At 33.9% G+C, this 63,601-nt stretch overlaps 2 protein-coding genes and 1 pseudogene across 2 annotated transcripts; all 3 read left to right on the top strand.

The window, feature by feature from the left end:
- The first annotated feature begins 7,145 nt into the window (after window positions 1–7,145).
- Window positions 7,146–7,295, top strand: LOC126775186 (U4 spliceosomal RNA; annotated as a pseudogene).
- A 25,598-nt stretch (window positions 7,296–32,893) lies between these two features.
- On the top strand, window positions 32,894–39,026 carry LOC126775040 (endocuticle structural glycoprotein SgAbd-3-like). Its single transcript, XM_050496767.1, has 4 exons — window positions 32,894–32,937; window positions 33,303–33,546; window positions 38,288–38,494; window positions 38,870–39,026. Exons 1-4 carry the CDS (start codon window positions 32,929–32,931, stop codon window positions 38,917–38,919), a joined length of 510 nt encoding a protein of 169 aa, XP_050352724.1. The 5' UTR covers window positions 32,894–32,928; the 3' UTR covers window positions 38,920–39,026.
- A 12,264-nt stretch (window positions 39,027–51,290) lies between these two features.
- On the top strand, window positions 51,291–59,770 carry LOC126775015 (A disintegrin and metalloproteinase with thrombospondin motifs adt-2-like). The gene is made up of 5 exons (XM_050496729.1): window positions 51,291–51,415; window positions 56,963–57,371; window positions 58,108–58,213; window positions 58,706–58,843; window positions 59,407–59,770. Exons 1-5 carry the CDS (start codon window positions 51,356–51,358, stop codon window positions 59,480–59,482), a joined length of 789 nt encoding a protein of 262 aa, XP_050352686.1. The 5' UTR covers window positions 51,291–51,355; the 3' UTR covers window positions 59,483–59,770.
- Window positions 59,771–63,601: the final 3,831 nt, after the last annotated feature.

Here is a 63,601-nt window from a genome sequence, read left to right on the forward strand (position 1 = left end):
GAGGGACAAAGTCCTTTGCGCTATTTTTTCGTTTATAGATTTTGTTTTAGAAATATTTGTGCAACTCAAGTCCAAGTTTCCCGCTGTGGCCTTCGCCTTTTATTTCCATATATGAGACGGGGCCAATGTGTCCACGCATGTTGGGTCCCACAGTGTGGACTGCCCCAGTCCTTGAAACTGGTTCCTTGATGACTGGGGACTACCAGGTACTTTTGCATCATCACGACATAAATTACATATACAATACAAATTCTCTATCAAAAATCAGAATTATTTCATTAGTAATTAATTTCCATAGAGCTCTCTGAAGGATTTTTATACAAACATTCATCTTCTTTATCACTTACCTTGGGGTTAAATTTTCAAAAATCATTTTTAGTGTTAGCCTAGCTAGTTTTAAAGGCATATGCAAATTTTCATGGTACTAGACCCAGTAGTTGGAGCTGTGCATTGATATGTCAATCAGTCAATTATTCTTTTACATACATAGATAATAACTTTGATCAAAATTATTCAATTTGCTTTGTATTGTGAAATAATTGCCTTTACAATTTGGTTACGGTAAAGAACTAGTGTACATTTTTTCATGGTACAGAGATTCAATTAAGCAGTCGGTTTGTTTTGATATGAATTAACTTTTTTTAAATATTAAAAATTCCTATTTAGTAAATCAGATATTATCTGCAATTAATTTTGACTTTCTTAGTTTTATTTTCCATTATTATGTTGAATAGAAATTTTAGTTTAAGATGTTTCCAAAGGTTTCCACGGGCTATATTTACAGGTACTCTTTGATTATCATAATCAGAAGACATTCACACACTATAAATATACAAAGTTCTAGAGGACTTTATAATTAAAATAGTTGATTGTATATATAGCAACTGTCACAGAAAATGTTCATAGCGTGATTCAGACATGCCACATATCAAGTGTCAAATCGGTTTTACATATTTTTAGAAGTTGATTGAATAAATAATCTTGTCTTTTTATTTCGTATATTAAATCAATGATGATAGAAAGAGAGAGATGATTGCTTAACTAAATAGCCGCTAAACAATGTTTATATGTAAGGCAGCTAACAGTGTTTTACTGTATTATCTTCGATTTATATATCTAATATCTAGTATAACAACATAATTCTCATATCTTACAACAATATAAGCAGTCATTAATATTCCTTAACTAATGGCATAACCTTACTGTACTATTTTACGAGACACAAGATGGCTATCATTTGGTTTATAAGTGCTTTTTCTGTTTGTAGTTCATCTACTGCTTGGCAATGTAAGAAATCAAATTAGTTCTCGTTAACATTGGTAATTCAAATCAAATCAAATTCGGCACCTTGAAATTAGACTCGTAACGCCCAAAGAAGTTTTACTTAAAACTTTTTTTTTTATTATATGATATTAAAATAACCAAGAAAACATTTTTAAAACGCGAATAGTTGAGTTATATTATGAAAAATGTCGTCATGATATGTATTCGAAATTTGAATTCAAACGTGCTTAGAATACATTCCTATGATAACAATATAATTCTCATAACATAATTTAAAAAATGCAATATGCTTTATAAAAATTGTATGCAAAAACATAATAAATCGATAGAAATAAAATTATGCTGTTGATCGTTGATCAAAATCATATAATATAAAGAAACCAATTGTAAAGCAATTTAAATTGTTTTATATCACTACTTTTTTTTATTGTATAAATGCAATTGCGCCTGTTAATATGTAGCTCCTCAAAGCTAAACTATGTTCAACGAATTCAATTAATCTATTAAGATTATGTAATACTTAGAATAATTTATATTTATTTAAATCGAAGGCGAACCGATAATATGTAAACATATACCGGTTGTATCAAAATCAAACTTAAGTGTTAACTTTAATGGCAATAGTCGATAATTAAATTAAAGAATAGTAAAACGGATAAACAGTGTTTAGAAACGATCACGTTTCGATTCGATTGCGATAAAGTGACAATTTCTTAGTAAAATAGACCCTCAGCTGTTAGCATACGTCAAACTAAATGTAAAAAATAATTGTTGATTGTATAATGAGTATATAACGCGTAATGGTTAAGATTTTATATACTAGTAAACGAGACCGCATATTAGCATGTGGCTTAATGACTCATCTTGTATTCATCCAACAAAACCGAGAGCACGTTTGTATTAAATTTTGGCAAAAATCGATCTCCAATTTTAACACCTACATTCAATACACGAACTTACTTTAATAAACATAATTAGTTATACCACTGTATTTTATTAATTAATTAGTGCTGTATTCTACAGAGGCCAAGTATCTAATTAAAAACTCATAAGCAGTAGTCCAAATATGTATATAATTATCTTTATAAAATACACAGTGCGTAAACGTGAATTGCGAATTAAGATTTCACGCTCTCTTGATAAATTATATAACATTTTTATCATATATGGCTTACCTGTTTAGATAAAGCTAAAACCGTACAATACTATATTCTATTTATGTGTCTATCATGTTTCGTAATGATTTATTATGAATAATATTTATTGAAGTACGTTTACATTTATTTATTCTATATATGGGAAACAAGCGATATTAAATTACATAATAGAAATAATAACAAGATAAAAAGTAAACCAATCAAGTTTACACACAAGATGCGTACAGAAAGGAAACAGAGAAATTAAAAAATAATAATGAATTAAATAGGTATTAGAAACTAAGAAAACACATTAAATACTAATAACCAGAACTGAATAATTAATTTTTTTAATAGCTTAATATAAGTAAAGTATAGCTGTAAATGAGCACATTTGCCTAAGACATACCTTAGTTTGAACAGATTTCAAACGTTTGACGATTTTCGCAATATTGTTTAATAACGGAAGATTTTAATTATAGTTAATGTTTCGATAATAAAACTTCTAATTCATACTGTCATAGAATATATTAATATTTACAAATAGAAATGCGATAAAATGTTAAGGAAACTTCAGACGAACCGACACCTCTTTACAATGTAATTTTATTTGTAATTTGATCCTTTTAAATGTCAAGAAATAACAGCTTATAAAATACTAACTTAATAAAGTGTAAAGCCTTCAGTAACTGTAGCACCCTGTTAATGTCTCACTGCTGGGCTGGGCTGAGCCTCCTCTCCCTTTTGAGGAGAAGGTTTTTGGAGCTTATTCCACCACACTGCTCCAATGCGGGTTGTTAGAATACACATGTGGCATAATTTCAATCAAAGACACATGCAAGTTTCCTCACGATGTTTTCCTTCACCGTCAAGCACGAGATGAATTATAATCACAAATGGTCGAGATGGCCTAGTGGTTAAAACGCGTGAATCTTAACCGACGATCGTGGGTCATCACGTGGGTCATCATGGTGGATCAAACCCGGGCAAGCACCACTGAGTTTTCTTGTGCTTAATTTGTGATTATAATTCATCTCGTAAAGCCTTCAAAATTAGAATTTTTTTTGGGTTTTTTTTTCCTGACAATAGATACGCTATGCACATCAGAGCTTTAATATACCGTTCGGTATTGAAGTATTTCTTATTATACATAAGAGATCGTAAAGGTGTTGCAAAATAAGTAATTTTAACATGCTGTTGCGAACTGTCTGCCGTCAGTTAATAATAATTTATGATGCGTATAATTTAAATTAACCTAAAGTATCATAGGGCGAATTTTTACATTTTGAATTATAAGGTTTTTTATTTAAAAAGCTGCTACTCATCAGTGGTAGCGGTATAAGAGCTGTACTAGTCTGCAATCGAAAGAACATGCTTATGTTGTTGTATGTGTGTATGTGGCACAACACAAAACCTCTGTAGAAAGTCGCAAAAAAATCCCTGGCTAGTTTTAATGTCCCACAATACGGCCCGGCAAAGATTTGGGAGGATCTAAGATATTATGTACATGAGATGGTATCCCATTCTGGAATGTTCACATAGCCTTCCTAAGAAAGGACACTATAACTCTGAAGTAAGGCTAAGGCTAATTCTTATGAATTTTAGGGGGTGACCAGCCGCTTTCAGCCCATTATAGAAATATCCAGTGTTATCAGCCAAGGTCGTACCTCTTTCAACTCTCCTCTTTCAATTCAACTACCTCATAGATCGGTAGATCGGTAGATCGGATAGATCTCTCAAAGAAACGTATTGCCTATATTAAACTCGTTTTTATTTGGGATGGGGGTTTATATACGTCAAGGGATGGTTATGAAAACGTAGCCTATTCATACTTGAGGTTCAAACTTGATTCATACCAATTTTCATCAAAATCGGTTCATCGGTTTAGCCGTGAAAGTTTAACAGACAGAGTTACTTTCGCATTTATAATATTAGTAAAGATCACCTTAAAGCTGTGGTTATTCCAAATGTTGGGTAAGATGAAAAAATTAACATATTATTTAAATTATCGTCATCAAACCTTAATTCCTGGTCGACTGTACACAAGCTCAGCCTCCTTATAATCTAATATTCGGTGTAGAGGTCTATTATAAGAGAAATTTATTAATTCGTGACCGCATATCTAATAAATATATCAAGGATTTCATACAGATAAAATATAAAATTAATAGCTTTTGGTAATTATAATTGTAATATATTATAAGACATATATCTGATAAAGATGTCCTAATTGTTCAAATCAAGTGGTTAGTTTATGTTCATAATATACCTCGTGCTTACGGAAAACATCGTGAGGAAACTTACAGTCGGCTTTGAACGAACCTATGTGTCGGATGAAAATCTTTCAATTATGTAACCACTATGCACCAACTCCCGTTGGAGCAGCGTGGTGGAATAAGCTCCAAAGCTTCTCCTCAAAAGGTCTTAGCCCAGTTTGTTGGACAGTTAGACTATTACTTTAAAAAAATTAAATTAATTTTATTTTATACAATTCTATGCAACAGATACTTGTCATTAACATACAAAAGAGAAAATTGTTGAGCTCGGCCAGCTGAGACGTTTCCTTGTCTCTAAACACACGAGCTCTGTGCACATATTATAGACGCGAAAGAGAGAAAGGGTTCGCAAATCATTTTAAGTATCAACGAAAACTTTTAGCTTTAGTACTACCAGAAAATAATGATGATAATGATGATGTCTTCCTGACCGATTTCAGCCACGGAGCCCAAACTCAAGTCTAACAACTACGCAGGATATTAGAATGCAAGTGTGTGCGCAAGACATGGGCACTGTCCGTTCCCTCAATCTCATAATATGATAGGACGACAAATTCGAAACGAGTAGAAAGTGGGCACATGTAGAAATTACGGTTTTACATGCTCTCCGAAGCACGGGCTGCTATTGAGAATTTCTCGACGGAATGATTCACTAATAGTTTTACTGGCCCGACCTGGGATTCGAAGCTGATGTATATCCAACCACTAGATAAACAAGGCAATCAATAATAATGTACCAATAATATATACAACTCATATAAAATCAGAAAATATATTTATTAACGATGTTTCAAGTCAAAGGGCAATTTAAAAAAGTAATTGTAAACAAGGTTATGACATTTAAGTTGAGATGGACGCTGATCTAGTTATAATAAAACCAGTCCAAATCACGAGCGGAGCGGATATCTTTTTTATGTAATAAGTGGCGGACGGACAAACGGGCCACTTTATGGTAAGTGGTCATCACTAACCATAAACATTGGCATTGTAATAAATATTAACCATTCCTTAAATTGTCAATGTGCCCCCTGAACTTGGGAATATACCCTACGAAATGAACACAATACTAAGTATAGCTGTTTGTCGGTAGAATATCTGATACCTATCCAGACGGGCTTGCACGAATGTACTAAAATCTTCGCTGCATCTTGTGATACAGTTTTATGTTTTACTAGTACTATAGTACCTTTTTCGGGTAGACATTACAAAAAAGCCTCCTCATTTATTAGTATAAATATGTATTTATATAACAAACACGCTTAAACTTATGCACTAACTGATTAAAAAAAATGTTTATAATAAAAAGAGTATCCAAAATCAATTATTATCAACCTTGGCTTATAATTTCATATATATTTTATTAAAAAAGACAAGACAAGACAAAGCCTTAACAATAAAACGAAAACGCTTGATTAAATGCAATAATAGAATAATAATATAAAAATATGAATGTCGTCGTTAATATTTTAAATAAAAACTTACAACAAATATTAATTAATCCAATAAAGCTTAATACAGATTAAAAAATAATTAAATTCCTTGTTGTAACCGACTCGAATAATGGAAGATTAAAAAGCTTCAAGCGATATTGAACGCAATATATTCAAAAACGACTTAAGAACATGTAGAAGTGACATCGATTTTTATTTTAAATGGACACGCGATTTTATTTTGGTCTTTATTTATCTTGTCTTATTAATTAGGAATCGATAATTTTTAGTTGTCGTTAAGTACATTAAATATCTAATAAATTGAAAAAATATATATATTATTTTTTTCTCGCTGGTAAACGCTGGCTCCACGTGAAGCAGAGGGATATACCCACTGACACCAAGTGCGCCAGAGTACCCCCTTAAAATAACTGGTACCTTCTGTGTTCTTGATGGGTGCTACGAGATTACCATTTTGTCATTCATTATTATGATTAAATTTTTTGAAATCACTTTAAGATATTTTAAGAAAGTTCACTATGAGATGAAATATTTTATTAAATGTATTTTTCACAATACATTTAATGATTACATTATTCCGGTTTCTATTCATATGTAATTGCCAATTCTAATAAATCACAACTCACTGATCTTAGAGCCGGTACGTTTGTGGTACGACTTTATGAGCGACAGTAATTATTTTACAATTACCGTCCCATCTGAAGCGATTTAAATAAAAAGGTCAACCACATTCAAAAGGATCGTCAATGCTTTGACGGCGGCGAAGGCGACAGAGAACGCGGAACCTGTGATTAGGTTAAAAGTCCATACAAGCCAAGCTATGGAACGCTCATTACTACACAAGCTATCATGTTACTTTTCAAACTCCATTTGAAATGTAGGGTTATGTGTTCATAGCTAAACTAATTATTCATCCGTAATTTTCCGTAACAGCCTGTGAATGTCCCACTGCTGGGCTAAAGGCCTCCTCTCCTCTTTTTGAGGAGAAGGTTTTTTGAAACTTTGCGCAGAGGCAATATCGTAACCAATGAGGTTAATCCGAGGTGCGATTATTGCTAGTTGAATTATTCATATTATAACACAAATTGTATAATATTTAAAGAACGGGTGCGATGTGTGCAACGATTTTTATGCAACGTTTGTAACGTGTAAAATGAGTAATACAACAAGAAGTTTGAATGCTATTTCCGTGACACAATATATAAATTAATAGCCAGTGAATGCCCCACTGTCGGGCTAAGGCCTCCTAACTTTAAGAAGAAGGTTTGGAGCTTTTTCCATCACGCAGCTCCAACGCGGGTTGGTGGATACACATGTGGCAGACTTCAATAAAATTATACACATTCAAGTAAGAATATATATCTATGATTTAATTTACATAAATAGACAGTAGAGGTTTGAGGAACAATAAATAAAAATATGGAGGAGGTATTGTGTAAGAAAGGAGTAACAGGAACATACACCGTACAAATAAATGTACCGTTACAAATAAATACAATCGAACTTTGTCCAGGTTCAACCATCCATCAACCAAGCTTTCTAACCGGAATATAACAATACTAATTATTATTATTGTTTGGCGATAGAATATGTGAAGATTGGGATGCACGACGCCCTTCCACCAAGTACCATACTAAAATAAATTTAAAAACAAGCTGCAGAATATATATTTTATAGCATAATATATCTTATATAATATTATATTTCTGCAATTAGTGTGTTATAATTAATTCATAGATACATTTCAACAAATTGTAAAATTATTATGCAATTACTATGCTTAACATTTTATTTAAACATTATAAATCCAATCAATAAACCAAGAGTTTAATAGCTAATTATGGTAATTGCAAATCCATAAAAGCTTTTTTATTTTAGTAACAGCTTGAGCATTTCCCACTGTTGGACTAAGGCCTCCTCTCCCTTTAAAGGAGAAGGCGTTGGATTTACCACACTACTCCAATGCAAATTGATATTCAACCGCGACATGCAGGCTTCCTCACGCTGTTTTCCTTTACTGCCGAGCAAGAAAGGAATTATAAACACGAGCGAACTTTGAACTCAGAATCTTCGGTAAGTTTCACGTCTTACCACTGTGCCATCACGGCTCGTACAGTGTATCAAAGAAAAATTAATTTATCACCATATTTAAATGAACGCATCACTGACGCTTTTGATTTTGTATAAAAAATTTACAATTAAAAAACTATTTTCCTTATATACTATAACAGTTCATTTATAAATAAAAATTATTAATCTGGATTAGTTGACTTTGAAACAAGAACGGTTGCTAATAAGTTAAAACAAAAAAATCGAAACGATAAGATTTTTATATTTTATTATATTTTTAATCAAAGTTTTAAATGTCAGATTTAATTTTATTTTATTACTGTGAATATATAATAGATAAATAAGAGATTTATAATACTCAATTACAAAAATAACCAATCCCATAGAATCATAATATAAGTATATAAAAATTGATTATGAGAGACCGCCGGTATTAAAAAGTGATCTCGTATGAACTTCATTGACATTAAACTAGAACTTATAAAAAAGTAATTATATATTATAAAACTCACAATAAATACTAAAATATATACATATAGTATGTAAATATAGTATATGACGATTTAAAATATGACCCCCTATAAGCCTACATTAATAACATACTTTAATTTTGATCCTACGGCCCTTTTTTACGTACAAAATATTGTAATTCATACTATCGCTTTAAATTTTATAACGTTGAGGACCTTACAAAAATGGCAACGAGTGTCTAAATAATAGGAAAGGAGAGAATCCTTCAAATAAATTACAGACGCTTGTGCAAAGAAACCAATTATGCTGTCAGGAACAATCATTGTAATAATGGAACAAAGACTTCACTTCGTCTAGGATAGGGTTGCCAAACGATTTATTGTTCTGGGACACATTCTAATATTTGGAACTTTCTGGAACGTTCTCAAATTTTCAAAGCAAGCTTGCGCATCGTCTTGTTTTCAAATGTATATAATTAGCATTCAGGAGTGAAACTGATTTTATAAAAACCTCGAATTACTATAAAAATAAAAAACAAAATCATACAAATTGAAGTAAATTACCTACTCGATGACTCTTAAAAATCTGAATAAGCCATTTGAATACATTATGTCGCTGGCGCGACTTGTTATTTTTTATAATGAAATAATGATCTTTCTCTTTCTTTCTATTTCATTATACAAACAAAATGGCGGTAACAACAACTGAACACATTTGACACTACTAATTATGTGTGGGTCTTCCTTCAATGCGTGACTTTAGATATTTTACATTAAAAAATCCTCCACCGCAAGAACGACCAGTAAACCTGCATGTAGTGGATACAAATTGCCACGTGTGTTCACCAATTCGGGTTGGACCAGAATGGCGGTTAGAGTTCCAAAATCCTCCTTAAAAAGAAGTCCAATCTAGCAATAGGACATTTAAAGGCACTAACTTTGCCTTCTTACTTAGAAAAAATAGCAACATCCATTACCTACCATAGCCATTCTTGGTATCCATGTTCAAATTTCTTGCCCTCGTTTAAAATTCAAGTATGGCAACCCTACGCGTCTGTTCTTATCTTTGTAACAATATGTAAGAATAATAAACTGTTATTCTGAACTGCAGGGTTGTTCTGTGAGAACTCACTTCGTTACTCATCCGTGAAATATTGAAAACCGACTTATGGTGACATACTATTCTGATACTTGTACTCCTGAAATGTTATGGTTATTACGGTCAATGTCGCATATCACTTTCTGACATTTCTCGACCATTTTCTGCGGTGAGTTTCGAGTTTGTTCTTAGACCATACAGAGGACCCTTGATGTTAAGTCTGGTACAGAAAAGTCGAGATGAATGAAATTTATGTAAAATAATAATCTAGTAAAGTGTTTTGCTTTGTGCAAGCCCATCTGGGTGGATGCCACCCATTCATCAGACATTCTACCTCCAACATCAATACTTATTATTGTTGTGTTCCAGTTTGAAGGGTGAGTGATCCAGTGTAACTACATTCGCATATCTGAGGTCCCAAGGTTGGTAGCGCATTGGCGATATAAGGAATGGTTAATTTAAATTTCTTACAACGCCAATTTCTATACATTCTTGTTGTATTATCATTTATATGTGCCAATTATGTATTATAAAAATAAAATAGAAAATGGGATATCAAAAATATATATACTTTATTCAAGTCATTTAAAATCAAATTAAATGTTCAAGTTATATAATTAAATAACGTCATAACACAACAAACAAGTTTCGTTCCTTGCAATTAATTCGTCATTTCAAATATAATTTATGTCACGGGTTCGCCTGTGGTTTCTCTTACTTTGTATTTATTTAATCTGATGTTTATATCATTAGTGACAGTTACTTATTACAGCTTTATATATAAAAGGATCCTGGTATATAAATTTTATATGAAATAGGCAGGCAGACTCGCACCTATAAACAAATATATTTACTATCCTTTACATTACCAAACCACGAATCTTGGGAATTAATATGTTAAGTACCTCGTGACTGTAGTTACACTGACTCACTCAACCTTCCAACCGAAATACTATAATACTAAGTATTGCTGTTTGGCAGTAGAATATGTTAAGAATCGGTGGTACTTATCCAGACGAGATACCCTACCACCAAGTAAATTATTTTCCTATTATTATTTAACAATTGTCTTTTATATTTAACCGTGTTTGAACCCACGATAATAAGTTAAGATTTACGCTTTCTAACCACTAGGCCATCTCTGCTTTTTCTCCGCTGCTATATCGACCAAGATTGTTTATTCTAGTAACAGTCTGTTAATGTCCCACTGCTACGCTAAGGCCTCCTCTCCCTTTTGATGAGAATGTTTATTATATAATAATAATTTATTTGTTAATAATAATTATTTAGTTGTATACAATCGTATCAATTGAATTAACAGAATACAAAAAGACAGACAGTGAGCTTTATATGTATGAAATAATATATTATATATCTGCTTAATTATAATTACTATGTCAGCGAGGTAACAAGATTTTAATTATTGATAACATTTCAAACATATATGTATTGATGTTAATTAAAATACAAATTAAAATATGTTCAAAATTTATCATATTTAGTTTTATTTTTACAGGTTTTCTGCTTTATTTTTTTTATATATACCGGGAAAGCAAATGTCTCCACTCCACCTAATTGGTAAGTGGTAGTGGTGTCCAAACGCGACGACGGCCAGTACAGTCGGGAAGAATGTTCTGCACTAGCCGCCCCCGCCTTGCCGGCCCGCAAGATGATGAAGATGCCTCTTCACACCTCGTTTAAAGGAACCCGGGTTGTAAGAGAAGGGGAACATATGTGCTGGTAAAGAATTCCATTTTTTAATGGTGCGACTGAAAAAAAGTTCTGCCAAATTTCTTCGTGCGCGATGGATTTGATGTCATAGTTATATAGGCGGTGACATCGTGAGCCAGCACATGTAGACCTGTGAAGGAAAGAGGAAGCAGGAATGAGATAGAAGAATTTCTCAGAGCACTCACCGTGAAACATTCTATAGTTTAATTGGTATCTGTGCAAATCGAGAGTAACATACCAATTCATTACTTGTATGTATGTACTGTGTTGATGTGTTATGTTTAATCGAAGCCCTAAAAACAAAGCAATCGCTCAAAATGAACAGCTAAATATAATTAACTTTTTTTATAAAATAAGTAGGACGGTCAAACGGGTCACTCATACCGCAGTCACCACCGTAGTGGTCATCAAAAGATGCATTTTCAATAAAATAATATATAATGTATCAAATATAAAAAAAAATTGTTATGTCATTAATGTGATTAATGAAATTAGTGCTCTCAATTATAATATTTTATTACTTTATTTTCAATGTTATTAATTATTATTATTTTTTAATATATTTTTTTTATAGAAATGTAGTTAGCAATTTTTAGCCTTTTAATATTATAAAAAATATTGTTTATGTTATTTTTTTTTATAGAATAGGAAGGTGCACGAGCGTATGGGCCACCTGATGGTAAGTGCCCATAGACATTGGCATTGTAAGAAATATTAACCATCGCTTACATCACCAATGCGCCACCAACCTTGGGAACTAAGATGTTATGTCCCTTGTGCCTGTAATTACGCTGGCTCACTCACCCTTCAAACCGGAACACAACAATACCAAGTACTGCTGTTTTGCGGTAGAATATCTGATGAGTGGGTGGTACCTACCCAGATGAGCTTGCACAAAGCTCTACCACCAGTAAATACCACCAGTTATAATCTGTTATAAGTAATACAAAAAAAATGTATATCGTACAATGCATGTTGTGGCCGTCTTGAAGAGTCGCGCGCTTTGTGTTTAGTCTGAATGTGTTGTTATTATTACATGTGTCGGTGTAGTGACTGCTGATGGTCCTTAATAAAATAAATAAATATTATATAGATACAGTAAGAGCCTGTGAATGTCCCACTGCTGGGCTAAGGCCTCCTCTCCTTTTTTGAGGAGAAGGTTTGGAGCTTATTGCACCACGCTGCTCCAATGTGGAGTGGCGGAATACACATGTGGCATTTCAGTGAAATTTGACACATGCAGGTTTCCTCACGATGTTTTCCTTCACCTTCAAGCACGAGATGAATTATAAATACAAATTAAGCACATGAAAATTCAGTGGTGCTTGCCCGGGCTTGAACCCACGATCATCGGTTAAAATTCACGCGTTCTAACCACTGGGCCATCTCGACTTTTTATAGATACGACATACATAAATATTAACACCATAGCTAATATCTATGATAAAAAAAATAGCCAATAAAACTCGAAATGGCTGGTAGATCAGTAATAACTAACAGTTTTAAAATAATTATAGAATTAATTAGTAATTAATAGCTTATTGATTGAGTTTTTTTTATATATATCAACAAAATATATTACTTAATAGTTTAATTAAAAGCACGTAATTATATCAATTAATTAAATATAAAGTCCTGTGTAATATTAAATTTAATGAGTATATTTTCAATTGAAAATTTTGTAACAAAATTACGCAGAACCAGTTTGAGAGGATGATCGGTGCGCCCACTTTGTAATGACCCAGGTAGTGTTGTAAGTTTAAATATCGATATCGATAGAAAAACATTTTATATTTACGGATTTATTTATGTTTAATTAATATAGGAACAAAATACGATGTTAGTATTATTATTTTTTATAAAATAGGTGTGTGGACGGGCAAATGGGCCACCTAATGTCGAGTGGTCCTCACCGCCCATAAACACTGTCGCTGTTAGAACTATTAACCATGCCTTACATCGCCAGAGCCACACTGGACCACTCACCCTTATAACTGGAACACAACATTAAGTATTGCTGTTGGAGGTAGAATATGTGATACCTAACCAAATGAAAGTACTAAGCCATACCACCAAGAGCTTTTTATTATATGAATGTATTATATGAATTTCTTATATCTGCCTCACTCATCTTTTAAACCATAATAGCAATACGAATAATTGATGTTTAACAGAGGAATAATTAGTAATTAGTTTCAACTAAGCCTGATTGACTGCAAAAATGCTACCAAAATACTATATTAAGGAATATTAAATTGTATGGTTTCAATAATTGTAGTAGGATTTTTCATATTATATGCTTTTATATGTTATTATAAATATACCCAATTCAATTATTGCGTTCGTAAAATCGATTTAGCAGTTCATTGTAATGTATTTATTTGATTAATATTTTTAAACTTTATTCATTAAAAGTTGCATCGAATTTAAAATCGGTATTTTTTTTTTTTATAGAATAGGAAGGTGGATGAGCATGTGGGCCACCTGATGGTAAGTGGTCACCAAACGCCCTTAGACATTGGCATTGTAAGAAATGTCAACCATCGCTTATAGCCAATGCGCCACCAACCTTGGGAACTAAGATTTTATGTCTCTTGTGCCTGTAATATAGGTACTTGAATAAAAAATAGAATACATAAAAAAATCCGGTATTTTATCGACACCCAAATAATTTCACATCACTAGCTTGCACACATTACCATCAGAAGTGTCGATATTTTGTGTCTAAAATATCACATTAGAAGGTTAACCTGCACTGAAGCAATATATATAGTCAACAAATACACGATGCCATGGTGTTGATCAAAATCACAAGTCATAAACAATAAGGAATACCAATATATCACCAATGATGGTGGTGACCTTGGGAACTAAAATGTTATCTCCCTTGTGGATCTATCTGCCTGTAGTTACACTGGCTTAATCACCCTTCAAAATGGAGCACAACAATAGTAAATATTGCTGTTTGGCGGTAGAATATCTAATGAAAGGGTGGTACCCAGATCAGCTTACACGAAGCCCTATCACCATATAAAATATAATTAATAATAAATATAAGTAAACGTACGTGACGTACGCAAGATGTAATATTGTTTTTTTTTTATCAAATACAGAGCAATAGATACGTTAAACACTATCGGCCTTACTTAAAAACTTTTTGTAAGGGTGGTTAGCTAAATAATTATTTTAATCAAAAACGCCATTAAATATATCAAGTTCCAAATGTAATCAAATTTGTGGACGGCCTGCGACAAGGTGGACTGAAGATTTGAAAAAGGTGGCAAGTACGGGATGGATGCGGGCTATCCAAGATCGGGATGGTTGGCGTTCTATGGGGGAGGCTTTCGTCCAGCAGTGGACGACGATAAGCTGAGGAAGAGGAAGTATGGAAGCACATGTTTATGCAGAATAATATAAAATTTAAAAAAAAAACAACACATTTAATGAGTAAATGGAATAAAAAATCATTACTCCATGTTGACTTTTTTCACCTGTTCTCAGATCTGAAGTATTTCTTCCGAACGGGTGGTAAATTTACGGTGGTAAATATAAAGGCTTTTCTGTGCCTACAACATATAAAAACTGCTTTCTTGGTTGTCATTTTCAAATGTATGTAATGACTGGGCTTATAAGCAATTATTTATATCATTAGATAGAACGGAAAAATAATTTATATCTTTTGATCATAATATTATTGTTAAATTGAATTTAATATTATTTTTAAGCAAAACAAAAAAACATATTTAACAATACGACATTATTTAACAACACGCGTACGTAAATTACAAACAATTAACAACCTCTAAATGTCCCACAGTTAGGCTAAGGCCTCCTCTTCCTTTTAAGGAGAAGGTTCGGCGCGTATACGACGCTGCTTCAATGTGGGTTGGTTGATACACATGTAGTAGAATTTTAGTGAAATTAGATACATGCAGGCTTTCTCACGATGCGAATGAAAATTCAGTGGTACTGCTCTGGGTTCGATCCCGCAATTATCACTAAAAATGCACGCGTTCTAACCACTGAACCATCTCTGCTCTAATTTAAAATGGTTTCACAATAATTAGTTAAATATAAACCACATTAGTAGATTCTTCAAGAGAGTATCAGAAGTTCATTGCCCACCATTAATGTAACGGCCTATAATTCCACTCTCAATGTAACTTACATAATACGCTTGACCTACAACGTAACTTGAAAGCGAAAGTGGAGACCATAACCGTCTCTTTCTTACAGCCGGTTTATACTATTCGACATGCACGAATTAATTTTATAAAAATATTTTCATTTGTAAGACCAAATATTACAATCTTTGCCTTATTTTACCGGATTTATTGAAAAAATTAACTTAGTTCTAATTATGATTGCCAAATAAAAAAAAATATTATTTAAAATGCTATGGTTATTTGTAAGCATATTACTATATATTTTTTCTTATATTTGAATCTCCACAGACGTGTTGTTCGAGCCTTTGGTGTATTTTGTCGTTATATATTAACTCAACTGAACAAAACTTAAAATTACAAATTATTTAATAAACATAGTTGAAGGTTTTTCATAAACTACATTAGTACTACAATTATAAAACTGGCTTGAATTAATATATACACAATATATATTGTATACCTGCTCGTGACTGCCTCGTTAGTCTAGTGACTAGATATAAGGCAGCTGACCCGGCTGAGGCGGAGGTCCTGGGTTCAATTCCCAGGTCGGGCCAATGAAAAGTTATTGAGTTTTTCTGGAAGTTGAAAGTGTGTACAATCCCTTGCCTCGAAAAGCACGTAAAACCGGTGGTCTTGCGCCTAAACTCATCACATATCCCATCTTGTAAAAAATAAAGATCAATAATATATATTACATAAGAAAATACTTGTGAAACATCACGATCTTCTGGTTCTATTCTAGTTATGGAATTCTTTGATTTAAATTAAGAACAGTATTAAAAACTGCAGCACATTTTAATCGTTTTTCTGTGTATCATTTATTATTAAAATTAAACTATTGATATATTTTATATTACACAATTTATTAAAAGAACCCGTAGCTATGAACGAACCTTTTACGAGTGAGCGAGATAGATAACGCGGCAATGTTATGGTCAAGACAGCTTCGTATTCTATTACGATAGTAATGAGAACATTTTTATGTAATGTTTAATATTTCAATCGAATTAAAAAAAAACTCATTGTCATTCACAGAAATCAATATATTATATGATTGCGATTTTTTTGTGTGTAGGTTGACTGGGTGACCCCTTTGATTCACGGTAGCATGCGAAAGCGATCCCGTGGCGCTCCTCGTTAAGAGGGAAAGGGTACCGCTGGTTTTTTAGTGGGTATTCCAATGTTCGAGGCGCACTCGACGTCTTGGAAACCGGCGAGCCCCACATACCTCCCCACTGTTGCTGTGGGGAAAACGTATAACGCGTTTTTAAGCGTTAAAAAAAGGTGACCCCTTTGATGAAGTACACAGATTAACTGGTTACAATTCCGGGCAAGCATTTTCATATGTTTAATGTACTCGGCTGTGAAGGAAGACAGTTAGGAAACTGTGTGACGAATAATATGACGTCATGTTTGTGTTAAGAAGATACCTCTTCAGCACCTACAAAGATAACTTCTAACAATTTTATCAGCATCGGATTTTTTTCAAAACACCATTAAAATGTGTTAATTCTAACGGTTTGTTTCATTCACTGCAAAACAATCAATAAAAAAAAATAAAGTTGTAAATATATACAATTTATAAATAACGATGTTCGACGCATATTAACTCGAATTATAAATGTTATCTATACAAATAAGTAAAATCGCAACGTCCGTCTGTGATTTCAAAATAACTACCTCAGAGTTTTGTTATTCTGTAAAAACTCACTTCATTACTCACCCGTGAAATATTGATGACTTTCGATGATATACAATTTTGCTGCGTGTATTCTTGAAATGTTACAATTATTACGGTCAATGTCGCATGTCACTTTATGATACTTTACGACCGTTTTCTGCGGTGAGTTTCGAGTTTGTTCTTATAGAATAGCCCTATTTTGAAGGAAAACCTGCATGTGTCTAATTTAACTGAAATTCTGCCAAATGTATATTCCACCAACCCGCATTGGAGCAGTGTGGAATAAGCTCCAAACCTTCTCCTCAAAAAGGGAGAGGAGGCCTTAACCCAGCAGTGGGACATTGACTCTATTACTGTTGTAATTTTTTTTTTTATATGTCCGGGATGGCAAATGACTCTACTCCACCTGATGGTAAGTGGTAGTAGAGTCCAAACGCGACGACGGCCTGTACAGTCGGGAAGAATGTTCTGTACTAGCCGTCACCGCCTTGCCGGCTCGCAAGATGCCTCTTCACGCCTCGTTTGAAGGAGCCCGGGTTGTAAGAGGAGGGGAACACGTGAGCTGGTAAGGAATTCCATTTTTTGGTAGTGCGACAAAGAAAGGAGTTGCCAAATTTCTTTGTGCGCGATGGAATTGATGTCACAGTTAGGCGGTGACATCGAGAACCAACTCGCGTGGACTTAAGAAGGAAGGGGGAAGCAGGAATTAGAGAGAATAATTCCTCAGAGCACTCGCACTGGGGTTAAAAAACAATCCGAAATAAGTCTTATCTTTATCCGTACAAAGTCGGGACGGGCAGCTAGTCATATTGTCATAACGCCGCCATTTAAATTTTTGCGAGTTCTTAGATAAAATTTATCTTGTGAAATTATAATCATTCAAAAGTGTTCCTTAAAGCCCACTTGAATAAAGTTCATTTTGATTATGAGTTAGTTAAATAAATATTGAACTAAAATTGTACGTAGTTTATAAGAGCGCTGAGACTAAAGGCAGGTGAACGTTATGTGCACGGAGCCCACGTACAACAATCTTGCAATTAAAGAATCTTATACAGACTGTATATGTTAAATTTTTAAATTTAATTAATTTTGAATTATTGTGTTCCGGTTAGAACTGTAAGGGTGCCAGTTTAACTACAGATGCAAGGAATATAATATATTAGTTTTTATGTGTTTTTTTTTTATATTTTTCGTAAAATGCTTTAAAGATAGTTGTTTTAAACACCACTACTATTGTTTTAAAGCTATAAAGGTTTATTATTAATTTACATACTTTTGCTTACAAAAGGAGCGGAGCACACAAAGCTTCAGCAATTACTGGTATAGGTACTAACAAAATTAAACGTGCTTCAATTGTTTACACAGGAAATTAAATAATTAATGTACACGTATCACATAATACGCTTAGTTTAAATGTAAACAAAAATTACAGTGAAATTACAAGAAGAAAAATTAATACACTATGCTCTTATATATACATCAAAAATAATATTGTTTTAATATTAATAATAATGTCTTTCAGATCGTTTTCGGCCACGGCAGCCAATATCAAGAGATTGCAGCCAACTGCACAGGACATATTATAGTGCACAAGTGTGTGCGCAAACACAGGTGCACTCTCTATTTCCTTACACTCATAATCCGATGGGACGGCAGACATTAACACTGTAAGAAATATAAAGTATAGTTTCCATTGCTAATACTCCTTGTGCACTATATACTGTCTCCTCACCCTTAAATTCGGAACACAATTATTATTAAGTACTGCTCTTATATATTATTTGTGATTATAATTCATCTCGTGCTTTACGGTGAAGGAAAACATCGTGAGGAAACCTGCATGTGTCTAATTTCACTGAAATTCTGCCACATGTGAATTCTACCAACCCGCATTGGAGCAGCGTGGTGGAATAAGCTCCAAACCTTCTCCTCAAAAAGAGGAGAGGAGGCCTTTAGCCCAGCAGTGGGACATTCACAGGCTGTTACGGATTACGGATACTGCTCTTAAATTTATTTTTATTATATCATTCTGTATAGTAAGGCAAGTGCACATAGTGTTCTCATGCGCAATAAGTGATGCCTCTCAACGACCTTATCACTGGAATAACTACTTTTAAAATTGAAACGAGTAGTGTACACGAGCGTTTTAAACGCTACAGTTACAACCCGCAAATGGCACACTAAAAGCCTCCTCGATTTTATGGAAGTTTATTCTTATTCATCTTTACAAATAAAAGAGATAAATTTTGAATGTTCGTCTGTTGGGTAATATCCGGAACTACACATGAAGACAGCTAGACTATTACTGAGTGATATAGGCTTTATATTTACATCTTGCATAATAGAGCTATCACAATAAAAAAGTCATTTTTGTTAAAAAAATATTAAAATCCAATCCAAAAATGAAATTCGAAATCGATACGGAAGAAATCGCGGTTCGAATCTAGTTTATTAATATTTATTATTGTTATATATTTGTAATTTAAATAAAATAAATTAATAATTGTTAAATAAAAGTTTCAATTTATTCCTTGTATTAATGATCTTTATATATTATGTTCTTACGACATTTCCAGCAGTATTTAAATAACTTTGAAATATTACTCGATCCAACGTCTAACTGGTAACGAAACGAAATCAACTATAATAAAAAAAAAATAGAAAAAAACTTAAAAAAAGACTTTTTTTCACTTAGTAAACTAGCATGTCATCCTATTTCTTAATGTCAAAACAAATTATATGAACTAACTTGTGCTACATAAATTCTAACTTTTTTACTTATGTAAAATTCTGCCCATATTAAAACTACTAATCTTCTTTTTCTTTTTCCTGTCCTTGTCCCACTACATGTTTTTTCCTTCCACTTCTCTTTCACTCGTCATCTCAGTACTTACCCCTTTCATACACATATCCTTTCTTAAATCCACATTTTCTACCGCCTCCCCCATCCCCTATATCTATCAACATTCATACTCATCACCCTTTAGGTAACATGCCTTTCATCCCTTCTCATGCCCATACCACGCAAATCATCAACTCTTCAACTATTGGTGCTCTCAGACTTCCTCTGATATACTCGTTTCATATCTTGTCCATTCTAGCAACTAATAGTACTTGCATATAAATAACAAAAAAAAAGTATATCGCGGAAAGCTGAGCGTTTAAAAAAAAAAAGTGCGTTTCAAACGCCAATAAACGCAAGTGTGTATTTTCCTACCAGAACTAATATTGCAATGATATAGTTCAAGATCCTCACGTCGTCAACCTTTTACGTTGATCCCAATATGTTACAAAAAAAAATATGTTGATTTATATCAAAGCATACTTTAAAATGCTTTTAAGCTAATTTTGTGTTTATTATTCATCTCGTGCTTGACGGTGAAGAAAACATCGTGAGGAAATCTGCATCTGTCTAATTTCACTGAAATTCTGAACTATTAGTTTTATTTATTATTACAATATATAATCATTCTTGATACGACCAATTACAAGACACTCCTTTGACGGGGAATTCCCGTTATCAAATTTTTTGTTTTATCGGATATATTTATTGGTTTTTTTTTTTTTATAGAATAGGAAGGTGGACGAGCATATGGGCCACCTGATGGTAAGTGGTCACCAAACGCCCTTAGACATTGGCATTGTAAGAAATGTCAACCATCGCTTATAGCCAATGTGCCACCAACCTTGGGAACTAAGATTTTATGTCCCTTGTGCCTGTAATTACACTGGCTCACTCACCCTTCAAACCGGAACACAACAATATCAAGTATTGCTGTTTTGCGGTAGAATATCTGATGAGTGGGTGGTACCTACCCAGACGAGCTTGCACAAAGCCCTACCACCAGTAAGTTGTTTCTTTCCAAACCTTCCCTTCCTTTAAAGAGGTTTCTACCTTATTCCACTGTGCTGCTCTAATGCGAGCTGATAAAATCTGCATGTGGCAGCTTTCAATACCTACATGTACACTTACGATTATTTCCTTTATTACTTTAATAAATAAATTTTATACACAAATTGAGCTCCGCTTCGTTAATTTTCAATTAAGATCCATATGTACTAACCACTGGGCCATCTCGCTCAGTAACACCTATGTGTGGGTGTCTGTCTATATTATATATTATCTATGATTACTTCGTAATAAACATGATAAGCGATGCGTTTGTGTAATCAAGAATAATTTGCGCCAAAAATGTATCGTATTAAATTTTAACCTCTTGCAAGTTAAGCTTAAGTAACGTATGATTTTGATAATTTATGTTGATTGTAAATTAAATTATTTAATAGAATCTTACACGCGATTGTAGTTATGATTTGATTGGCGATCGTTTCACAATTACTTTTAGTTTACGTAAGAGATAAATCAAGATCCGACTGTAATCAATACAATAACTAGAGCCGACATGACCCAAATGTGTACCTCAATTGAAGATTGCGGATGCAAAACCAAAAAGGAAACCTAGTAAGCCAAAACTATGAGTTGGATGAAATTCTAACTATCTGCTAATCTAGACTTAAGAGCTTAATTTATAAAGACAGCAAATGCGCAATCAATATATAAATGATCGATTTTTCTTCTGACACTTTTTACGCATACTACCGTAACGCCCCGATGCCCCTTTACGGCCTTCAATAACCAGGGCATTCCCGGGGTATAGAGAACCACCCTAGCCCCGGCAAAGCTAACGGCGGCGGAAGAAGGTCACATCTGAACGGGCTTCTTCGTTGGAGCAGTTGAGCGGAAGCACTCTTTTCACTGTTTCACTCCGCGAGCTCCGATATAACGTTTTTGAAAAAGGAGACAAGAGAAGCGCGAGGTCTCTGCTGACTATAGTCACCATGGAAAGAGGCTTGTTCCCTTTGGTAAATAGCAAAGCTTACAGATACTGACTAAGCAAGAAGCAACATCAGAAGGATCTAAGATATTAGAATCGTTTTTAATTTTCTGTGTTACTTTAAATTCATTGTAACAAACATAAATCCACTGCACTGCAAACAAATTTATTATAACTGAAGTATGGTATGAAACCCAGTATATATATAACAAGTATATTTTACACATGATTGTAAAATTTGAGTAAAGGATTTCTGACGAAAATCACATCTGTCACGCATACTAAGTACATACACACACATCAAATTAAAATTTGATTTGAAAAAAATATCTAAGTGACGTAATCAATTTGATTAAAATCAGTAACCAGCATGAAAGTAAGAAATCGTCAAAATAAACAAGTATGCCAATGACGGTGAATCTTAATGAATCATTGCAATGATTGAGACGAGTGCATAAAAGTAATGACTAGCAATTAAATGCGCCCCGCTGTGAAGTGTGGTCCAAGTTACGAAAACCAATGAATAAAACAAAAAAAATCAAGAGAAAGTGCACAAACTGATATGACTTCTGGTAAAGTAAAATTAGTCTCCTATTGAGGAGTTGGTTAAGACATAATTCCAATACGCTGCTCCAATTGATGCTGACAATTAACCCACTTGTTAAGCATTGGGGGCAACTTCATGTTGTTCTTTGTTTTAGACCCCTTTTTTCTTTTTCTTTTTAACGCTGAAAACGTATACATATATAAGCTTATAACTTATACCAAACACTAAAGTCAAGGTTCACATTTTAAATAAGTACTCTCGATTTGCTAATAAACCGCTACTTATGTATTTCGTAACATCAATTAGTACGTCTTCTATCCAAACCACGTACTTTATATCGCGTGACTTTACTTGTTTTTCTAGCATTAGTTTAAAACGAACTATGTGATGTTTAAAAATTGTCTTAGAGTTAAAAAAAAATTGCTTCAAACCGCATAACTTGTAAATGATATTCAAATTTAGCGACACCCGTCGAAGCGCATAAAACGTGACGCCGTCTATGAGTTCTGAATCTGGTGCCTATATATATCTGTTATAAATTTTATTATATATTATTTATATAATATATCAAAATTAATTTAATTTTCGATTGTTTTCTATTCCAGACCTTTCTTCTATTACCATAGAATACAAACAAATTTGTACACCAGTGTGATGGCAGATTATATGCCCCAAATGCTTGTATTTATGCTAGCTTTGTAATTGTTTTGGGCCCTACAGGTCTTCTATGTGATCGCACCTGAGTTCAGAGCGTTATCGGTGCAAGGCGCTTCTGCTCTTGGACTTGATATATTGTTGCATGTTTATTTTTATTTATTATTGCATATAACTGACGATTAATTTTTGCAATAACTGTTGAGTTAATGGTACCTTAAGACCACAAAGGCCCAACACACCTACAATCGCTCCGGTATTAAATAATGTCTGTCTTATTCCGTAAGTCCATAAATTTTTTTATATATTTGTTAAAAAGTCGTGAACGGAATGAAGGATCGTGATAGCATTATACAAGATGTAATACGAGTAACGTTTAATACGAAGTTGTTCAAAATGTTTCCAATAAAACTTGCATAACTTGACGTTTTACTTAAGCATCTGTCAATTAGAATTAGTTTGAAACTATTTCCGGGTTTTCAACATCATATTGGCTTTATAATCTGTGCGCATTTACCTAAGACTAACTTATGTAAAAAAGTCGCTCGCAATTCTGTCAACGTCAGAGATGAAACCATCTATACAAGCAATTGTGCAAACCCGTCTGGATAATTACCGCCTACTTATCATTTATTCTATAGCCAAAGAGTGATACTTAGAAGTGTTTTGTGCCAGTTTTAAGGGTAAATAAGCCAGTTTAACTAAAGGTACAGCATCTTAGAACCAGACAGAGTGCGTGTGTGGCGCATTGCCATTTTAAGATGATCTGAACTGGACACTTTGTAGTGCCTTTTTTTATTGCTGGAAAAATGTGTTACGCGTTTCCCCCACGGCAACAGAAGGGTGGTATGTAGGGCATACAGGTGTCCAAAGCGCCGAGTGCGCCCTGAACATCGGAATACCCACCAAAAAAACAACCGGTACCCTTTCCGTCTTAACGAGGAGTGCCACGGGATCGCTTTCGCATACTACCGTGTCGACACTTTGTAGTGCGTAGAAGATGTTAGTCTTAACCGAAGAATATAATTTCAAAATGATTTCACTAATTCAGTTGATTAATTTTTTGTTTATTAATTTACTGACCGTAATCGATGAAAAACATCGCATATTCCACATTCTAGATCGTGAAGGAACAAGCTCAAACCCCTTAAAAGAAGCCCAACAAGATATTTACTCGCTCTTTTTTTTTCTTTTGTTTACCGTAATTAAAAACAAAAGGACCAGTTGCCGAGTAATGCAGCGAAATCACGTTTGTCAGTAGATTAACTCACGAATGAATGCTACCTATGTGAACTTAAGACACCTTAGTGCTGATCATCCGGAATTCTCATCGCAACACATTAGCATATAATGTGACACCGTCTGTGACTTCTAAATCATTGTGTATAGCCACGAGTTCTGAAATATACTTAAAAGTTTAACGCCCATTTATATCTATATAATATACCAAATTTAATTTGATTCTATGTCTTCTTGTCTTGTCTACTCGCAAGTGCCTTCGCGATGCCGCTTAAATCATCTGTCAAAGATGCAGAGGCCTATATATATATATGTCTTCTTATAGCATATAATATAAGCGACTTTATTCCGTTGTTTTTGGTATTTCCTAGAAGATTTCTGACACAAACAACATAATTCAATAGAATGCGTGTAAGCCGAATCACAAGTTATTTTCACAAAAATATTTAGAGACATTGCATGCCGAGAATTAGCTAACATATTTTAATTAAAAAAAAGAATACGAAAGTTATGCAAGCATTTATCAGAATCACATAAAATGCAAGAACAAATGACAGAAGGTAAATATAATTTGTATTTAACAACATAAATCAAAATCGGTAGGCGCAAAAAATTTTTTTAAAGTAAATTGACAGACAAACACACCCATACCGTAACAGCCTGTGCTGGGCTAAAAGCCTCCTCTCCCCTTTTTAGGTTTGGAGCTTATTCCACCACGCTGCTCCAATGCGGGTTTGTGGAATACACATGTGGCAGAATTTCAGTGAAATTAGACACATGCAGGTTCACTCACGATGTTGTCCTTCACCATAAAGCACGAGATGCATTATAATCACAAATTAAGCGGGTTTGAACCCACGATCATCGGATAGATTCATACGTTCTTACCATTGGGCCATCTCGGCTTATATAAAAACAAATTCATAACTAATACAATTACAGCTAAAGTCACAATCAATGCTTGGTGAGACACTTCAAATCGTGATACATTCTTATGATGGTATTCCAATAAGAACCTTCATTCGAAACTACATAGCTTATAAATTAACGTCATAATTCTCAAAATTGAACTTCATAGCCTCGAAATAAGACTGATTTTCCAATTTAATAGCAAATTCGTCTCATGATTTATGTTATTAAATTCAATGAAAAATGTATCATACGCATTAACCATAAAGTTATATTTGCTACCAATTGACACGATGTAATGAATGTTACCTTTCGCGGAAAAATGGACCCTAATGAGAAAATAATTAAGCTGAAATTCAGTTGCTATGAAAATATGACAATTATAACGAAAATACACTTTCCGTGAAGATTTTCAAAGTTTAGTGTGACATATTATTTGTGAATGTCTACTCGTATAGTGGGTATATTATTTAGATACGATTATTATTTAATAAGGCTATTGTTTTTAAACGTTAAAAACTAAACGAAAGTTTGACCTATTTATAGATTGAGCACTGTTAAAGAGTTAAGCTAGCTTAGTAAACTCTTTGGTTGATGTCGTCTAAGAGGTCTAAATTTTTTTTTTAATTTAATATAATTTGATATGAAAACCTTTTTTAATTAAATGTTAAGAAGATAGTCTGGCGAATGAGCCTCTCATGTCAGCCTTTAAGCCGAAACACAACATTCAAACAGACACCGGTTGGCGTGGTTGGTAGATGACTTGTCTTTCACGCCGAAGGTTGTGAGTTCGACTCCCACCCAGGACAGACATTTGTGTGCATGTTTCTCCTGAGTCTGGGTGTAATTATCTAAATAAGTATGTATTTATAAAAGAAAATATTATATGTAGTGTATCAGTTGTCTGGTTTCCATAGTACAAGCTCTGCTTAGCTTGGGATCTGATGGCCTTGTGTGAATAATGTTCCAAGATGTGCCAGGATATTACTAAGTATAGTTGTTTGGCGGTAGAATAAATTATGAGTGGGTGATACCTACCCAGACGGGCTTGCACACAGCCTTACCACCGAGTAAATGAAAATATAACTGTAATTGTCACCATATAAATATATTTGTGTTGCTTGCCAATAGTTTTAATAGTTTTAATTTACTTACTGTTTCTTAATTCTTATTAATTCAATATATGTTTAAACTAATTGGTAATTCTATTTTGGTTTTAGTTAAATGTAATATACAGTAACAGCCTGTTAATGTCCCACTGCTGGGCTAAGGCCTCCTCTCCCTTTTGAGGAGAAGGTTTAGAGCTTATTATACCACACTACTCCAATCCGGGTTGGTAAAAAATACGTTCGTGGTGCTCGCTCGATTTTGAAAACATAATTTTCGGTTGACTAACGTATTCTAGCCACTACATAGTTTCCAGGATGAATTTTAATGCAACCTTAAATATCCATTGTACAAAACGAAAACAGCACCATCTATTGATATTTAACGGAATTCCTTAATTGACACTGGATAGCGCTGTTATAATACCATAAAAATGACAGTTATCGTCAACGCTATCGAATACGTGAAAAAAATCGCAGACGGCATACTGATTATTATCACTAGACAGCTGTTGTCGTATGACACATGTCACATAATAGAAGATACGAAGAAGATTGATAAGAGAAAAGCAGAAACAAACATCACAGTTTGAATTTCACTGTTAATCTTTAAACCAACTGTCACAAAACCAAAATAGTTTACGTCAGAAACTCACTACATATAGAAAACGTGATTCTCAAATTTGACCTTTAAATTTTATTCTCATCGCGTCCAAAGTTACACTCTACAAACTCAGGCGAATCTCGTATTAAATCATATCGAAGTCATTTAACCCTGGCAAGGTTAGTAAACGTGCGCGCATAATAAATAAACAAATTAAAGCGGTATAAATGTATCCGTGTACATACATGGTAAATAAATGCGGGATGGTTTACGCGCATGAATAAAAGCTTAGTTGGAAATATATATATACATAGATAAAAATTGCGGACTTACAGACTTATATAATTTACATTTTTGTTTAATCGTTTTTAGGTGATCTCAAATATCAAAATGCAAGGGAAATGTATTCAATTAACTAAAATTTAAGGGGATTTTCAAAAACTGTTATGTTTTTTTTTTGTTAATATATTAACGACACCGAAAATTTTAGGGAACTAAAATTTACATATTTAAATTTAACAAAACAATTTCCAGTCACTTCGTTTCAAAATGACGCCTGAGAAATTCCCTCATTTTTACAGCCTACTCTCTTCTCTAGAAGAAGCCTTGGAACTTTCTTTGTATAACTATCACACTACTCACAACCAGAGCGGGTATTTATATTTATTTATTTATGTAATTAAAATATATATTTATTAAGGTCACCAACACAGGTAATAACATATCTATATATAACACAGACAATTCTGCGCTAAAGAATAGTTATAGACAAATATGTTATACAGACCCGACCTTGTTACAGATTCTCAACAAGCATACCTCAGAAACACCACGACTAAATCGAAATAGCATTCATCGAATTGCGCTACGCGTTAATAACTTAAGCAATAATAAATGTTAAGTCAATCAATCATACACAGTAAATAATATTCAAATTTTATTTCATTTTATAAATACAGTCAATAAAATATAAATCGACCTAATATAAGGCAAAGGCCACTTGCTAATAGGTACAGTTTGTATGGGAAATATTTAAAACATCACGATATCTTAACGGATCCCGAAGAGATTAATGACAGATTGAAGATTTATGAGTGATCTGAAAACCAGAAATTTTACCTTTACTATTTCTAATCTGTGGAAAGCGAAAGCTGTATATGTAAGTTAATATTGTTATCTTATTATTGCCTGCCTGGTCTAGTGGCTTGATGTAAGACCGCAGACCCGGAGGTCCTGGGTTCAATTCCCAGGTCAGGCCAATAAAAAAGTTATTGAGTGTTTCTGTCAGAAAATTCTCAGTAGCAGCCTGGAGTCTGGAAGTTGGAAGTGTGTACACTCCCTCGCCTCGGAAAGCACGTAAAGCCGTTGGTCCTGATTGGCCGCCGTGGCCGAAATCGGTCTGGAGGACATATTATATCTTATTATTAAAATATGTTTTAATTACTATTAATCCTTTAACGAAGTTTATTGAAGTTGTTAATTGATTCATGAATATTCTGAAATTATACGGAACCTTGAATATACGAGTTCGACTTGCTCGTGACCTTTTTACTGTACTTAAGCCTATATGATTAATTGAATAAAATTTAAAATAGATGTTTCTTCTTTCTGTTCTTTTCATTGGAAAATGTAGCAACACAACTATCCCACAGTAAACGAAGATGTGGGACCTCTGGCTGAAAATAATCTAGTATGTGACATACCAAATAGTATATCAATAGTCCTATATATTCAAAGTTACTCCAATTCTGTTAATAAAATACTGGTTCGCAGTATTCTAAGGTAAGGTAAAAAGCAAGATCAGCAAGGAAGTTGATGCTGCCAATTCCCTAACTCCGAGCTAGTGAGAGTATGTTTGAACTCGCTGCGTTTATGTCGCATGTTTGTCGGGTATTTTTCAAATAGGTGGTGGTTTCTACTTTGACTATAATAAAGTAAATGTAATAAAATTCTTCTACATTGAAAAAAATAATTAGAAAAATAAATTTTTAATATTTTAATTCTATCACCGTTCCGGAAGGCAGCCTTTTAAAATAAATAAGATTAACAATTAAATAACAAGGGACATAAAATCTTAGTTACCAAGGTTGGTGGCGCATTGGCTATGTAAGCGATGGTTGACATTTCTTAGAATTCCAATGTCTAAGGGCATTGGTGACCACTTACCATCAGGTGGTCCATATGCTCGTCCACCTTCCTATTCTATAAAAAAAAGTAGTATTTACAATTAAATTTTATTAGTTCGAACCGGAGTTTCATCCAAAGACTATGCACATCTACAGCCGTATAAGTCAACCACTTGACCAATGAATCAGCTCCTGACTATGTAAGCATTATTATATATGTTGTTTATATAGCTTTTAGCCGAGAATCCGAGATGGCCCAGTAGTTAGAACGCTTGAATCTTAGCCGATGATCGTGGGTTAAAACCCGGGCAAGCACCACTGAATTTTCATGTGCTTAATTTGTGATTATAATGCATCTCGTGCTTTACGGTGAAGGAAAACATCGTGAGGAAATCTGCATGTGTGTAATTTCACTGAAATTCTACCACATGTGTATTCCACCAACCCGCATTTGAGCAGCGTGGTGGAATAAGCTCCAAACCTTCTCCTCTAAAAAAAGGGAGAGGAGGTCTTACCCCAGCAGTGGGACATTCACAGGCTGTTACTGTAGTGTAACATAGCTTATACTTACTTTATACTGTGATAACATTGAAACTCACTTGTAATAGTTTTATTATAAAGTTACAGGTCAAGCAACAAATGTGTTAACTAAAGCCTATTAATATTACGCTATTGATATATTATGTGCCGGAAATTATTTGTACTATGTATCACTATATAAATGCGTAATGCACTTTAAATTCTTCGAAGTATTTTGTCAGGGTCGCAATAATGATATTTTTTTGCCGATAGCTTGACTTATAAGTGCTTAGCGGGTGATTACATAAAATAGCTGTATTCTTCTTTTGAATGTCGAATCAATTATTACAGAATAAGAGGAATGACTGTTTAACTGTCCCTGTAAATAATACATCAAAAGTTAAGAAGAGCATGGTCTGCAAAAAAAAAGAAAAAATATATTTGGAAGTCCTTTAATTTTTCTCTAAAGTTGAATCAAGATAGTCCAGTTGCTATAATGTAGTGACTGGAGCAATGATGTTAAATTACTTTGATCTGTTCGTCTTAAATCTGGGAAAGTTCTGGACGTTTCAAATATTCAATTTATTGTTACGATTTATCTCGTTCCAACGGTATCATTGAACCACTCTTGTACCAATGGTATGGAAATTGTATTCTGAATTAATAGCCAAACCGAGATTTGTCTTCTACATATTTCTTCTTAGTATATATATATGTGGAAAATATGTCTATATTATTTATTTAAGAAAAAATATATTTGGAAGTCCTTTAATTTTTCTCTAAAGTTGAATCAAGATAGTCCAGTTGCTATAATGTAGTGACTGGAGCAATGATGTTAAATTACTTTGATCTGTTCGTCTTAAATCTGGGAAAGTTCTGGACGTTTCAAATATTCAATTTATTGTTACGATTTATCTCGTTCCAACGGTATCATTGAACCACTCTTGTACCAATGGTATGGAAATTGTATTCTGAATTAATAGCCAAACCGAGATTTGTCTTCTACATATTTCTTCTTAGTATATATATATGTGGAAAATATGTCTATATTATTTATTTACGAAATAAAATTCAAACATTTGAAAACAATTACTTTTTATAGTGTCCTAAATTAATCAGTATATATAAAGTTTTTAGATATCTACGGCCTTTTGCACTAAAATTAGCTTAAATGTCGTTCGCCTGCTACGATCGGTTGTTTGCCGTATCTATTGCTTGAAACGCAGACTAAGTTTCTTATAGGCGGTATTATTAAAAACGCCTTTGCAATGATAAAAATTACTAAAAAGATTAAAATTACATGACATGACCACTCTAGAAGAATGTTTGGACGTTGGAGTAGACTAATCCTAGGGTGGTAGTGGTAGGGCGCCCGTCAGCCATGTGGTCCACTTGATTGATGATCTGAAGAAGACTTTTTTTTTATAGAATAGGAAGGCGGACGAGCATAAAGGCCACCTGATGGTAAGTGGTCACCAACACCCTTTGACATTGGCATTGTAAGAAATGTCAACCATCGCTTAAACAGCCAATGTGCCAACCAACCAACCTTGGAAACTAAGATTTTATGTCCCTTGTGCTGTTTTGCGGTAGAATATCTGATAACTGTGGAGTGAGTGACGAGCTTGCACAAAGCCCTACCACCAGTAAATGGATGCAAGAACCAGGACTTTTGGCGCACTTTGGCAGGGCTTATCCATCAGTGAGTTGCGACTACGTGGTGATTTATTGATTGATTTTCAATTTATATTATATTGTTTTATTTATCCTTCATGAAAGTCAAGAAATATTTGTCTCACAAAAATCAATAACAATTCAATTGTTCATTGCGATCTACTAAGGATGTTATTATCTGAGACACGATTCTATCAAATGCTATGTCTTTAATATTTCACGCTTAGATATTGGATAGGTACTTCAATTGCACATACGTTTTGTAATGTATAGTAAATAATATAAATATATATACATATATAATTGAAAATTTGTAAAAAATGGACCACATTACTAGTCGTTATATATAGAAAAAAGGAATGAGATCCCGTATCCAGAAGGGCGTGTAAGGATCGCGCGTGTGAAATTCTTTTTTATTAACGTGTGCGTACCTTTAAAAACAGTCCTATTCATACATGCTTGCATAAGATTGCAAATGCAATGGATGTTTGTTTTCTTTCACGTATCTACTGTTTGCTATTTTAGCAACGGGTCATTTAAAATATGGAGCGTAGAACAAACGTTAATAATACAACAAAAGGATATTTAAATTATTGCACAAAGCGCCCTGTATACATTTTCAAATTCGCTCAAATAACATCTTACAAAATTGAACTAAGAAAATATTTAATTTGTTTAATTCGTCTATTTAAAAAAATAATTTTTATAATACGCAAACATCGTTAATTAATACTACTACTACTACAAATTGTAAGTGGTGAATGATATATAAAATTTATATACTTTTAAAGTTATTTATATACTGAAATATAGGATTGAGTAGGATAGTTATCATCTTCATCTAAGATGCTCATATTTTTTATAACACGCTGCTATGTGCAGTCTCACCCATACTTATCTACTTAGTCATGTTAAAAAACGCAGGTTCGATAATGACCTATGCAAAGCTTATATTTGACTATTTTATATGATTGTTAATAATAATAATTCGCTAAAAAAGGCAATATGAAATATGAAATAGTTGAATAATTTCAAAAAAAAAATCGTTCGCAATAAAATACACGTTCTATCAATACTTGAATCGTATTTAAAAATTCTCCCATCAATATTCAATATCAATCAACGGTACTCACGCACTAATTAAAATTAATCGCAATTAGAATAAAACAATTTTAATTGCCAGTCCTTGTTTCAATATGTTCCAAATTCAAACTCGATTTCTTAAACGAAAGCTTCGTGAAGGGATGTACGATTCGGCTATCGTTCAATGGTATGGTATAAAATGACAGCGATATTCTCACCACTCCACATTCCGGTATCATCTTCGTAACGAGACGCATCTCTATCAACCATGAATTACGTTAGTTATATCAATACTACCTTTCTATTTAAATAATCTTTTGATTGAGATTACGATACCGGTTATCAGTTAAGGTTTATCGTGACGTAATAAATTCGCGATTTTCAGTTCATCATTCTAACGTTTTTGTTCCAAAAATTGTAAACGTGATGTCTTGTTAACCCAAGGACTCTCTCGGGTGGATTTGTTTGATACGTTAAATAATTTGTTACTTAATTGTGGCTTTAAGTAAATTTTTAGTTATAAGCACTAAACTTAACCTTACATAACTTAACATTTGGCTTAGGAGATTTCACTGATAGGATGTGTATTAGCAAGTGTCTTTTATCATTTGATCTGATATGCTTTATCATCGTCGATTCTAGCTCATCGTTCTGACCCTCGCATCAGCGGCTGCCGCAGCTCGCCTAGAGAACATCTATCTTCCACCTAATTCTGGTTCATCGAGCGGTGCGAACGCAGGCCTCAGAACGCCGTTTGGATCAGACTCAGTATCTTCAGCGTCAGCAAGCAGCCAGGCCCAGATCTTGAGATACGAGAACGAGATCGATGAACAAGGATGGCACTACGCATATGAGACCAGCGATGGAACAAAAGCTGAACAAGATGGTGAGTTTTTTTATTGTTGATACAAACTTAACGGATAGTGTCTAGTGGATGAATAACTGTACATTATGCGAAGGTCACAGGTTGAAATCAAGTACTTCTATTCCAAGCTCAATTTGTATGTTGTAATTCATAATACATCACGTGATTGACGGTAATGGAAAACAGAAACTTTCATGGTTGATGTGAAATCCTGCACAGGCGTATCCACTAATCTGTAGTTGAGCGCTATGGTGGAAGTATTTGCAGACCTTCTTCTAAGCTTGAGGATAAGCCTTTGATATTGACATTTACAATCTGTTATTTTTTCAACTTTACCTACTAATTTAAACTTCTAAAAAATTTAAATATGTTTATAATATCTAGAATACTCTACAATAGATGAATTCTACATGACATAATGATGTGACCAGTAGTTTATTGGAAAATAATGGCGCTAAAATATTTACACACCGCGCGGCCCGCATCTTTTTCCATATGCGTTAATATATTAAAATGTCTCAAAAAATACCAATTTAAAATGTAAAATGAACGCAGCTATTTTGATTAACTTAAGTACTACTCTGATCTAAACTTAAAATCAATGTAATTCTTCAATCAAGATTTTTATTTGTATCGAATTTAAAATAATTTATTGTTGAAACTTTTTCCCATTGTTTTAACATAAAAATTTTCATTGTGACTTCTATTATATCCGTGCTATCGTTTTTCTACGTAAGTACATTTTAAAGAAACTAGTTTGCAGATTTATAAAATATTCAAAGATAGTTTTCGTATATCTGCTAAATTATATAAGCAAAGTTTTTGGAAAGCACTCGACAATTTTATGACTCCGTTGATACAAAAATAATTTTGGTAAATATCAAAATGCATTATTTATACAATTTGAACATATAAACTGGAATTATTTTTACTAGTAGTATTAGCGAAAAATTAACATACCTAACTTATATAACAATATTAGTATGACTGGTGTTATAAAGATTTTGACTTCGTAACATACAATTCTATTTGTCATACATAATAATATTGGTGTTGACGTCTTCCTGACCGATGTCGGTCATTGTAATCATTCTCAAGGAAGACTAGCCGATTGCGAATGATATTATAGTATACAAGAGCACAAATACCAAATAATACTATAGAATCTCATATTCCAATAGGACAGCAATCTGACACAACCGTCATGAGTTCATGCCAGAGCTATAGGATAAAATAATACATGAGGATTTCTTTAAAAAGAACCTAGCTATTTATCTTTGCCTGGCCCGGGTATCGAACGCAAGACGTCGGTATCCGCAGCCATTTAAGCCACTGTTTCAAAGAGGCGAGGTTAAAGTTTATTACAGTGATAAACAACGCATTCTATAAAATGTTTTAAATATTTCGCGTATAAATATTATATGCGAAGAATTTTCCGTGTAACAGCTTCAAGTTATTTATAGTGTAAAGGGCAAAGGGCGATGTCAAGTGATATAACATTAACTTTAAGGATTTCTAACAAAAGCGTCACTTGAACACTTTCTGAGGCAGCTGTTAAAATGTCAAGAATAATTTGAGTATAGTTGAATTTTTGAGAGTGTTGCAGTACCGAATCAAATATATAAATAACTACTTTAAGATTAATTTAGAAACAGAACATATTGCTTACAACATCTTTTTCTAGAGTTATTTTAAGCACTTATTTGTTAAAGGATTGTTTTACATTTTTTTTTTTATTCTTTGTAAAGTCATTCTTTGTAAAGTCAAAAGCCGAGATGGCCCAGTGGTTCGAACGCGTGAATCTTAACCGATGATCGTGGGTTCAAACCCGGGCAAGCACCACTGAATTTTCATGTGCTTAATTTGTGTTTATAATTCATCTCGTGCTTGACGGTGAAGGAAAACATCGTGAGGAAACCTGCATGTGTCTAATATCATTGAAATCCGGCCACATGTGTATTCTATCAACCCGCATTGGAGCAGCGTGGTAGAATAAGCTCCAAAACCTTCTCCTCAAAAGGGAGAGGAGGCCTTAGCCCAGCAGTGGGACATTAACAGGCTGTTACTGTACTGTTACTGTAAAGTCATGACCACACAACATGACATTATTTTTTGTCGATAGTCGAATATTTTTAAAGAATCTTTCGGTAACTCTATAGCTGTTAATTTTCTTCACTTGTATACTTTAGACATTTGTTATAATGTCGAATTCTTCGCGAGTCGAATTATAAGATTCTCGAATGTAGTTTCGACAATCAAATTGTTCGCATTTGTATTAATGCACCTTTCTATAAAAAGCCGTGGTGGCCCAGTGATAAGAACGCGTGAATCTTAACCGATGATCGTGGGTTCAAACCACTGAAATTTTATGTGCTTAATTTGTTATTATAATGTATCTAGTGCTGGACGCTGAAGGAAAACATCGTGAAGAAACCTGCATGTGTCGAATTTCACTGAAATTTTGCCACATGTGTATTCCACCAATCCGCATTGTAATAAACTCCAAACCTTCTCCTCAAATAGGGAGAGGAGGCCTTAGCCCAGCAGTGAGACCTTCACAGACTGTTACTGTATATCTATAAATCTTTTTTTTATATAGAATAGGAAGGCGGACGAGAATATGGGCCACCTGATGGTAAGTGGTCACCAACACCCTTAGACATTGTCATTGTAAGAAATGTCAACCATCGCTTACAAAGCCAATTCGCCACCAACCTTGGGAACTAAGATTTTATGTCCCTTGTGCTTGTAGTTACACTGGCTCACTCACCCTTCAAACCGGAACACAACAATATCAAGTACTGCTGTTTTGCGGTAGAATATCTGATGAGTGGGTGGTAACTACCCAGACGAGCTTGCACAAAGCCCTACCACCAGTCACATAACAACGATGTATTTATATTTCATATAACACCTTCGTAGTGTATTATATATATATATTTAATCAGTATATTGAAAAAGAAGTGTATAAATCGGTCGTGTAATTTATAGTAAAAATACAATGTTCAAACTGTCAAAATAGTGAAGCAATTTAAATACCTAAAATTATAAATATAGGAATAATATATGGTCATATTATATACTATAATTAAGTCGACATTTAAGACCACTTTTGAACGGTAATTTTACAATATTTTCAATTTTAAAATCTACCTCTGGTCTGACATATAAATTCTACCAAGAATAACCGGCAAGAGACTCAATATATATATGTAATAATCATATGATGAAATTATCGAGTTTTAATATATTAAGATCATCTAGAATATATTTTATTTAATATAATATATGCCTTATTTTATAAAGCCGTATAAAGTATGTCAAATTGAATGTTAAATTGACATTTAAATAATGTTATTATAACATTTAGTATATATTTGCAGATGTTATCTCGTCTCTTGATATATAAATTCTCATCACAAGAGCTAAAATAAATGTAATCTTAAATACAGTGTGTTAGCTGTGTGTAACTTTGCATATAATTCGCATCACTGCGGACTGATAGATCTAGAATAACTTAAACTTTTCAACCGATATAAAGGAGGTTCTCATTCGAACTTTTTATGTACGAGTATATTCACAGACAGTTTTATATAAATACATATATATATAATAAATACATATAAATACATATATACAAATACATATATACATACATACATATATGAAAGGGTACCTCAAGGATAGTCCCATATATATATTTTTCAAGATTCGTAGCAATGTAATTTTTTAAGGATTGACCAATATTTCTATTTACGCCTACAATTAAATATGAAACTTGTGTTAGGAGTAGGGACGACAATAGTCCATGAATATAGGATCGAACCTGCGACTTTCGTTTTATAAATCTATAACTCAAAAAAGCTTTATATTAAAGAATTCGAGCAAAACTGGAGACAACTTTTAAAATCAAATATATAATAAAGCGTGATTTCCTTTGATTGGCTTATCACCGTTATTAAGTTTTTAATGTAAGCCAATCTTATGATAGAGCACTGAAATGACAGTGAAGCGAGATACTACTGGTGGTAGGGCTTTGTGCAAGCTCGTCTGGGTAGGTACCACCCACTCATCAGATATTCTACCGCAAAACAGCAATACTTGATATTGTTGTGTTCCGGTTTGAAGGGTGAGTGAGCCAGTGTAATTACAGACACAAGGGACATAAAATCTTAGTTCCCAAGGTTGGTGGCGCATTGGCTATAAGCTTATAGCTATTGACATTTCTTACAATGCCAATGTCAAAGGGCGTTTGGTGACCACTTACCATCAGGTGGCCCATATGCTCGTCCACCTTCCTATTCTATAAAAAAAAGAGGTATGAGATGGAACTATTGATTAATAATCTGTAAAATATAAAGATTAATTTCGCTTAACACTATAATTCTTGTACTCAAGATATGTAGATTGTTGAAGATGAGGTTATATAAAGATTACTTTATATAAAAATATAAATGCTCAAATATTCTATTACTAAAATTAAGATTTAAAAAATACGCATTACAATTTTATAGAAAAAAAAACAATTTCTATTAAAAAGCTATTTCTTTTGTATATATATTTGTGTTTGTGATGCTAAAAAATGTGACATTATATATAGATTATGAAAAAGAGAATGCTGACTTTCTTGCGGGTCTTCTCTTAAGAATCCGCAAGTAGATGCATGATTCATTAATCTTGGTAATTGATGAAACGAAAAAGTTTGTCTATTTGAACAAAAAATATTTTTATTTTAAGTATATCACGACTATTTTTCGAACAGGTCACGTCATCCCTGGAGCTGTACCTGAACAAGGTTCCCTCCAAGTATCAGGGGCTTTCTCCTACATAGGGGATGACGGTCAGACATACTCCGTCAGTTACACAGCTGATGAAAACGGCTTCCACCCCACCGGTGACCATCTTCCCACACCGCCACCAATTCCCGAGGAAATTTTAAAGAGTCTACAATTAACTGCTGGAAATAATGGTAAGTTAATAATATAATTATGTAATAGAAGTTAATTTGAAAACACATGGTTAAATTCAACAACATCAATTAACATAATGTATTAAAAATATGGAATATACTATTGTGCAAAAATCTCCTCTCCTCTTCATGGAGGTACTGAGGGTTTGGAGCCAATTCCAGAATAACTTTTGGAGGATACAAATATGAATGTAGATTTTGATCCAACATATGCGGATTTCCTCATCATTATTTCCTTCACCAACGAGCTTGATATTTGATGCTTGCTTAGTTTTGAAACGGCAATCTTTCCTAAGGTTCATCTGCTCTAGCCACTGGACCTGTATAAGAATTATACTTGTTTAGTACTTGAGCATTTGCTTATTTTAATTTCAGGTCAATACAGTAGTCAGAAGAGCAGCTATGATGCAGACGCTGGATATTAAAAAACCCTTAAATGTATAAATGTGTAGTCAAATACATACAACACTAGTTTATTTTATATTTTTGTACATACATTATTGTTCGCTATGTATATATTTGACTAGACAACGGCCAGTACTTAGTTTTTATTGTATTAAAGTTTGAATAATAATTAGAAAACTTTTTTATTTTAATAACCTTCTTAATATATATTACAGGCTTATACTTAATTTGAGCTGCTAGGGATGTTTGAAATGTAATAATTTTAAAACAGTTTCCGTAATTTGGGAAAAAAGAACATTGATATTGAATAATTATCTTAGTTAATGCCATCTCTTGAACTAGACTGCCGGATTTTTGAAACAATATATAAAAATTAGAGAAATCATAATATTATTTTCATTGCACAGAGCATTAAACATAATATACTAGCTTAATGTTATGTTTATGAGCAATAGATGTAGCGCCTAGATCATATTTATAGCAATTCAGTATTTACAATTGATGTAAAATATTATAAGGCGCTAAGAAATTACTCAAGCATTTACTTTCAGTTTCTGGATCGCTAGTCCAATTAACTAATATGAGTTCAATCCTAATGGTAATTGGTGCTGATCAAAGGGACCGATGGATTGGAGCTAAATTAGTTAATCCAACTTTGACCAGAGTCAAATCTTTAACCAATAACTGTTAAAATTTAAAAATAATTCAGCTTATAACGTTTTAGACACGATGAACTTAATTGCCTTTAATATACATATTTTCGTTTTATTATTTTTTAAATTTATTCGTATAAAGTGCTTGACTAATTGACTAAATAACATTTGTTTCTTTATTTTTATTAGAAACATTTACTTACAAAAAATCCGGCCTAGTGCGAGTCAGACTCCCATTGAGGCGGTTCCGTATTAAGTCAATTCTCATAGCAGTTCATATAGCTAGGATTATCATGTAGGTTTCCTTTTTTTTAGATTACAGAACAGGAACAGGCAAATGGACTACTTGATGGTGAGTTGTACCAGCGCGCATATACATTAGCACCGTGAGTAATATTAATTATTCCTATAACCTTAGGAACTATACCGTACCGTAACCCGTACCGTAACAGCCTGTGAATGTCCCACTGCTGGGCTAAAGGCCTCCTCTCCTCTTTTTGAGGAGAAGGTTTGGAGCTTATTCCACCACGCTGCTCCAATGCGGGTTGGTAGAATTCACATGTGGCAGAACTTCAGTGAAATTAGACACATGCAGGTTTCCTCACGATGTTTTCCTTCACCGTAAAGCACGAGATGAATTATAATCACAAATTAAGCACATGAAAATTCAGTGGTGCTTGCCCGGGTTTGAACCCACGATCATCGGTTAAGATTCACGCGTTCTTACCACAGGGCCATCTCGGCTTTTTCTCGGAACTATAATGTTATATCAATTGTGTCTGTAGTGACACTGACTCACTCACCCCTCAAACCGGAACACAACAATACTAAGTATTGTAGTGTAGATGTAGAATATGTGATAAGTGGAACAAAGCCCTACCATCAAATAAAAATATAATATATAGAATAATAAATATAATATATAGACACGACACATAGATTGCCGAGATGGCCTAGTGGTTCGAACGCGTGAATCTTAATAATATAAATAAATGATCGTGGGTTCAAACCCGGGCAAGCAACACTGAATTTTCATGTGCTTAATTTGTGTTTATAATTCATCTCGTGCTTGACGGTGAAGGAAAACATCGTGAGGAAACCTTCATGTGTCTAATTTCATTGAAATCCTGCCACATGTGTATTCTACCAACCCGCATTGGAGCAGCGTGGTGGAATAAGCTCCAAACCTTCTCCTCAAAAGGGAGAGGAGGCCTTAGCCCAGCAGTGGGACATTAACAGGCTGTTACTTACTTACTTACTTATGGTATGTTAGATCATATAAGGGTTTCAACTTATTCATTATACGGAACCCTAAATATAGTTACATCACCAAAGTTACAGAGTTTAGAGGTTCGTAACAAAAGCACTATTCCATACTTTAACGGCTTAAGGTTCTATTGCAAGAGAGGAAACACTCGACGTTGTGACCTTTTAACATTATAGAGATATAGAGATGATGCAAGTTTTAATCAGTGTGCAATCCAAAAAGCATAAAGTACCTACTATGTCAGATTTCAAACACGAACATTCTAGAACGTTCCTTTTTTAAATTTTAATTCATAATACTTGGTGGTAGGACGTAAGTCCGTCTTGGAAGATACCAGCCAGTTATCATATATTCTACCACCAAACAGCAATGTTTAGTATAATGTTCTGGTTCGGAGGGTGAGTACTACAGGCACAAGGGACATAACATCTTACTTCTCAAAGTTGGTGGCGCAATGGCGATGCAAGGATTGGTTAATATTTCTTAGTACGACAAAGTCTATGGGTGGTGGCACACAATCAAATAATCTGCTTGTCAGTTTGCTTACATAATTTTTTTTTTTTATGGATTAGGAAGGCGGACGAGCATATGGGCCACCTGATGGTAAGTGGTCACCAACGCTCTTAGACATTGGCATTGTAAGAAATGTCAACCATCGCTTATAGCCAATGCGCCACCAACCTTGGGAACTAAGATTTTATGTCCCTTGTGCCTGTAATTACACTGGCTCACTCACCCTTCAAACCGGAACACAACAATATCAAGTACTGCTGTTTTATAATACATAAATAATATTAAAAATATAAACATAACAAAAATATAGCTTACTCTAACGTGCATGTTATATAATATAAACAAATGTCAAGCAGAAAAAACGATGAGGGATTAATTAAGTACTTATAATCTTCTCTAATAGTACTTTTAATCTTCCTCTGCTCTCAAGTAGAAGGTTAGAACTTATTTCACCACGTTGGTAGAATTTCATCTAATGGGTTTCTGTAGATGTTTTCTTTCAACGCCGACATAAGACATATTATTTACACAAATAAAGCCCCTAAAAATACCGCACAACATTACTGGATTTAATGCCGGTTAAAATTCACATGTTCTAACTACAACGCTATGACTTTGAGTTTATTATAAAAATTCAACAAATAAAAAACATTATGAAAATTAAATTACTTAGTCTCCGCTGAAGGGAAATTATCAATCAATCAATCAATCAACAGCCAATCGTTGCCCACTGCTGAACATAGGCCTCTCCCAAGGTGCGCCAAAGCTCCCTGTCCTCCGCCTTCCGCATCCAGTTGGTGCCCGCCACCTTCTTAAGGTCGTCGGTCCACCTGGCTGGAGGGCGCCCTACGCTGCGCTTGCCGATTCGTGGTCTCCACACTAGGAGTCGTCTGCTCCAACGGCCATCGGTCCTACGACATACGTGACCAGCCCACTGCCACTTCAGCCTGCTAATTTTGCAAGCTATGTCGGTGACTCCGGTTCTTTTCCGGATAATCTCATTTCTGATCTTATCCTTCAAAGATACTCCGAGCATAGCTCGCTCCATAGCACTCTGAGTGACTTTGAATTTGTGGACTAGTCCCGCAGTTAGTGTCCACGTTTCGGCACCGTATGTCATGGCAGGTAAGACGCATTGGTTGAAGACTTTCGTCTTCAAACATTGCGGTATAGACGACTTGAGGACTTGACGATGGGAAATTAAACATAACAAAAAAAACAGTTAACAATAACACATGATGCAAGCATAGAAATCTCCAACTATTTCAGCGAAAACTCAACATAACATCAGTTCAATAGAAAAAATCCAAGCTAAGTGGCCCGTTATGAGGAGACCTAGTTAAAAAAATGGTACAAGCTAAATTGATGATAATAATGATAAATCACGCATACACAGTTAAACGATAGCTATTATACTCGTTGTAAGAAACAATTACAAGCCGCGGCCTAATTGTCGAAAACACTCACAACCATTATATTATTCATTCTGACAATTAAATTGAGTTGACTTCAAAATATAAAAAATCTTTAAAGTAGGGCTTTGTACAAGTCTGTCTGGGTACCCACAACCCTACCCTCGACCCTGGATTCGATGAAAGTGCCTGTAGGTCCAATACTGGCAAAGCCTGAGAGAGGTATTGGCATCATACATTTTTTAAGCTTCTCCTCTTTGACTTGACTGCCTCGTTGGTCTAGTGACTTTATGTAAGGCCACAGACCCGGAGGTCCTGGGTTCGATTCCCAGATTGGACCAATAAAAAGTTATTGGGTTGTTCTGTCAGAAAATTCTCAGTAGCAGCCCGGAGTCTGGAAGTTAGAAGTGTGTACACTCCCGTGCCTCGGAGAGCACGTAAAGCCGTTAGTCCTGCGCCTAAACTCTTTCCGTTCGTGTCGGATTGCCGTCCCATCAGGTTATGAGAGTTAGGGAATAGAGGGTGCATCTGTGTTTGCGCACACACTTGTGCACTATAATATCTCCTGCGTAGTTGGCTAATCTCTCTTGAGATTGTCCGCCGTGGCCAAAATAGGTCTGGAGGACATTATTATTAAGCTTCTCCGTTATAAGAATGCAATGTATCGTTTATATGCGAGTCCGTAGTCCAACTTGCACTTGGCTGATTTTTTGACCATGACCACAACCTTTTTGGAGGGCTGGATCCGCACCTGGCAGCGTGGTGAACTGCAATTTCAAATCTCCAACCGAGATACTTTCACCTGCTGACTATCATAGACACCAAATAGGATTGTAATACTAAATTATCCCTGTTTGGTGACTCAGTGTAACAATTTTAACGCGAATGCAATTGCGACTGTAGTATTCGTTATGAATCTGATTGTATGACATCATGATTATTGAACCACAAGCACCTTGATCTCATGGTTACATCGTAATAGTTACCGATTCGCCTCGGCTACAATTAGAATCAGTTCATTGGACGCTTGTTAAACAAAACTGTAAAATTTAGATACCATAGATTATTAATTTACTATCAATAGAACTTAGGTACAGTTGGTAGAATTTGTAAATCTTAACCGCGGAAAAATTTAAATATAATTTTAATTTTTTTTTTTTTTTATAGAATAGGAAGGCGGACGAGCATATGGGCCACCTGATGGTAAGTGGTCACCAACGCTCTTAGACATTGGCATTGTAAGAAATGTCAACCATCGCTTACATATCCAATGCGCCACCAACCTTGGGAACTAAGATTTTATGTCCCTTGTGCCTGTAATTACACTGGCTCACTCACCCTTCAAACCGGAACACAACAATATCAAGTATTGCTGTTTTGCGGTAGAATATCTGATGAGTGGGTGGTACCTACCCAGACGAGCTTGCACAAAGCCCTACCACCAGTAAGTATTTGGTCCTAGTGTAACTTCTTGATAGTAAAATTTCAACGTCCAATCACAATGTTATACAGGCTACCCATCGATGTCAAAATCCCAAGTTCGAGTCCAATTAAGCACAGTAACAGCCTGTTAATGTCCCACTGCTGGGCTAAGGCCTCTTCTTCCTTTTTTTGAGGAGAAGGTTTAGAGCTTATTCCACCACGCAGCTTCACTGCGGGTTAGCAGAATACACATGTGACATAATTTCAATGAAATTAGACACATGCAGGTTTACTCACGATGTTTTCCTTCACCGTCAAGCACGAGGTGAATTATAATCACAAATTAAGCACATGAAAAGTCAGTGATGCTTGCTCGGGTTTGAACCCTCGATCATCGGTTAAGATTCACGCTTTCTAACCACTAGGCCATCTCGGCTTATAGTCCAATTAAGGATGCTTTTAATTACTACTAGCAAAAAACTTACACTTACTCTTCTAAAATAATAACTGAAACACAAGTTCGATGATTCATCTAACAGCCACTAAGTGCCCTACTGACTATATAAATGGTTAGTAATACAATACAATTATATGAAAAAACCCTTAAAATGAAACAATATTAAGGCTATTATATATTTAAAGTGTTCACTACAAGGCTGTATTAATACGTTATCAAAAAAAATTGGTTAAAGAAATGAAACACATTAGCCTCTCAGAGACCAAGTTGTATAGGTAGAAATGATAAAAACTTTGCTTTTATTAAATCTTTGGTTGAAATTCCATCAATCTGTAGTATATTTGCTTTGCAAAAATGTAGAGCTACATTTTTCGCATAGCGATAATTTTATTTATATGAGAGGTTATTTATGTACCGTTAAACACATGGATATTTTAAAACACAGGCATTCCATTAATACTATGAGAACATCGTAAGTCGTCAGTTTGTTTGCTATCAATATATAAGCTTTAGTGTTATCACTTAAAATTGGAAATTAGCTGAAAAAAATGTTCAAAACATGCAATTTTTATGTTTTACTTAAATTTTCATTTTATGGTTGAATTTCAGTTGGGCGAAAACTAGTTAATATTATTAAACCATTAATTATACCTACAGGTCCTGCACTGGTCGAAATCGATTTTAAAAATAAGATATAACATTAAAAAATTGCCACATATTTTAGACGACGCGTTTTTGCTTCAAATTTTTAATGTGTATTTTGTTCTTTTTATTTTAATTTTGTATTTTATAAAAATGTATGTACATAATTTAAAAATAAAGTAGTGATTATTACATTCAAAATTTATTTATGCATATATTTTTGATTTATAGTTAGCGAAACCTGAAGTCCAAATATGTTGGACAACGGACTGTATACTATTCTTTTCGATAGTATATAGATTACTATTTCTCTCCCGCGTGTATGGTGGGCATGTGTTATATATATAACAAAATATTGTTATGTATAAAACCTTCTTCGGGGTCGATGTCTTACGGGGTTCAAGCATGGTACATAGCAAATTTTAAATCAGTCCAGTGGTTTAGCCGTTAAAGCGTAACAGACATACAGTATATAAAACAATTGTTTATAATATTATTTATGGATTATTTCAATCGTAATACAATATTGTTAAATCGGAGCGGCGACCTCTTATCATTTTGCAACTCAATCGTTTTCTAATGAAACTGTTTTATCAATTACAAGAATTGAATGAAAACATCGGATGGATGTAAATAATATAATCAAACTAGCTTCCCGTCCCGGCTTCGCACGCGTAAATACAACCTAAAGAGTTTCTATTGAAGGACAAACATAAAAGAAAATCTTGTATTATTTTTTATAAAAAGACTGGTTGATGGTAAGTGGTCACGACCACCGCAGACATCGGCGCTGTATGAACCAATCCTTACATCGCGAATGCACAACCAACCTTGAGAACTAAGATATTGTGGATTTTGTGTTTGTATGAACTGGCTCGCTCATCCTTCAAACTGGAATACAACGATACTAAGTAATGCTCTTTGGCGGTAGAATAGATGATGAGTCAGCCATAAGGGCTTGCATAAAACCACCAAGTATTTTTTGGACCAAAAACCTTCACGGGCATACACAGAACGACTCACCAATATTATTATCTCAATCAAATGAAAGGCTTAGCAACGAATAGGGGACGAACATACAAAGATTAATTTCTATTTATTAAGGAGAAGAAGAGAATATAATAAGTACAAGTATATACGCGTATGTATGTACATACACGAATACAGCTTACGTAAGTTGCGTACAATACTGCAAAAATATACCTATGTATACAACGCTGTAAAAATGATGATTGGTGATTTAAATGATTAATAATAATAATATCCTGGGACATTATTCACACACGGCCATCTGATCCCAAACTAAGCAGAGCTTTTACTATGGAAACTAGACAACTGATATACTACATATACTACTTTTCCTTTTGTAAATACATACTTATATAGATAATTCCACCCAGGACAAACAGACATGTTCATGCGCACAAATGTCTGTCCTGGGTGGGAATCGAACCCACAACCTTCGGCGTGAAAGTCAAGTATCTACCAACCACGCCAACCGGCCCGTCAAATAATTAGTGAATTAAATATTTACTAAATAAATAACCACTCATACTGTTCATGTGTAAAAGAGATAGAAACCTATTGCAAGCCTTTTTCCATCAAAAATTATAGCAAGTCATTGCCATCAAACATCAAGCTTCGGATACCTTATAACAGACCGCAATATAATAAAATGTATTAAAGTTTCATAATAATTTGTTTCGCATTAGCAACGCTATTGCTTTGTTTCAAGTAGTCGAATTTAATAATCGCTAATCTTAGTCTGGTAGCCGGGTTGGAGTCGCATTGCTGCGGTATGCGAGTGACAAGGGGAATAGCGGTTATCGGCGACTTTGCGCTTGCCTTGACATGCTCGCAAAAATATCTACCAGGGCAGCAGAAATACAAAGATATCTTCGTGAGCGCAAACTGCAATGTAAATTCAACCTTAACATATTTTTATTTAAGTTTAGATTCCTCGTATCATATTTGTGAAAAACGACAAATTAGGTTACAAATGTTAGTCCTTACTCATATAAAGATAGGGTGCATATTTATACGGGCAAACACTTTCAAATGTTCTAGTCTAGAAGCTGTACTTGCAGCGCTTTATGCTCTCCTAATTTTATTTGATATTTTACATTGCAAGTCTTGTATTTTTTAGTTATGTGAAACACAAACACGTTTAGGAACGACGTTTCTAGGACATGAGTTGGTAAGGAAGGTGATGGAATTTCACCAAAATAGGGGGCAACATATTTATCCTTTCAATATTAAAAGACTTTTTATATTAATTCTTTATAAAATGTCAAAACTATCCTTAGCACTAGAGAGTAACATTACTCGTGACTGAAGTAATTTGTAGTTCTAATTCCACACTACAATTGGACCAACGCCGCATGGGAACCTACCCCCATTATATATATATATATATAATTCATACGAAATGCGTCAATAAATATTTCAAATGACGTAAAGGGTAACAATTGAGAAAATTATCCTACCGCTAATTAGTTTTAAAAACTACAAGAAAAAACGGTAATTAATAAAAATACCTCTGATATATGTATGTACTGCTGCTTCACTCTCGGGTACTGCGAGTTGGTGTACATAAATTTTGCATAATTTCATCCGACAAGTGCAAGTTATGTCATAATGTTCTCTTTTCCGCCCAACGATATTAATTATAACAAACTAAAATAAGCCTATGCCCTTTTCCTTCTCAAGTTCGCTTCATACCAAATTTCATCAAAATCGGTTCAGTGATTTAGTCATAAAAGCGTAACAGACAAAAGACGAATATAAAATAACAGCGACGTGCAGTGCGCATTATTGGCGACGTAAAAGTCACAAACACCCTTGAACCTTTACATTATAGCAGCACTGAGCGCTTTCTATCGACTGTATTACGGCGAGTGCTCTGAGGAATTATTCTCTCTAATTCCTGCTTCCCCCTTCCTTCTTAAGTCCACGCGAGCTGGCTCTCGATGTCACTGCCTAACTGTGACATCAATTCCATCGCGAACAAAGAAATTTGGCAACTCCTTTCTTTGTCGCACTTCCAAAAAATGGAATTCCTTACCAGCTCACGTGTTCCCCTCCTCTTACAAACCGGGTTCCTTCAAACGAGGCGTAAAGAGGCATCTTGCGGGCCGGCAAGGCGAAGGCGGCTAGTGCAGAACGTTTTTCCCGCCTGTACTGGCCGTCGTCGCGTTTGAACTCTACTACCACTTACCATCAGGTGGAGTAGAGTCATTTGTCCTCCCGGCGAATATATATAAAAAAAAGACAAATAGTTAGATAGATAAACAGAAAACACTTAAGCTTTCTATTCACTGGACCATCCCAGCACTAGTTCATAGACGTTGATAAGAAATGCGTCACTAAATTTCATGACGTAAAGAACAAATAAGGAAATCGTCATACCGCGTTCCAGATTTGAAAATTACAAGGAAAACTGTTATTATTTTCAATCATGGTAAAATCACGTAAAATCACTAGAAGCAATAATAAACAGTGAATAACCTTTTGACGCATGACATAATATGAAGCAATTTCTGATGACGTATTACCTCGTGATCGAAGACTTCAAATCCTAATTACCTTAAGGTCGTAATTACCGCAATTCTGTAGTAACTGCATTACTCTCTAACAGCATGCTAAATACATTGATGTTGAAAATAGATAACCCATTTGTTAAACATTGGGAGCAAATTCATGTCAACTCGTTGTTTTTGACCCCTTATGTAAATGAATAAAAAAAAGAAGATGTAAAATTTATCTGTATGTGATGAATAATCAAATAAATGGATGACACCAAAGTGATAAAATTAAGTCAATAGTCAATTGTGAGTTATCAAAATATTTATCAGCTGTATTCAGCAAACCCGCACTTGAGCAGCGTTGTGGAATAAGCTCCAAACCTTCTCCTCAAAAAAGAGAAAGGAGGCCTTTAGCCCAGCAGTGGGACATTCACAGGCTGTTACGGCAATAGGCAATTGTGAGTTATCAAAATATTTATCAGGTAACAAATGCTTGAATAAATCATTTACAAAAAATACACAATTACAGTTCGAGGATTTTTGAGAAAAAATGTAATACCGCAATTCTTAATAAATTTACTTAATTATGTTATAATAAAATAACATTGGCTTATTGTAGCTGTCACCACTGATGTCGGTTTAATTAGACGAAATATGTGAACATTATCAACATCCGTATTACCAGACGTACTAGGTTTTTTAGATTTCGTATCAACCTAAAATGTCCAATGCTAAGGATTGATAATAATTCGGGAGTATTAGTTCAACGATTATGTTTCACAAAACAAAAATTGAGTAATAATAAAATTTCAATAATATACGTAACAGTAAATAACCACAAGTCGTTTGTCAATATTTCACGGGTGAGTAATGAAGTGAGTTCTTACAAAATAGCACTGCTGATAAGTATCACCTATATACATGGCCACCTGATGGTAAGTGGTCACCACAACCTATATAAATTGGCACCTTAAGAAATATTAATCATTCCCTAAATCACCAGAGCGTGACCTACTTTGGAAACTATTTGTTATATGCCTGTAGTTACACTGGCTCACTCTTCATCCGGAACACAACAATACTATTGCTGTTTGGTGATGTCTTGTTATGAGTGGGTAATACCTACTCAGGAGGAATTGCACAAAGCCCTACCACCAAGTAGAGTAATTTTTGCAGTTGAATAAATAATGAGAACTAACTCAACAGAATATATTAGAAAATTGCAGTTCACACTTTACAGTATGACCCAATAGTTTTAAAGATAGGACAAAATATTTGATTTGATAAGAATTTATCTTTTTAAATCCATTTTTTTCCTCATAAGAAGGTTCAAGGTCACTCAAAGGGCAATGGAGAGGGCTATGCTCTGAGTTTCTCTGCGAGATCGAATCAGAAATGACGAAATCCGCAGGCGAACCAAAGTAACCGACATAGCCCGAAGAATTGCTAAATTGAAGTGGCAGTGGGCGGGGCACATTGCTCGCAGAACCGACGGCCGCTGGGGCAGAAAGGTTCTTGAGTGGCGACCATGAATCGCCATCGATCGGTCAACGTAGAAATCCTTGGGAGAGGCCTTTGTCCAGCAGTGGACGTCTTTCGGCTGATATGATGATGATGATGAAACCCATTTTATTCTCAAAGTTTATTATTTCTTCAATATAATAGAATGGATACATTGAAGCGCGTAACTACAGAATACCTATAAACTATAATTGCTTATAGCTCTCAATTTATCCTATTACAGTTTATGAATCTGTGGTCTAATTTAAACTGTATGGAAAAACCAGATCGGTATGCAATTTCAGGGTTCATTTATATTCAATTTGTGTTTAAAGCTTAGAAGCGTTATTTGTGTTTTAAAAACTGGATTTCGCTCAAATATCAATTTATGAATAACTAATTTCAGCCCATGGCTTCGCTTGCGTGTCAGAGGTGTTGGTTGTGTTTTAGATATAATAAATAGCCAATATCTATCCTTGGAGTTTAAGCTTACTTTGATCTAAATTTCATCAAATTTGGTTCAACCGTTTATCCGTTAACAAAGAGACTGTTTGTCTCTTCACACACAGTTGCTTTCGCATTTATAATATCAGTTTAGAAATGTATTTTTTTATTAAGTAACGTTTACGCGCGCTGTTTCCAAATCGCTTTAATTTTTCGCTATTCGTTTGTCCAACAAACAGCGATGCATTGCCATTTCTCCTTAATTGATTCGTTTTATTTTCGTAACATCTTTCTTGTCACCTATTCTACATTGATGAAAGTCAGATATCTTCGCTAAGTGTCAGAATCTAAAAGAATATGGAAATCATTTACGTATGATTTCATATACAGTCTTAATTACAAAACAAGAAAAAAAATAAACAAAAAAAGAATTAAATTTTATTTGTAGATTATGAATAATCACACGCTATAAATATTACACTATTGAATTTTGCGGTTTTTCTGCACGTTTCGACATTATGTAAACGGGACTTCCAAGATAAATAATGCGTTGAGCACGCATAAGTTCAGACGTTGCTTAGTTTCATTTAAGCTCTGTGATAGTACGTATGTGTGTGTGACCATGAAACTGTGCTTGATATTGATTTTATTGACCATTATTCGTTTTGGAAATGGAAGCCAGGTAGGTGTTTTTTTTTTGTAATAATAATATAAAATATTTTCTATTAACAAAAGCTTAATATATTTTAACTGGTTTTCGTGAATAACAATTTAAAAATGTTCTATAATATTATTTTAATAAACACTTTTTAATTATGAACGAATACATTAATGCTTTTTTATTTTGAAAAAAGAATACTCAAAAGTCTTTGTATCTTTTTTTTATTATCTATTTTTAAATTAATGAGTACAGAAGAAATGTAGACGCAAAATATTTATTACACAGACGATTTAAATGAATTTAAAAAGAATAAGACTAGAAAGCGTGCAATGGCGGTAAACTGTTAATATGTCTTTCGTATAAAATATTTATACAAACTCATTTTTATACGACAATTTAATAATAGATTTTAAAAATCGAATTAAATTATACTATTTTTAACTAATCATTTGCAAATTCAAATTGCAAACATAATAAACAAAATTCGATATTCGAACGTTAAATTGCTATTTCTAACCGTTATTTCCTTTAATATTAGGCCGCGTTCATGATAAATTTATTAAGTTTGACGTATAAGCATTTGCTTGAGTAAAATTAATTTATCGTAGTTTAAGCACCGTTTAAGGAGCTAACCAACTAGGGTCTAGGCGATCATATTAAGCAAGATAGGTGCTAATCAGGCTAGAACTAAAATAATATATAGATTATATTATATTTGTTGTATTACAGACAAATTATTTATTTAACAGTTGATGCCCTTTAACTTGTACGATGTAGAAGCTACGACGTGGGCTTTATTAAAAAGCAGAATTACTTGACCAAATTAAAACAGAATAGGATTAAGCATAATTTAATGTTCTAGAGTTTGCATTTTATTTGGTTATATATTAAAGAACTATAAAGACGATAACATACAGAAAAAATCTCTTTCTCTCTCTCTTCTTTCTTATTTAACCCGTCTTAGATATTACCCAACGCCACGTTATTACCTTGGTAGGTTTCAGCTCTAAACCCCTTATGAAAAGAGGAGGCCTTTCTCGTGTAGCGGGACATGATTTGTTCAAATCAAACTAAATCAATGCTTAATTTTGTTCAGATGAACTCAGCTTTAGTAGTAAAATAATGACATTTCGAAGTAAAATGACGTAAACGGTGAGGTAATGCTCAATACACATTTGTGTCACGATAAAATAAAAACAATTATTACTATTTTACAAGGTTATATTTTTCAAGAAAATATATAGCGGTGTTTTTATAAATGTATTGAATAGGCAAAGAAATAGCATTAAAAGAAATAACAACCGTTTTGGGCTATCATAGACGATGTTTTTCGATACAGTGTCAACAAATTACAAGCATTTTAGGTTTAAGTACACGAGACCAATTTTTTACAAAATACGCAATAAAATATTAGTATTTCTTGCTCAGATTTGAAGAATGTCTTCAATTGAAATTCACTAATCCACTAGCCCATATCGACTTAGTAATAATTTTTATAGGTTGTTCTGAATAAAACATAAAATAAATCTTATCATCATTTGGCCTGCTTACTCGTCTACCTTTCAAAAATAAAATAAAAATAACAGAATTGTAAATTAAATAATATGTCATATTATTAGTGGATATTATGTTTAATTTCAATTTTATATTATTACAAAATCAAAACACTAAATTGTGCTTGATTATGAAACAAAATAATACATTTTAAAACTTAATATGCTAAAACTCTCAACGTCCCTACGTTCATATTCCTCTTAAATTACTAAGATATATTTTATTCATGATCTTGACAACTCAATATTGACGATGATTATTTAAATCCACTTTCCCAACATATTAATAGATAACCCCAACTTTACTGTATATTATTTGCAAAGTGATTAATTGAAAAATGTCATTTTTATACTTGATCAAACAAAGCAAATTTGGGGTTACATGGACCCTCAATACATTTAACATTTCATTTAGTTTAAATCATTTTGCGCCAAATACACTTACAAAAAATAACAATACAATACAATTTTTTTGTACTATTATATAGTAACGTATTGTTATATTCAACCCATATAGTGCCAGGTGCTTTTATAAAAACGAATCTTTGCTTTACGAACAATTAAAGTTTATTCTTATTTTTAAATTTTAGGTTATTTTTGTAATCAGAACACGATAAACTTCCGGTTCTTACAATCCGTTAAGTTTTATTTATAGGCATATCCTTTTACACGCGTATGTCATATTTAAACGAAATCATCGGCTTATTTAAGATAAGGAAAGATTTTTAATATATATTTTATATATTACGAATTTATACTTAAAGCTTAACTTTTCATCATACTAATAATAATCATTAAATGTAATTAAATATCGCGGTGTAATATTTGAAAATTTTGCGTGAAAAATTGAAAAATTAATCTTAGGGGACGCTACCATAGAAACTGTAGTATTTGCTATAATACGAAAAACGAGCAGTGAGGTATCAGGTAGAGGGACAATGCCTCCAATAGTATTCGCCGAGAAAGGCCGAACATTTGCATTAGGAAAAACGGAAGTCAAAAACAGCTTTATTAAATACTCGTTTTAATCAACCAATTCAATTCAAATCTACCTCATATTTATCCTCTAAGTGAAGAAGCGTGGTGCAAAAATCTCTAAAGATCAGCTCACCGAGATATTACGTTTATAAATACACAAAAATTCTTATGACTAAGAAGGAGCTCTGCTGTATCATATTGAACTTATAGTAATATTTTACGTCGTTCATTTTCCAAGTTCAAACCAAACCCGGGCAAGCACCACTGAATTTTCATGTGCTTGATTTGTGTTTATAATTTATCTCGTGCTTGACGGTAAAGGAAAACATCGTGAGGAAACCTGCATGTGTCTAATTTCACTAAAATATCTGCCACGTGTATTCCACCAACTCGCATTGGAGCAGCATGGTGAAATAAGCTTCAAGCCTTCTCCTCAAAAAAGGAGAGGAGGCCTTAGCCCAGCAGTGGGACATTAAACATATATTGAATTAATAACTAAGAAAACAGTAAGTAAATTAAAAGAGCGATAAGAGGGTATCGTACGGTGTCTTGGACAGCGGCGACGCTCCTGGCGGGCGATCCGCCCTGAGAACTCCAGGCGGAGCTGCTCGCAGAGGGCTACCACTTCCGGGCCGAGGCGCGAGAGCGCGGCGACCGTCCAGGGTCAGCGGATGTCGGGTGGATCAGGGCTCTAGCCCAGCAAGCCCTGATAGCCCGATGGGAGGAGGATCTGGGGTCCCCCACAGCGGGCCTGGCGAAGTGGAGGCGGTACGTTCCACTTGAGTCGCTGGGTCAAAAGAAAACGAGACACGCTCTCGTTTAGGTTGACGCAGGTACTTACCGGACACGGCTGCTTCGGTAAGTACCTGCACAAGATAGCACGGCGGGAAATGTCACCTTCCTGCCACGAGTGTGGTGCGCCAATCGACACAGCGCAACACACCCTGACGGAGTGTGCCGTGTGGGGGCCCCAGAGGCATTCCCTGGCAGTTGTCGGCAGAGACCTCTCCTTTCCGAGCATCATCAACGCGATGCTCGGAAGCGAATAGTGCTGGTCGGAAATGGTCTCCTTCTGTGAAAATGTGATGTCGAAGAAGGAGGCCGCGGAGCGGGAGCGGGAAGAGGACGCCGCTGCAAACCTGCTCCGCCGAAGAAGACCGGGGAGAAGAATGAGGCGCTATGCGCATCTTCTCCCTCGGCCACAATAGGCGTCGCCAGGACTAGGGGGGTTCTCAGTACCCTGGTAATCCCCCTAGAGAATGGAGGCCTGCATAGGCAGGCCACCCGTCAGAGCGTCGTGGTAGCATGCGCAAGCGATCCCGTGGCGCTGCTTGTTATGACGGAAAGGATACCGCTGGTTTTTTAGTGGGTATTCCGTTGTTCGGGGCGCACTCGGCGCCTCGGACATCGGCGAGCCCCACATACCCCCCACTGTTCCCGTGGGGGAAGCGCCTAATGCGTTTTTCCAGCGACAAAAAAAAAGTAAGTAAATTAAAACTATTAAAACTATTGGCAAGCAACACAAATATATTTATATCTTGACAATAACAGTTATATTTGCAGTGGGACATTCATAGGCTGTTACTGACTGAATATTACAAGTAATATAAAAATACGGTAATTCTTTATTCGAAGGAAACTCTTACAAACTTATTACAAAAAGGTCAATTTAAATATGAACAAAATTATCATAAACGTGTACATCCCGGTGGTCTTGTTATATCTAAATATGTCTGAACAGACGGGCGAGGGTGCAATCGTAAAATTCTAGGGAGCAATCAATTTATTTTTAGACAGCAGATGCGTCTACAAGTGGAGTTAACTTGAACAGGCGGTTAATTGGTACAGTCCAATAATTTTATTATTAATCTGTGGCGCTATTCTGTGTTAACAAAATCGAAACGATATGGAAGTAAATTATGAAATTATACCATTGGAGTATTTTTTTTTTTACATATAAAATTGGAACAGCAATGCCATTTACAGTAAGTAGATATTAATAAATTATAAATGAAAAGAATAAAAAAAGGAAAAAGATAATTAATATAAAACAACATAAATAAACATTATTACATTATCAAAAATAATATTGTGATTATTTCAACTTATATGTAAAATTGTATATTTTTGATTGAATAATGTGACGATTTCAAAATATTTTAATGAGCTTAAATGAATTAATGATCTTGTACTAAAACCAACATAAGATATGCATTTTATAATCGGCAAGTATAAAGTTATCTCCAGAATTTTATCACTTGATACAAACACCAATCCCAGGAAAGATAAATTGACTCTTCAGTGTCGCATACATTGTATTCAGTTTATATTTACATATATACGTGTATACGTTTACAAACAATGATTGATTGTCGCTGATTCTATTAAACTCATTTATGCTAATCATATTATATTTATAGAAATTCTGTGACGTAATTGTAACTATTCATACAATATTATAATTCCGAAGGCAGTCTCAAGCTTCAAGATTATAAATAGACCAGACAGCATTTTTTTGTAAATTTTAAACAGTTCTAATATCTGTAGGGTTACTCCAAACGAATGAATCGCAAAAAAACAATAAACCACCATGAATACCAACTAAATATATAGTCGAGCATTCTTAATTATAGTTAGGCACTTAACCTTTTAACCAGAGCTATATATTTCTTTAATATATAAGGAATCCACATTTTTGAGAGGTTCATTCTTAAATCTTTATAACTAGTATAGGCAGATAAATATGCAAATAAAAAATATATTTGCAATCCAATGGATAATATCTAGGACAAAGGTTTTCTTTGGGTTCATCTGAGTCCACGTGACAGTAGTAAAACTTACGTCAGAAGCGTTGCTTCCAAGTTTTACTCTATAGGTACACTGATGTAGTTTATGCATTGGATAAAATATTATCGCAATCATTCATCTTGCAAGATTACGATTCGAAAGTGACTCTAAAATTGTATTGTGTTGTATAAAGAAACTTTTAGAATTTTCATTAATTTTAATAACTTTATTTTTAATTCCATTCTTACAGATAAAAACAACGCAGCCATATAAATATTTAACGAAACCGACCAACGATATAACAATAAAGATAATGGTACATATAGACAAAGAATTGACGAGGAAACTAATCCAGAAGTACGGATTGAAGACGAGAAAGAAATTGAAAAATCTGACACATGGTATATTAGAAAACGCAAGGAAACTATTCATGCATCCAAGTTTGAACCAAACGATTAACTTTAAGTTATTAGACACAAGATTTCTAAGAAACAGTAAAGTGATAGCGATGGATGAAAACGCGCCAAAGTATCTCAGTAGTTACTGCGACTGGCAGAGTAAAAAGAAGATGAGTGAAAGGTCATTGTACTATTCAGTACTGTTGACAGGATTAGACTTATTCCACGTCAACGATGGCAAACTAATTCGGAGTAACTCAGGTAAGAATATCTGACGATGGTGTCCTCCTGACCGTTTTCAGCGACGTTGGACAGTCTTAAGATATTAGTCAATGGCGCATATTACAGTGCCCAAGTGTTTGCGCAAACGCAGATGCACTCTCTATTCCCTAAGTCTTAATGTCTAATCCGGAACGACAATCGGCATGACGCGGCACGGGAGTACTTTCATCTTAAAAAGTTCTGACTTTTCAATAGCGAATTTTTGACATTAAAACATAATATAGTTCAATTAAACCGACCTAGAATTTGTACCTTGAGATCTGAGGCCTTCTATTATATAGACTAACGAGGCAGTTTATCTGCCATATTTTTTTAATTTATTTATATACTTTGTTTACGGATGTAAATTTTTTTCCAATTTTTTGAAGTTATATGTATGTGAAGTAACTGGATATTATTGATTACTGTAACTTGGTACCATTCATAATTTAATAACCTGTCATAAAAACATTGTACTGCTTTGAAGAATATGTGACTAAGTATAATTATAGTAATGATGGCTCATAACATCTTATATTAATTATAGATTGGAATCGCCATCGGGTAGTCATATACAAGATATTCACTTCTGCTTTATATCATTTTTTACTATACATGACTGTTGTCCTCTTTTGGCACAGATAAAGCCTGCACACAATGTTTAAGAAGATAAACTTGTAACATTGTATCAGCAAGTTCACGATTTCCTGCTGCACATAACATAGTCTATTTACAGGTCGTGGCTACACGAGAGGAATGTGCAGCGTCAGAAAAAGCTGTGCTCTCATTGAATGGGATCCGAGAACTATTAGTTTTTTATTAGCACACGAAATTGGTCACAGGTAGGAAATATATTTGTTTTTCTATTAAACTTTAAGCTCGACAAGCATGTGTAGCTATACAATATCAACAAGTGGTATTGTATCAATAATGATTTTATTAAAACATATTCTGATATCCTGTCCTTAAAACCTGGTCGGGCCTGGTAAAAAATAGTCAACGGGTCCCAATATGCGGTGAAGAAAAAAACGTGAAAAAACCAGCATTTATCAGATAAAATCACTTGTTTTTCCACTAGCCCGCACTGGACAGCGAGGTGGAAAAAGATTCAAAGAATCTTACTCAGCTCACGTCTTTACTCAGCCGTAGGATAATTACAAGCTGTTATTAAACTGTATTTATCTAGGCATACTAATAACATACTTTTTTTTGTAAAGCTTAAGTAAAAAAAAGTAATAAGCCAATATACATAAAACTTATACCAAAAGACGCAGAGCGTAAGAAGGATTTAGTATAGAATATTATAGGAATGAATAAGTATATTTTTCTTCCAGCCTAGGCATGAGACATGATGGGCCACCATATAATCAATGTAGTGATCAGAAAAACATCATGGCAATAAAATACGACGAATCACACCATCCAAAGAGCTGGTCTCCTTGCAGTTGGTTTTCGTTGAGACAGTTTTTAAAGTAAGTAGTTTTATTTATATGAAATTAAAGTATAATTTATCTTTTTATTAAATAATGTTTTTCGCAATTTACATTTTGGATGTTAACATTACACGTTTATATAAACCGGATGTCGGCCATATGCGCTAAATTGCCGAAATACTGAAACCTAATTTCGTTTTAGCGTGTATTGTATAAACTATCCTCGTCGGGAACGATCAGTTAGCAATGACCTAATTCACTACTATTAACTAAATTAACTTAAATGTATGTTATATTGTTATAATTGCATAAGTACATAGCGATGACCCAGTGGCTACGCGTGAATCTTAATCGAAGATTGTGGGTTCAAACACGGGTAAGCACCGATAAGTTTTCATATGAAGGAAATCATCGTGACACACAGAATTCGGATAGTCATTATCTTTAAGGCTGTTGCTTTACATTGTAATCTTTAAGTCTATAATACACGAGTAGGTAAAAATACATTAAACGATCAATATGCTGTATTGATAGCCTTACAAATATATTTAGCAACTATTGTTCATATGTCGAAAAATGAAATTGCAATTATTTTTCCACAGGACCAGTAAAGCGTGGTGCGTCAGAACTGAACATGATAGAAGAAATACATTAAAACATTATGTATCAAGGAACTAATATTTGTGATAAAGAGAGCATTTATTTATAGAACTATCTAGTCAGATTATACCGCAACAGCCTGTGAATGTCCCACTGCTGGGCTAAAGGCCTCCTCTCCTCTTTTTGAGGAGAAGGTTTGGAGCTTATTCCACCACGCTGCTCCAATGCGGGTTGGTGGAGTCAGATTATAAAATGTTAGCAATTAAAGTTACTGACTTAAACTGACATTAACAGATAATTGTGGATTACCCGCTAAAAACAAATAAGTAAGTTGTTACTGGGCTGGTAATACTTTGATAAAATTCAAGATTATAATCGTAGATGAATGTTAAAATAACTTCATGATTCTATCCTCTTTTTAACATAAAAGCTAAGCTCAAAGTTTAGATATAATATAATAATAAAAAATTATTCATAATAGAGAGATTGATAAAAGTAATTATTACTACAAATAGGTTTAAACAATTTAATTTCTAATCCAGTGTGTGAAGTACTGTACTTTCTAGGTTTTTGTATGTTAAAAAATTATTCTTTATGTAAGTACTAAGAATAAGTAAGTTGAAATGTTATTATTTATTGTAAATAATCCCATGAATACTTTCTTTTTCTAGTGAATTAATATAATTATGTAAGCATAAAAACGCCTCTGAAATAATAAAGCTACAAATACTTTTATTATGTATTTACATTTGTATGTACAAAAATGTATTGAAGATTTTAACAGTTTTCTGCTTGCGTGTATTTAATCCAATATTAAGTTGTTCATAAAGTACTTCTAAGCAATGTTTTTCTAAGAAATATAATGCATTGTTATTAAGTACATAGGATATGGCGATAAATGAATTGGCATCTTATGTAAATATGTATATCATATTAATATTTTTCCAGATATCTGAAAAATAATTCGTCAATCAAATATAAGAAACTCTATTGTGCTAGCTACTTCTATGTAACTGAAATAAGCATTTACATAATAACTATAAGTACAAAAAATAAACGCATTAATAAATTATTAAACTTATATTCGTCTATTTAAAAGATAAGACCAATTAAAGAAGCTTGACATACATCAATGAATATGATTTTATTTATAATTTTTATAAAATAGCAATTACTTGCACAAAAGTATAACTTGCTATATTAATTTAATCAGGCGCTATTTAAGTTACACGAGTCAAATTCAGGCAAGCTCAACTGAGTTATCTGCTTTTTTATTTGTATTTGAGCTCCGTGATAAAGGAAAACATTGTGGTGAAAAACCTCCATATGATAGGCGAAATTTTGCTACATGCGTATGCGTTTTATAATAAAATCTTATAATTATAATATTATTAAATGAGCATTTCTTGTATATATATATATATGTTTATAAATTTATTTCGTGTATCTCGTTAACGGTTCCCTTTGGCTCAAATTTAATATTTACATAACATTTTGTTTTATTAGCTTATCTGAATCAGTGAATCGGGAATCTAGGAGTCATCATGGTCGCGGTCCTTCGCGTAGTCTACAATTGTATCATATTGCCGTCCATTGCGCACTGTGTTTGCATATCTGCGGTCGGCAGTGAGACAACGGAAGCGCTTGGCACTATCTACCTTTTCTCGAGGCGTAGTTTTGTCACTATAGTAGAACTCTACCCAAGTAGAGTGCCAGTCTGGGTCGGAATTCATCCAAAAATATTTTTCTATAAATATGTAGGTATATTATATGTTTTAAAATGCGTGTATACGTATTGATGACATGTAGGAATTATAATTATTATTTTTACAACATAAAACCCGACATAAGCAATTGGCTACCTACAGATACATTCGTTGATTGGATATTAATAGAACGGCGGCGATCATAGATAATAAATTTTGGGGAAAAATATATTTTGTAAATCAGTATTAATAGATACCGATGTATACTAAAGTTATTATATATTCCAAAATATCTAGAAGAAACTAGTTGCCATACTTAAATAAAGACTTACCGACGCATAGTATATAAAAGTCTAGTATACATGTGTGGCCTAGTGGTTAGAACACGTGAATCTTGTTCTAAAACTGTGGGTTCAAATTCTGGTAAGTTTTTCAGCCAATGATTTTTCTTGTGTCTTTCGAGTATATAATTCATCTCGTGCTCGACGGTGAAGAAAAGCATTGTGTAAAAACCTGTTCATGTTAATTGAATATCTGACATATGTACGTGACCACCACCCAGCATTGGACCACCGTGGATGATTAAGCTCGTAACCTTCGCACAAAGAGAATATGCCTTAGTCGATCAACATTTCCAGTCTACTGCATGCTCTTTTAATAGGAATTTATTTAAAAAAAAACTCTTGGTACAATAAATTTAGAATAAATAATACATTAAAAAAAATTCATTAAATGTTCTACTAGTAATAGGCTATCATATCATCACTATATATTAAACAACAAAGTCCCCCTCACCGCGTTTGTCTGTTTGAACGCGATAAACTCAAAAACGACCGAATGGATTCTGATCTGATAAAATCACGTTGACTGCGACCTTACTGACGTGTGCCGCGTACACCAATAGAGTTATGTATATGTATTTCGATATAAAGGTTTTATATAGACCCTTATTTAACGAGCCGGTTGGCGTGGTTGGTGGATACGTGCCTTTCACGCCGAAGGTTGTGGGTTCGATTCCCAGGGCAGATATTTGTGTGCATGAACATGTCTGTTTGTCCTGAGTCTGGGTGTAATTACCTATACGTGTATTTTTTTTTTTGTTTTAGAACTTTATTCTCATTACGACAACGTCATTTACATGAGAACTTATATCTAACTTATAAATATAACAATTCGTTCGGATCAGCAAAACAGATGAGATAACAGTTTCAATTAATTATTTTAACATAGAATCGTTACACAGAATATGGTTATAAAGTCGAGATTTAAACATAGAAATATTTGTTAGAGTTTTTACTTGTTTAGGTAAATTGTTATAAAGTTTTGCTCCCTCAAAAATAATCATCTTTTTTCCATTCTTAGTTCTAGTTTTAGGCAGTATTAGATGGCTAGCACGTCTAGTTGCATATTCGTGTAATTGACCTTTGCTTTCGAAAGATATTTCTGTATGTATTTTTTTGTCTAAGATTTTACATATAAGAATACAAGTAGTGTAGTTGTATAATTGCTTAATATTCATTAATTTGGTTTCTTTATAGACTTTATCTGAAGGTGTTAAATAAGGGTAATGAAAAAGTAATTTAATTATTTTATTTTGAGCAATTTGAAGTTGGGCTATATTGCTTTTTGATGCCACACCCCATATTTCGATGAGATACAAAAGATGTGGTTTCACTAAACTATTGTAAATCATTAAGCGAACTCGACGAGGTAAACATCGAACCGTTGAGCTCAATGAACCGATTAGGCTAGAGAGTTTGTTTGTAATATCTTCTATATGTGTATTCCATGTTAAATATGTATCAAGTCTTAGTCCTAGATATTTTTCTTGCTTTTTCTCTTGCAAAGGTATATTATTTATTGTAAGAGGTGTATGAAGCTGTATTTTTTTATTTTTCGCTTTGAAGATCATATAGCATGTTTTATTAATATTAATAGTGAGCAGATTTGATTGGAACCACATATAAAGATTATTGAGATCTGCTTGCGCTTGAGGTATAATATCATTAATTGAGGATCCGAAATAAAACAAGCATGTATCATCAGCATAAAGAGTGAGTTCACCATGTAAGTCCAATTGATGAATATTATTAATGTATGTTAAAAAGAGCAAAGGCCCTAAAATGGAGCCTTGGGGCACTCCATAGTTTATAATTGCAGGTTTACTTTGGTACTTATTAATTTTAACAATTTGATGTCGATTAGTGAGGTAAGATCGAAACATATTCAAGGCATTGCCAGTGACACCAATACATTCGAGTTTTTCTAAGAGAATTGAATGACTAACGGTATCAAAGGCTTTTTTTAGATCGATAAATATTCCTTACAAAAGAAAAATAGTATATTTAGTATATCAGTTGTCTGGTTTACATAGTACAAGCTCTGTACAAGCTTAATTTGGGATCAGATGGCCGTGTGTGAAAAATGTCCCAGGATATTATTATTATTCTAACCGTGCGAAGCTGGGCCGGGTAGAGCTAGTGCAGTATAA

Source organism: Nymphalis io, chromosome 17 (genome assembly GCF_905147045.1).
Source record: "Nymphalis io chromosome 17, ilAglIoxx1.1, whole genome shotgun sequence".
In the NCBI taxonomy this organism is placed as follows: Eukaryota; Metazoa; Arthropoda; class Insecta; order Lepidoptera; family Nymphalidae; genus Nymphalis; species Nymphalis io.

Coding starts and splice junctions, on each gene's coding strand:
- LOC126775040 (XM_050496767.1), top strand. Junction 33,547..38,287: donor AACAAAAGCTGAACAAGATG/GTGAGTTTTTTT, acceptor TTTTTCGAACAG/GTCACGTCATCCCTGGAGCT. Junction 38,495..38,869: donor ATTAACTGCTGGAAATAATG/GTAAGTTAATAA, acceptor TTTTAATTTCAG/GTCAATACAGTAGTCAGAAG.
- LOC126775015 (XM_050496729.1), top strand. CDS start 51,356: ATGAAACTGTGCTTGATATTGATTTTATTGACCATTATTCGTTTTGGA. Junction 51,416..56,962: donor GTTTTGGAAATGGAAGCCAG/GTAGGTGTTTTT, acceptor CCATTCTTACAG/ATAAAAACAACGCAGCCATA. Junction 58,214..58,705: donor GCACACGAAATTGGTCACAG/GTAGGAAATATA, acceptor TTTTTCTTCCAG/CCTAGGCATGAGACATGATG.